This window comes from Carica papaya, chromosome 4 (genome assembly GCF_054855325.1).
Source record: "Carica papaya isolate Zhongbai chromosome 4, ASM5485532v1, whole genome shotgun sequence".
NCBI classification, from domain to species: domain Eukaryota; kingdom Viridiplantae; phylum Streptophyta; class Magnoliopsida; order Brassicales; family Caricaceae; genus Carica; species Carica papaya.
Genome location: NC_142312.1, coordinates 26,069,653 through 26,140,128, shown reverse-complemented (window position 1 = coordinate 26,140,128; position 70,476 = coordinate 26,069,653). Strand labels below are relative to the sequence as shown.

Genomic DNA, 70,476 nt, shown 5'->3' with positions numbered 1-70,476 from the left:
CCATTTCAGATCAGGAAGACATAGTTCCCGAACCCGTTCCGCAGGAGGACGACGAAGGGGATACCTAGAGACTCTGTAGTCATACTCATAGTTTTATTTTCGAGTTTCTCTCTTAGTTAGTTTAATCTTTTATATTTTAGGTACGTTTTTGGTTTTTCGTGTAAGGGATGTTAACTGAAATTTTGATCTCGCTTCCGCATTTGATATATTTAAATACTCATTTCATTTTAATATTTCCGGGGCCGTTACAGTTGGTATCAGAGCCGCATTTCCTCGGACCCATCCCTTACACTATAGTCCTTTAAAGAAATACTCACCGATTGGTCGTTACTCAACCATTCCTTGTAAATGCAGGTACACAGAAATGAGGAGAGGAAGGCCCCCACTAAACCGAGTGGCCCAAGATAATTCGCTTCGGGAGGATTTGGACAGATTATATGAGATGGTGGAAGCTCTCGTAGCTGCCCAGCGAAGGCAAGAGGAGAGAAGGGAGTTACCCGGACCTCCTCCGCTGGCGCAGGTTGAGCCCCCGTTACAGCAGGCTGATCCCGAGCCACCCCGGCAGGAGCCTGTTCCTCCACAGTACCACCCGGCACCACAGCCGCGGTACGACCCGGTACCACAGCCACAGTACCAACAGGTACCGCCACAGCATATTCCAGTGCCCCCACCCCATCAGCAGGCGCCACCACAGGGTCCCCCAGTTCACCCTCAGCCGGCCCCAGTCCCTTTACCTCGGGACCCCGCTCCCTCCTTGATCGACCCCGGCTTCATAGAGAGGTACAGGAGACTGAACCCTTCTACTTTTTCAGGGGGATCCTCTTTCGAAGAGGCCCAATACTGGCTGGTGGAGACTGAGAGAGCCTTTGAGACCTTGGGAGTAATTCCTGAGCAGAGGGCTGCCATTGCCTCCTACATGCTGGTAGGGGAAGCAGTACGCTGGTGGGAGCTCAAGCGGGCCACCCTGCCTGTACCAGTTACTTGGGAGCAGTTCCTAGCGGCTTTCCATGCGGAGTATCTCCCTAAGCACATCCAACATTTAAAGGAAATGGAATTTGCTCAGTTGGTCCAGGGTAATATGACAGTGTCGGAGTATGCCCGCAAGTTCCTGGAGCTGGGCCGACATGCCCCGGAGACATTGTTGGATGAGGGCCGAAAGGCCAGGAAATTCCAGTGGGGTCTCCGCCCGGCGATCAGACAGCACTTGTTGGTGATGGAGCTCGAGACATATTCGGCAGTCCTGGCAAAGGCGCAGATCATAGAAAGGAGCTTCGACACCCGCCCTCAGCTAACGGGAAGTTCCCGACCTTCAGCCCCGCTCCGCAGGCCAGCGCCTACCATGCCTGTCCAACCCAGTAAGAGACCCAGGCCTGCCGTTCAGGGCCCTCCTCAGGCTATGGGGGCAGCTCGTGGGAAGACCTGCCAGTACTGCGGCAGGGATCATGGGGACCGACCCTGCTACCGCCTCAACAACACCTGTCGCATATGCAGCAGTGCCCAGCACTATGCGAGGGAGTGCCCTAGGAACCAGAATCAAGGGAGGCCTCCAATCCAGGGCAGAGTTTACAACCTTACCCAGAAGGATGCCGATGCAGACCCGGACGTGGTACATGGTATGTATACTATCTCTGGCCACATTGCTCATATTTTGTTTGATACTGGTGCATCACATTCTTTTATTTCACATGTTCTTGCTTCCAAAATTTGTGTATCACCTGATAGACTTGATTCATTATTGTTGGTATCTACCGCTGGGGGGAGACATTACTAGGAGAGGTTGTCTACAGGGCATGTGCCGTGGAGATAGCAGATAAGAAATTGAGGGTAGACCTGATAGGGTTAGACACAGGGGATTTTGATGTAATCCTAGGAATGGATTGGCTGGCGGCGTATCACGCCACCATAGACTGCTTTAATAAAAAGATTGTATTTAATCCTCCCAACGAGGAGCCATTTACAAGTTAATAAAATTATTCGGTACTGATTCTCCCTAATGACAAATTCTTTTCTTCTTAATTCCCAGTGCGTTGATATTGTATTTTCCCTAACTAGGTAAACCCAAGAAGGAAGTTTGTATCCAAGAGATTCCAGTAGTCCGAGACTTTCCAGACGTATTTTCGGATGAACTGCCCGGTCTACCAGGGGACAGAGAGGTCGAGTTCACCATAGACTTACAGCCAGGAACCCAACCCATCTCGGTAGCTCCTTACCGAATGAGCCGCATCGAGATGGAAGAGCTAAGGAAACAAATCACTGAGCTACAAAACAGTGGCTTCATTAGACACAGCATTTCCCCATGGGGTGCCGGGGTTACTTTTGCAAAGAAAGGAGATGGAACGTTGAGACTGTGTATTGATTATAGAAGGATAAACAAGGTAACAATTAAAAACAAGTACCCTCTCCCCCGGATTGATGACCTTTTCGATCAGTTGCAGGGTGCACAGGTCTTTTCTAAAATAGATCTACGATCAGGTTACCATCAGGTGAAAGTGAGAGCTGAAGACATCCCCAAGACGGCATTCCGAACCAGGTACGGACACTATGAGTTCCTGGTTATGCCGTTTGGGCTAACCAACGCCCCGGCCATCTTTATGGATCTAATGAACAGAATCTTCAGAGAGTTTTTGGATAAATTTGTCATCGTGTTCATCGATGATATCTTAGTCTACTCAAAAAGTAGAGAAGAACATGCTCATCATCTTGCCCAAGTCCTCCAGGTACTCAGGGGAAAGAAGTTGTATGCAAAGTTGAGCAAGTGTGGATTTTGGCTCGAGCAAACCGCCTTCCTAGGACATGTTATATCGAAGGAAAGGGTGTCGGTGAACCCCGAAAAGGTTGAAGCGGTACTTGGTTGGGAAAGGCTGACAACAGTTAAGGAAATTCGCAGTTTCCTAGGGATGGCGGGTTATTACCGCCGGTTTGTCGAAGGGTTCTCCAGTCTAGCGGCCCCTCTAACCCGACTCACAAAGAAGAATGCAAAGTTTGATTGGAATGAGAACTGCGAAAGGAGTTTTTCAGAATTGAAGAAGCGACTGACTACTGCACCCGTGCTGGCTCTACCGAGTGGATCAGGAGGGTATACAGTTTATAGTGATGCCTCCTATCTGGGCCTGGGTTGTGTCCTGATGCAGCATGGAAAGGTTATAGCATATGGGTCTAGACAGCTAAAGAATCATGAGAAGAACTATCCTACCCATGACTTGGAGCTTGCCGCAATCATACACGCCTTGAAAATCTGGCGCCATTATTTGTATGGAGAGACCTTTCAGATCTACACCGATCATAAGAGCTTGAAGCACATCTTCACTCAGAAGGATCTCAACATGCGTCAGAGAAGGTGGATGGAACTCCTCAAGGACTATGATTGTGACATCCTGTACCATCCAGGTAAGGGCAACGTAGTAGCCGATGCCCTCAGTAGGAAGAGTGCAGGCACCCTAGCCCATCTGATGGTTTCGGAATGCAGGTCCATTGGGGCTACGCAGCAAGTTCGACTGCAAGATCTGAAGAGGGCCACATGTTTGAGCCACCTAGCAGTCCAACCCGAGTTAATCCAAAGAATAAAGGAAGCCCAGTCAATCGACCCCGCCCTAGTAAACCGCAAGAAGGATGCAGAACAGGGAGTGAACTCAGAATTTCAGATCTCTGCCGACGGATTGATTCGTTTCAAGGACAGAATGTGTGTCCCAGACGACAATGAATTAAAAAGAGACATCATGATAGAGTCCCATAGTTCAAGGTTCGCCATGCATCCAGGAAGTACAAAAATGTACCAAACTATGCGACCCCGATTCTGGTGGAATGGGATGAAGAGAGATATAGCCGACTTTGTATCTAAGTGCTTGGTATGTCAGCAGGTCAAGGCAGAACATCAACGCCCAGGGGGGTTGCTTCAGCCTTTACCGATTCCAGAATGGAAGTGGGAACACATCACCATGGACTTCGTATCGGGACTACCCAAGGCACGATCGGGACACGATGCCATATGGGTAATTGTTGACCGACTCACTAAGTCTTCCCACTTCCTGGCCATCAGAATGACTGATTCGTTGGACAAGTTGGCAAGAATGTATGTCCGGGAAATAGTCAGACTGCATGGGGTCCCAGTAACAGTGGTGTCCGACAGGGATCCCAGATTCACTTCTCGGTTCTGGAATAGTTTCCAGCAAGCTATGGGAACAAAGCTGTCCCTTAGTACTGCCTTCCACCCCCAAACCGATGGACAATCAGAGAGGACAATCCGTACGCTGGAGGATATGCTCCGAGCTTGTGTCCTTGACTCCGGAGGCCATTGGGACGACCATCTACCCCTGATAGAGTTTGCCTACAACAACAGTTACCAAGCAAGCATCGGCATGGCCCCATACGAGGCGCTATACGGGCGTCCGTGCAGGTCACCGATTTGTTGGGAGGAAGTGGGCGATAGAAGATTGTTTGGCCCGGATTTGGTGGAAGAAACCACGTCCAAGATAGTTAAGATCAAGAAGAACATCCAGACAGCTCAGAGTAGGCAGAAGAGCTATGCTGATACCCGGATGAGAGACCTGGCCTTTGAGAAAGGTGACCGGGTGTTTCTTAAGGTCACCCCCTTCAAGGGAATTAGTAGGTTCGGCAGAAGGGGAAAATTAAACCCCAGATACATTGGACCCTTTGAAATCTTAGACAAGATTGGTACCACTGCCTACAGACTTGCACTGCCCCCTGAGCTCTCCCGGGTTCACAATGTGTTTCGTGTATCTATGCTGCGCAAGTACAATCCGGACCCTTCTCATGTCGTGGCTCATGAACCGCTTTCACTCCGAGAGGACTTGTCTTATGAAGAAGTACCGGTCAGTATCACGGACCGAGAAAGCAGAATACTCCGTAACCGGGAAATATCATTTGTAAAAGTCTTGTGGCAGAACCACACGCCTAGGGAGGCGACTTGGGAGCTGGAATCAGAATTTAGGACCCAATATCCTCATCTGCTTGATCAAGAGTAATGAGGCAAATTTGGGGACCAAATTTCTTTATGGGGGGGAGAGTTGTAGCACCCGGAAAGGAGGGAAAAAAAAAAGGGCCACGTCAGCAGCCACGTCAGCAGGCCCGGTCAGCAGTCCCGGCCAACCGGGGCCTGCCACGTGGCAAGACCGCGTCACTCCGAAAGGAGCCACGTTGGCGATCCGCGTGGGTGCGATCCGACGGCCCAGATCAATCGCGCGATCGGACGGCCCAGATTCAATCAAAAATGAACGGCCCAGATTAAAACGAAATGAACGGCTGTGATCAAAAGGCAAGGGGTTATAAATAGAACCCCCACACCAGACCACAAACCCTAGCCGCCCGCCGCTCGCCGGAGAAGACGAACCAGAGGCCGACCGCCGCCACCCGCCGCCGCACCGGGGAAATTTCCGACCGCCGATCGAGGTAAATTTCATACCCCCGACTCGTTTTTCTCCGCCGATTCCTCCTATGGCCAAATTGAGGCCGAAATCCTGGCCAAACGGCCGGAATACGCGGCCGAAACCCAGCGGCGCCGCCGCGCCCCTCTCGGTTTTTGCCTCCGACGAGGTCCTTCCCAGCCTCCGTTCGATGCAATTTTTATATCACCGTGATTACCATTCTTTTTTCTACAGGTTGACCGAAGCCGAATCACCAAAACACGAACCTCGTCGGAGAGCCGCCGTACCCGAGAGCGCCGCCGCCGGTAAGCTCCGCTTTTCCGTGATTTTTGGCCCCCCCGAGGGCCCTAGGGTTGTTTTCTGACAAGGACCAATGCGAGTGTGGCCGAATTCGGCCGAAAACAGCCAACCCGAGGCGACTCGCCGCCGCCAGCGGCGGCGCCGTCGCCGGAGCACGGCGGAGCCGCCGTGCCGGAGTTGCGATTTGGTCCGAAAAGGGCCCTGGGCCTAATTTGGATTTTTTTTGGAACACGTGCAGGTACTGTTAGTGTGTTTCAGTTCCCCGGAAAAAATTCAGGAAAAATTAGGGACGGCCTGCAGGCGCACTGTGAATCGTATTCGGATCCCGAAAACAAGTAAGGACCCCTCACCCTATTTCCTATCACGGTATTAAAGTTCAAAATGATAAAACGGTATTTCTTGAATTAACGCATGTGTGAAATTGCTTAAGGTTGCTAATGGAGCCCGAGTCTAGTGTGATTGATGATTTACTGTTATTTGGCCTGTTTTACACTGTTTTACAGCTTTAAATGCATTATGGGGTTTGATGTGTTCATTTTATAGTTTCGAATGCATATATTACTGTTTTATTAATTATGGGTTGAATGACTGAAGAACTGATACTGTATGTTGTCTGTTCGGCATGAATTACGACTTGCTTGTTTAAATGTGAATTGATGATGCTTATTGAGGAAAAGGGAAATGAAACATTGTATAGACTGATAATTGTATGATGGGGTCAGCCTGACTAGATATCCTGGGAGATGGTGGACGGACCGGGTCCGTAGGGAACCCTACCGGGATTGTGGTCTCACATGCCGGACGGGGTATGGAGATCTTATGGTTTTGGCGCCCATACCGGACGGGGTATTGAGGTTTATGGTTTTGGCGTCCATACCGGACGGGGTATGGGGACGGCCCTGGAAACTGATTATGAATGTTAAAGGTTAACGGGTAGCGGGACCCCTAGGGACCCCCATGGATACTAGTAGGCTGGTAAATGAGAAAAGGATATGTTGTATAATGATTGAATTACAAAAGGCGTGATAAGTGCTATGTTTTACAGCTTATATTATTCCATGATTGTGATAATGTTATTATTTTTCTTATATTGTTTTCATAAATTCCACCGAGGTAAGTGGATGGTAAAGGTTTTCATGTTAATAAACGAGTTTATTGTAAATTATGCTCCATTGGTCTTTTTGTGTTTTTCTACCCACCTTTACCTCCGTGACGGTGAGATATCGTGATGTTCTTACTGGGCTAGTGTAGCTCACTCCTTATTTAACCATTTCAGATCAGGAAGACATGGTTCCCGAGCCCGTTCCGCAGGAGGACGACGAAGGGGATACCTAGAGACTCTGTAGTCATACTCATAGTTTTATTTTCGAGTTTCTCTCTTAGTTAGTTTAATCTTTTATATTTTAGGTACGTTTTTGGTTTTTCGTGTAAGGGATGTTAACTGAAATTTTGATATCGCTTCCGCATTTGATATATTTAAATACTCATTTCATTTTAATATTTCCGGGGCCGTTACAATGAACCTCAATACCCCGTCCGGTATGAGGGTAAAACGGGCCGTCCCCATACCCCGTCCGGTATGAGAGACCACGTTCTCGGTAAGGTTCCCTATGGAACCGGTCCGTCCACTATCTCCTAGGATATCTAGTCAGGCTATTCGCATTATCCGTTTATCAATTCACGAAACCTTTTATTCCTTCTTTCCTCAGTCACCATCATCAAATCTGTAACGCCCGGAAAGAAAAAAAAAAAAAAAAAAAAACGCGCTCGCCACGTCAGCAGACCTAGTCAGCAGTCCTGGCCAACCAGGACCTGCCACATGGCAAAACCACGTCGACCAGAGACGGGCCACGTTGGCAATCAGCGTGCGCGCGATCGAACGGCCCAGATCAATCGCGCGCACGGACGGCCCAGATTAAATCAAAATGGACGGCTAAGATCAAAAGGCAAAAGGGTATAAATAGAACCCCCACACCATACCACAAAACCCTAGCCGCCTGCCCTCGCCGAAGAAGACGAACCAGAGCCGGCCGCCGCCACCCGCCGCCTAACCGGGGAGAATTCCGACTGCCGATCGAGGTAAATTTCATACTCCCGACTCGTTTTTTCACGCTGATTTCCCCAGTGGCCAAATCGGAGCCAAAATCCCGGCCAAACGGCCGAAAGCCAGCGGCGCCGCCGCGCCCCTCCTCGATTTTTGCCTCCGATGAGGCCCTTCCCGGCCTCCGTTTAATGCAATTTTTATATCACCGTGATCACCATTCTTTTCTCTACAGGTTGATCGGAGTCGAATCACCAAAACACGAACTTCACTGGAGAGCCGCCGCACCCGAGAGCACCGCCGCCGGTAAGCTTCGGTTTTCCGTAAATTTTCGGCCCCCCGAGGGCCGTAGGGTTGTTTTATCGCAGGAACCAATACGAGTGTGGCTGAATTCAGCCGAAAACGGCCAACTCGAGGCGAACCGCCGCCGTAAGCGGCGGCGCCGTCGCCGGAGCACGGCAGAGCCGCCGTGCCGGAAATGCGATATTGGCCAAAAGGGGCCTTGGGCCTAATTCAGAATTTTTTGGAACACGTGCAGGTACCGTTAGTGCGTTTCAGTTCCCCGGAAAAAATTCAGGAAAAATTAGGGACAGCCTGTAGGCACACTGTGAAGCCGTGTTCGGACCCCGAAACGAGTAAGGACCCCTCACCCTATTTCCTATCACGGTATTAAAGTTTAATAAATGATAAAATGGTATTTCTTGAATCAACGATTGTGTGAAATTGCTTAAGGTCGCTAATGGAGCCCGAGCCTAGTGTGTTTGTCAGTTAACTGTGATTTGGCCTATTTTACAGTTTTAAATGCAGTATGAAGTTTGATGTTTTCATTTAATAGTTCGTATGCATATTTTATTGTTTTATTGATTATGAATCGAATGACTGGGATATTGATGCTGCATGTTGTCTGTTTGGCATAAATTATCGTTTTGCTTGCTTGTATGTGGATTAATGATGCTGACTGAGGAAAAAGAGAATGAAAGATTATGTAAATGGGTAATTGTATAAATGTGGTCAGCCTGACTAGATATCCTGGGAGATGGTGGACGGACCGGGTCCGTAGGGAACCCTACCGGGATTGTGGTCTCCCATACCGGACGGGGTATGGAGATCTTATGTGTTTTGGCGCCCATACCGGACGGGGTATGGGGACGGCCCGTTTCACCCTCATACCGGACGGGGTAATGAGGTTTATAGTTTTGGCGCCCATACCGGACGGGGTATGGGGACGGCCTTGGAATCTGATTTCAAGTGTTAAGGATTAACGGGTAGCGGGACCCCTATAGATCCCTATGGATACTAGTGGGCTGGTAAATGAGGAAAACATGTTGTGTAACGATTGAATTACAAAAGGCCTGATAAAGACTATGTTATGCAGTTTATACATGATTTCATGATGATGATAATGTTGTTGCTTTCGTATACTGTTTTATGAATTTCAACGAGATAAGTGGAGGGTGAAGGATTTAATATTGATAAAAGAATTTGTTGTAAACTATGCTCCATTGGTCTTTTTGTGTTTTCTACCCACCTTTACCTCCGTGACGGTGAGATATCGTGATGTCCTTACTGGACTAGTGTAGCTCATTCCTTATTTAATCATTTCAGATCAGGAAGACATTGTTCCCGAGCCCGTTCCGCAGGAGGACGACGAATGGGACGCTTAAAGACTCCATAGTCATATTCGTAGCTTTTACTTTCAAGTTTCTCCTTTAGGTAGTTTGATCTTTTATATTTTGTGAACACGTTTTTTGTTTTAGTGTAAGGGATGTTAATCGAATTTTTGACTTCGCTTCTGCATTTGATATTTTTAATACATATTTCATTTTAAGATTTCCGGGGCCGTTACAAAATCACACACAAACATGCAAACCAGTAGTTTATGCCAAACAAGACAACACACAACATTGGGTTCTCAGTCATTCAAACCATAATCAATAAAACAGTGATATATGCACACGAAACTATGAAATGAAAACATCAGACATCATATTGCATTTAAAACTGTAAAATAGAACAAACAATAATTGACCGACAAATACACCAGACTCGGGCTCCATTAGCGATCTTAAATAATTTCACACATCTATTGATTCATGAAATACTATTTTATCATTTATTGAACTTTAATACCATGATAGGAAATAGGGTGAGGGGTCCTTACTTGTTTAGGGGTCCGAATACGGCTTTACAATGCGCCTACAAGCTGTCCCTAATTTTTCCTGAATTTTTTTCGAGGAGCTGAAACGCACTATTAGTATCTGCACGTGTCCCAAAAAATCTCAAATTAGACTTAGGGCCCCTTTCGGCCAATATCGCAATTCCGGCACGGCAGCTCCGCCGTGCTCCGGCGACGGCGCCACCGCTTGCGGCGTCGATTCGCCTCGGGTTAGTCGTTTTCGGCCGAATTCGGCCATGCTTGCATCGGTCCCTGCGATAGGATAACCCTAGGGCCCTCGATGGGCCAAAAAATTACGAAAAACTGAAACTTACCGGCTGTAGTGCTCTCGGGTGCGGCGGCTCCTCCGGCATGAGTCGCGTTTTGATGTTTGGCTCCGATCAACTTGTAGAGAAAAGAACGGTGATCACAGTGGTATAAAATTTGCATCAAACGGAGGCCGGGAAGGGCCTCATCGGAGGCAAAAACCGAGGAGGAGCGCGGCGGCGCCGCTGGGTTTCGGCTGAGTTTTTCGACCGTTTGGCCGGTAGTTTAGCTCCGGTTTGACCATAGGCGGACTCAGCGTCGAAAATTGAGCAAGGGGGAGAAAAATTACCTCGATCGGCGGTCGGAAACTTCCCCGGTGCGGCGGCGGCTGGCGGCGGCTGGCTCCTCCGACGTCTGGTTCTTCTTCTCCTGCGAGCACTAGCGACTAGGGTTTCTTTAGTCAGGTGTGGGTGGGGGTATTTATACCCTTTGCCTTTTAATCTTGACCGTCCATCAAGATTGAATCTGGGTCGTTCGATCGCGATTTAATTGGGATTAAATCTGGACCGTCTATGCGCACGTTTGATTTGGGCCGTCCGTGTGCGCGGGAACGGATCTGGGCCGTCCGATCGCGCGCACGCATATCGCTCCCGTGGCCCGTCCCCTGGTCAGCGTGTCTTTGCTACGCGGCGCGTCCTGGTTGGGCGGGGCTGCTGACCGGGCCGCTGACGTGGCACAACTTTTCTAAATTACGTTTTGACCCCCGGTTTCTGATTTTCTTTTCAAAAATACCCCCAAAATCCAAATTTTCACCCATTTTTTCCAAAATCAATTTCAATTAAATCCAAATAATATTTTTACCCAATTTTATCATTATTTTTATTTTTATTTTTATTGAATTAAATTAAATTAAATTAAATTAAAATCCAAATAAATAAATAAATAATAAAAATAAATAAATAAAATATTTATTTTCATTTGGGTGTTACAGTCATAATGTGGGTAAGATACTTATTAATAAAATCTTAATTCTCTAATTCATTTTTTTTTCTTTATCTAACTGTTATGTACAAATATTTTATAACTGTAATTGATAGAAGCATGTTATAAAAAGAATAATTTGTATTTCTTTTATAGATAGGCAAAACATATTCATGATTTTTGAACGTGTTGATAATCATTTATATAATAATTATTATATTTTAATTTTTATAAAATATAATAAATCTATAATTAAATATAACTATTATATTTTAATTCTCATAACATATAATAATTATATTTTATTTTAAAGTTATTCACTTCATCAAGACACATTTTTTTATTTATAACAATTATCTATTATTTAAACGTAATTTTAGTTAGTTACAACTATTATAAGTAGATGAAAAAAAATAAAATATTATGTTAATGGATCATCCACTTAATTACTGTAATTAGCATTTTCCCACTTGACTTATTAAACCAATTATAAAAACTATAATAATATATATAGTTTATACTAAAATATATTTATTGATAAATAAATTTAATATGTGACCACGATAAAATCAGTTAACAAGTCCAAAATTGTTATATCATAATACTGAAATGATTTAGATTATAAATACGAACCATAACGGTCACATGACTTCAATATCACATTTATTTTTATGTATCACACATCAATAACCCTTACTAATTCAATCTATAATGCCAAAACAGTTATTATAATTTGTCTTATCAAAACATTTTCTATTGATTAAATACTAAAAATATGTACCAATAATTAAAAAATATGAAAGAATAAAAATAAACTTTAATGCACAAAATGTCAATTACATAACCACTAAGATATCCATCGCCATAGACTCATCCTTACAACGTATTTTGCATGTCTTTAGACATAGTCCTTTAATCAATGGATCAACAATCACAAGTGTGACATTAATATTTTCAATTGACACTTGTTATTTTTAAACTCTTTCTCTAATGACTAAATACTTTAAGTCCATGTGTTTGGATCCACTAGAATATTAGTCATTTTTAGAGAATAAAATAATTACAGTGTTATCACAAAATATTCTTAGAAGTTTGGCAATAGATAATAACACCAAACTCTAAGATGAAATTTCGCAACCATAAAGCATGACTTGAAGCTTCAAAACATGTTAAAAACTCAGCCTCCATTGTAGATGAGGTAGTAATGGACTATTTTACACTTTTACACGAGATTGCTCCATTTATTAGCATAAAAACAAAACATGAAGTAGACTTCAAACTATCATGACAACCACAATAATTTGAGTATAAATATCCAATTACCTCTGATTATTCTGATATTTTATATGTGATCATATAATTCTTTGTCCTTTGGGGTTACTTTATAACCTTCTTTGTAGCTTTCAAGTGTTCAATTCCTGGGTCACTTTGGTATCTTCCCAATATACCAATAACATAGTTGATATCTTATTTAGTACAAGTTTAAGGGTACATCAAACTTCTCACAACATATACATAAGGAATTTTTTTAATTTATTATATTTCTAAGTCATTCCTTGGGCACTAACTTTTACTTAATTTATCATCATTCATAATGAGTGCAACACTAGCTGAATATAACTCCATATCGAATCTCTCTAAAACTCGGTTGATATATCTTTTATAAGACAAACCTAATAATCCTCAAGATTGATCTCTGAAGATTTCTCTTCCAATAACATAAGTTATCTCACCCATATCAACCATTTGAAAATTTTTAGAGATATACTTTTTGGTTTCATAAAATAAACCAAGATCACTACTAGTTTGCAAAATATCATCCACGTATATTGTCAAAAATATAAACTTGTTCCTACTAATTTTTAAATATATGCACTGATTAACAATGTTTTCATTAAATTCGAAAGACGTAATGCTATCATTAAACTTTATATACCATTGTTTAAAATATTATTTAAGACCATAAATGGATTTCTTTAATTTGCAAGCTAGGTGTTCTTTTCATTTCTTTTTGAACTCTTTATGTTGTTTCATTTAGCTATGTTCGTCCAAATTCTCATTCAACAAAAAAGTTTTCATATCATTTTGATGTAACCCTAAATTAAAATGTGTTACAAGTGACATAGTGATTCTAGTGGAGTCTTTTTTAGAAACTGGAAAGAATGTATCTCTATTATCTATTCCTTTTTTTAGTAAAATTCTTGGCCACTAATCTGACTTTAAATCATTCGATATTACCTTTAGCATCACACTTGGTCTTGAAGACTCATTTACAACCGATACTTTTACAATTATTAGGTAATTCAACAAGATATTTGATATCGTTATGGTCCATAGACTTCAACTTTTCTTATGTAGATATATTCATTTATTAGAATCATTACTTTTCATGGCTTGTGAAAACGAAACCAGATCTTTTCTTATCCCAATATCAAAATCATATTTTTATAGATATACCACATAATCATCTAATATGAAAAAAAAAATTCCCTCTAAGATCTTTTTAAAAGCATTGATCAAGGTTGTTCTACAACATTTTCAATGACGACATCTTCTTGTGGTAACGAACCATTTCCATTATGTAGTTAATTTCTCATAACTTGCTGAGAAAATTGAGTAACAATTATTTCTCGAGACAAAAAAGGTGGTGAGATATCCACTATTATTTTCTCAAGTTCTAATTTTCTTAGTTCATCATTCTCACTAATTTTATTGTTCTCTAATAATCTAGTATTACCAGTTTCAAATATTCTCGTCTATGGTTATGACAGTAAAATATATACCCTTTGAACTTATTTTGATAGCCAATAAAATATTCAGATATTGTTATTAAATTTACCTTTTTCTCATGAGGATTGAAGATTTTTGCTTTCATTATACAACCTTATATATTTAAATGTTTCAAACTAGGTTTTTTACCAGTCCACAATTCGCAAGGAGTTGCAAGAATTGTTTTACTATGATCTCTATTCAAGACATACATTACGGTCTTTAATGTTTCACCCCATAAAATATATATATATATATATATAAGAGTAATTCATTATATCCCTAACCATTTTTATTAAAATATGATTGTGCCTTTCAGCAACACCATTTTACTATGACATACCTGACATTGTGTATTGAATACAAATGTTATGCTTTTCTATGAAGTTGATAAAGAGTTCAGGATTTTATCTTGACTCAATATATCTACTATATTATTCACCACCTCAATCTGATCTCACAATCTTAACATTTATATCTAATTGTCTCTCAACCTCCGTAATGTACACCTCAAAGACGTAAATGGCTTAAAACTTATCATACATTAGATAAACATAACCATACTGAGATAGATCATTTATAAAGGTTATAAAATATCTATCTCCACTAAAATAAAGAATGGAGAGTGGTCTGCAAATATCCATATGAATTATCTCAACAAACTCATTACTTCTTGTGGCATTTTTCTTTATATGTTTTGTTTGCTTTCTTTTTATACAATCTACCCATACTTGGAAATCAGTTATGTCAAAATTTTATAAAATTTCATCATTCTCTAATCTCTTAACTATTTTTCTAGAGATATGTCATAACCTTTTGTGCCATAAGAATGAAGAATTTTTATTAATTAAGGCATGTCTTGAACCAATATTTAAATACATGGTAACTAAAGCTTGTTCACATTCATTATTTAGGTAAATTTTATATAAACTATCATATAAAATACTGGAACCAATTATTATTGAATTAAATATCAAACTTAGTTTTCCACAACTAAAATAAATTGAATATCCAACAACATCTAATTTGGATAAATAAATTAAATTCTTAAAAATAGAATGTACATAAAAAATATTCAAAAGATCCATCTAACAATCAAACTCTAATAGCAAGTGATAGTCACCCACAATTACCACTCCTACTTAGAGACAAATTTTTATATAGATGAACTTTTTACTTTCTTTCGGTTTCTGGGTTGTAAGAAATTCCTACATTAAATTAGTAACATGAGTTGTAGCTCCAAAATCAATCCACTAAATATTAAAAGAAACCTTAGTAATATTTGATTCATAACATACAAAAAAAAAATATTTATACCTCTCTTTTCGAACCAAGGCTTATGTTTAATATATTCCTTATTCATGTGACTTTTCTTCCCAGAAAAATAGCAATTTAAATTGAATTTTCTATCATGACTCTAGTTATTCTCCCCATGCCCACATGCCCACGTTGTTTTTTTGGTGGAATATTCTTTGTTTTTATGGATTTGTCTTTATCTTTTATAGAGTTCTGGCAAGGGCAAAATTATGTCCATCTTGTTTTAATCTCATTTCTTTCTAGATACACTTACTAGTAAGCTCATTTATGTTTCACTGCTCATTATTAGTGTTATAGTAGATCTTGAATTGTGCAAACTACAAATGAAGTGAGTTAAAGTACAAACTATACTAAGAAGGACTTATCCATGTTCATGCTTAATATAATACCCGGGCCTGAAAATTTAACCTGAAATAATTTTACATTAATAATATAATGCATTAAAATAATTTAATTTTGTCTTTTTAGTTTATTTTTATGAAAATTTTGAGAAAAATAAATTTATGGATGAAATTAAAAATAATTTTAAAAAAATCGGTGAAACTATGGATAAGGGGAGGTGTTTTTGAAAGAAAAATTTAAAATATGGGGTAAAATTATATATAAAAAAAATACGGCCATATGGGATGACTACGTCAGCAACAACGTCATGTAAAAACGCACCACGTGACGGACACGCTGACATCGATTCCACAAGGAGGCCACGTGGGCGATCCTCATGCCAGCAAATCCAATGACTCATATCGCATCTCGTGTGCATGGACGGTTCAGATGCGTTTCTTCTTCAGGAGCAATCAAATAGTTATATTCAATTTGATTGTGCAGCTTAGATTCATTTCTCGGCTAAGAAAAATCCAACGGACAGGAGAATGCCATGTGTTCCTGCACGGACAGCCCAGCTCGACTCGGGGAGGGCATTAAAACTTCGCATTCCAGGAAATCCTAACCCTAACTGCATCAGTCCTCGCCGGATAAGAAGAAGAAAGGTGGCTGAAAAGAAACCGACCACCGTCACCGCTGTACCGAAGCCACTGCCGATGCTGAAAAGGTATTTTCTTCCCCTTCTCGTACGAAATTTTATTCTAAACCTACTCACACCCATATCGGAGCTGAAAGGCCGACAAGTATGCCAAAAAACACGAGCGAAGTTCAGCCAAGTTGCTGCGGCCGAAACCCTAAAACTCATTCGATGAGCCCCTTTCCGTTTTTCATTTTCCTCAGTTTTCTGATCATTGTGTTCCTCGTCCCTTTTTGGTGCAGGTTAGCCTAAGGAGAACTCTGGTCTCGAATGAGGAACAGTGGAGCCGTCGCACCTAAAGACCCTTCCACCGGTAGGGTTTTGGTTTTCACATTCTAGCCTATAGAGGCACCATAGATTGGTTTTTCGTAGGTTTTCATGCAAAATCGGCCAAAACTAACCTAAACCGGTTGAAAACGGCTAGGTCGAGAGGAACCACTATCGTGGGTAGTGGAGCCAACGCCAAAGAATGGCGGCGCCGCTGTGTCAGAACCCTAAATTGGCTGAAAAAGTTTAAAAACACTTATTTTGGCCTTTTGGAGTATTTTTTGATACGTAACGGGTATTTTTAATTTTCGCATAAAAAATTCAAAAAACCTGAAGACTGTCAAGAGGCGCAGTAAAAAGTATGGTATTTCATACACTAATTCAGGATAAGAATTTCTCACCCTTTTCTCCGTTATGGTAATTTGAATATTAATAATCGATAACATTGTGTTTTGTAAAAATTAGAAAAAAAAAACCCTAAAATTAATTACAGGTCACAAATGGAGCTAGAAGTGGTCAGTGTATAATTGTCCTAACTCATTCGTGTTACCTATTTATTCTCTTATACTGTCTAAATTGCTTATTGTTATACCGTGTGCTTTAAATTGTAAATTTTAATTGCTTTCTCATTTATTGATTGCCTAACTGTTATTTTTTATTTGTTGACTTATTTGAAATAAGTACTCTAATTATGTTTCTTGATGGTTAAAGTATAAATTTGTATTATTTACTTAAATGTCATTCTATTAATCTATTAATATGAAATGAGATGTTGGTATGCGATTGGTGATTGACTGATGATGTGAATCTATGTATAAATGGTTTATTGGAAAAGGGTAGACAGATCTTGTACATAGAAAAATTCTATTGTGGATATTATCTCAATCGAATGGGGCTAAAAAGTCCCATAGCAGAAGGAGTTGGGAGGTACAGTTCACCATTGTATCAGATGGGGTATTGAGGCGGTAGCATGTTTGGTGCCCATTACCGAACGAAGCATGGAGATGGGCGATTGATTAATAAATTAGATATTGGGTTCACATGTAGGGGGATATCCCTATGAATCTCTAGGGGTATTGGTAAGAATGTAAGTTTATTGTTATTGTTCATTTAAATGTGAAATCAAAATACGATTCAAGTTATTGCTTTCGTAGATCGATTTTAGAAACTCATAAAGGTAAGTAGAAACTTACGTTTTTATATATAAAATAAATTTATTTAAGAAAGACAAATGACTCCATTGATTTTTTTATGATTTTTTACCAACTTTTGGTTTTTCGTATTAGTGTTTAGTGTGACACTATTACTGTCCTAGTGCAACTCATTCCCCTATTTAACCATTTCAGATCAAGAAGACTAACATTCAGATCTAGAACAATAAGAGGGTTGCGAATAAAGGTTACCTCCCTGACCCCATCAAAGTTGCCCAGCGAAGGATAACCCCATAGAATTTTTATTTCGTTTTATTTTAACTATTCATTCTGTTACTATGAACTTCTATAAATGGACATTTCTGTAGCCTTATTGGTCATCCTGATTTACTGTGTAAATAATGTAAACTCTAAATTTTAAATTGCTTCTGTTTATAGTTAATATAATTTAATATTTCCATTTCCTTAAGCTTTGAGCTTTTACACCTAATGTCTTTGGTTTTGTAGCATTTTCAGCCATATTCAAAATGTGTTGTTATTGTATTCTTTTTTTACCATCATATTTCGTGGTGGTCAATTTAGTCACTAATGTGCCTGCAAGAAACTTATCGCCGCATTTGAAATGCTCCTCTACAGATTTTAGAAATTCTGAAGCTATCTCAGTTTGAGGGAGGGAGGTCATTATGTTAGTGGCAACGATCATTCGTATAAACATAAAACTGAGTTTGTTTGACATTGTCCAAGCTTTTAATTATTTCATATGCTCTAAAGTACTATCATTGAAAGCTTTAAGACGTTTTTTAGTTATTGAAGCCAAGTCAAGATCTAACACATCCAGTGAGAATTGGATCCTTTCACACCACTCCAGAGTATTCGACCATCAAAAATTGTCATTCTAGACGCAAGAGAATATAATGCAGTGAGAACTGTACAAATAGGATAATACTCACAGTAAGGCATCAAATATATTCATAATATATAATTAAAATTTATAAATGATAAATTATTGATATCACTATAGATTTTTTTTGGGGCAAAATTTTAGCATATCTAGTGTTCACTTGAAGGAAACTTAGAATACTTATTACTTTATGTCATTTATATTTTACCATTGGGTACCCATCTAAATAACATAAAATAAACCATCATTTCATAATTAGTATAAATTGACTTTGTTTTTGGCTAGTCTCAATCTCCTAATTATGAATATTAAAAAAATTATTCTTTTATAAATCTCTCTTAATTATTTGATGTAGTTTAATTAATGTAAGATTCATCAACCTATGTTACTTTGATAACTATCTAAGTTAATAAATCTTAAATCATAAAATTACTCAATCATAATTTGTATAAAAAAATCCTATATATATTTATATTATGAAATTTGCCACAATATTGGTCAAGTCCAACTCCACACTTAATAGTTAGCATAATAAAAAATCATTATGATATATAATTATGTATGTTATCATCATATATACAACCATGATGTATAAACATAAGCCGAAAGTAATAAAATCACAACATATTAATGTCTTATTTTTTAAAAATAAACATCTGAATTGTCAATAATATTAGAATAAAGTCATAATTATAAATAGTATTAGAATATAACCATAATTCTAAGATGTATAAATTCAATTTACTTTGATACCAAATGAAAAAAAAAATTGATACGGAAGTTAATTTGCTTAATTTTATTGAATTCGACACATCTTAAGAAAATAAAAAATTTTGAGTTACATATCATTCGAAAATGATACAACAATAGCGTGATTGAGATATCTTTTGATAAAATCTTTAATTCTCTGACTCACTTCTTCTTTCTATCTAATTATTATGCACAAATATTTTATAATTATGCACAAATATTTTATAACTATAATTGATGAAAACATATTGTGAAATGAAAATATGTGTTTCTTTTATAGATAAGAGAATATGGTAAAACACATTCATGATAATTAAATATGTTAATAATCGTTTTTCTATAATAATTATTATATTTTATTTTTATAAAATATAATAATTATATAGTTAAATATAATTATTTTATTTTATTTTAAAATTACTCATTTTATTAAAAAATATATATTTTTATAATAGTTATATATTATTTATGTATAATTTTAGTTGAGTATAATTATTATAAATAGATGAAAAAAATAAAATATTAAGTTAAAGAATTATTTAATTAATTATTAAATTAATAATATATATATATATTGAATTGACCATGCATGTGAAGGTGACATGATAAATAATAAAGAGAGAGATGGTGCATTAAATGTTTACACGGAAAAAATACGAAAAAAAAAAAGAAGATTGATTAAGGGAAGTCGAATCTATTAATTAGTCTCACTTAAAGAAAGAGAGACTTGCTAAAATTAAATAAATCTAAATCCAAAAGAAAAAAATCAAATGACAATTAAAGCCACCGTGTGGGACCGATTCAATTTTAACTCAAAGAAGGGAAACACGACATAAAATATATTTTTTTATCTATACATATATATATATATCATAATTTATTAGAATAAATTTTAATTTAATCGTTGCAACTTTATTAATATATTAATAAAATAATTAAATTAAATATTATAAATTAAAAATTTTTATTATATAATATGCACATAAATTAGTGAATTTTAATTATTAATGAATTATAAATTTTTAATATTTAAATAAATATTAAAAATTTTAACAATTAAACCATCATTACCTGCAAACACCTATTTGTGATAAAATGCAAAACTTGGAATTAGAAACATCAAAGGAAAAAAAATTATATTGTTCTTGCTGTTAGCAAAACCCATAATTGCCATCATACATGTATATATGTAAGTACGAATATATATATTTAAAGTTATGATAATTATATGTACTGTAAATACGATTGGGATAAGGAAGACATTTTTTGGGATCTAAATTGTGTTTAGAGGTATTAATATTTTTTAATTACATTGTTTTGAATTGTTATATTTTAGTTATTTAATAAATTATTATTATGTAACACTGCGCCTACGGTAAAATACTTAATTGTTTGCAATTAAATAATTAACTGATCTTTACAACAGGTGGAATTAATATTAAAACATAAAATTATACAAACTAAAGTTTTAGGGACTTGATTGAAGAAAAAATTAAAACTTAGGAGCTTCTGTAAAATAAAAAGACTTAAATGAATAAATGTAAAACGGGATCAAACCGTAATTTTCGAAAATATGGTGAGATCTGAGAATGAACGACCAGGATTGTCTCACTTAGAGGCTGATCCAACTATTCTCAAACGCAGCTCAAATTGAACGACTAGAACGATGTTCGCTTGGATGAACAACCTAGATGAAGAGGCAAAACGAATGACTCAGATCGCGTGAGATGGACAGTTCAGATGAAGAGGCAAAATGAACGGTCCAGATCGTGGAAATGTCGATCCCGGCACTGGTTGCTTCTGCCCCACGCTAACTCTTAGCTCTTGGCTCTCCCCATAAGCTTCCACTGCCACCAAAATTTCCATTAGCTACATATGTATATATATATACACACACACTCTAGTTAGTTTAAAGTAATTTTTTTGATATAGAATGAATTTTCTTATACAATTCTATTATAAAAAAAATTTTAATCCAAAAACATCGTGATTCAATCAGAAAAACTCAATTTAATTATTATAATTTTATTAATAAATTAATTTTTAAAATTTATTGAATAAAATAAAATAAGAATTTACAATATTCCAACAAGAGTAAAAAATGAATGTATTGATAAAATTTACTTGTAATGAGAAGGCGAAATTCCTTGAAAAACGACGAGGGTTTTGGTGGGATCGATGTTGGTGTCAACCCAATTGCCCCATGTTGTGAGTGCGATCTCAAAAGCAAGCATACGATCCATGTCCTTTTGAACCTTTTTGCCTATTTGAATGAAATCCCATCTGCACAATTATAATTATGAGGTAAAATTTTTATAAGAATAGGAGTGGGATGTAAGCAATATATGTACGTGCGTATATAGATATATACATATATATAAACGTACGGTTGAGAAGGTCCTCTACGGTTCCACCAGTGCCAAGTGTTGAAGATGAGAACATCAATTCCTCTCCATAGTTTTCCTCCTTCGATTGAATCTAATTTCAAAACTCTCCCGATTGACTCTCTTACTACATCCACTAGATACACATTCCTATCAAGCATCACTTCCACTCCATACTCCTGCAACTCCCACCAACAACTTTTAATCAATTACCAATGTGAGCACATTAGAAGTACTCATATATATATATGTATGTATGTATAGTACCATGAATGTAAAGGTAGAGACATCTCCTTCTCTGGTAATGTTGTATTTGGCAGTGGGTTGTGAGGAATGGAGCATGGAAGTCAAAGACTGCCATTGATTTCTGCTTAAAGAGTCTCCCACAAACATTATTCTTTTCCCTCTCAATCTTTCAAACAACTCCACCCCATTAAATCTGCAGCTCCACACATCAAAACTCTTTTTATGTTTATAATTTATTATAATATTATTTGAATATTAGTCAAACCCACTATTCATTAATCGAGTCAAAAAGAATCAAACAATGAATTTGACTAACTACGAAATAATTAATTATTTAAAAAAAAAAAAAACAGAAAATCTTAATTAGAAGACTTGAAAACATAAATGGTCAAGCTACTAAAATTTATTTATTTTACTAATTAAAGAATATAATAGAAATAATGTCAAGATAGTAGGGGCAGAAATGGAATAGCAGGAAAAATGTTGAGAACAACAACTTCCACCGGAGATCCAGTGGGCTTGACCGCACTAGACCAAAAGAACAGACACCAGAATCCCTGTCATGCAACCAGATCGAGACCAGGACGCTCAAACTTTGACTCAAATCCCAATTGCAGATGGAAGCGCGTGGAAAATCCAACCAATTAAATAACATTCCCCATTTCTCGTTTTACCACGCGCTGACGGTGCAATTATTAATAAATGAAAGTTCACATGATTTCGTTACGGCCCACGTAACTCTCTCCAACACTTGGTGAACGCCAGATCTGTCTCTGCTTTTTTAACCCCCAACTTTTTTATTAAAAAAAAAAAAGTAAAAAATAAAAAAAAGATAAAACTTTTAATAATTTTTTTTTTTACTGTTAGTTAAAAGTAAAAAATATAAGGTCAAAATAAAACCCATAATAATTAACATCGTTAATTGTCTGTTAATTATTTTCGTTTAACGCAAAGATCAGTATTTACCGTAACTTAAAGAAAAAATTTTGTTTGTTGCTTATAAATGGCCCCTTAGTTAGAAGTACTAGCTAGCTTCTTCATAGTAAAACAGACATTGAAGAAAATAAAAGATGTATATACATATACATATATATATACACATATGGGTAGAGGAGTGGCAATTAATTAAATTGACTAAGAGATGAAAAAGGTAAATCACCTGGGTAAATTGCAGGCGAGGGGCTGCCATCTGTAACGGGTATAATCCAGATCCGGGCGCCCATTTCTCTGACAAGCAAACTCTCGCTCTATGAAGGGACAGAGTGAAGCATTGTAAAGAGGGTAAGTCGGGTCGGATACCCACGTACCCGTAAACACATCGCATTCACCTGCATTTGCCTGCTCAACAACAAGATGAAGAATCCCAATAACCAGCAGCAAAGAAAATTTCTTCCCATCAACCCACCAATCCATTTCCCTTTCTCTCCAAACCCACCTAAACATATATATATATATAACACTATATATACACCTATCTCTATATTTTTATGTATGTATACATATATATATATAGGTGAGAGAGAGAGAGAGAGAGAGAGAGAGAGAGGGAGAGAGAGGCGGTCTTGTTATGTAACTCTCTTGTGCATATCCTATTATCAGTTTTGGTAAGATTTTTGGGAGGGGAGTGAAATTCTTAAATGAGGGGGATTTTTTTGCCATTTACTGACGGAGGAATGATTCGGTACATTCCGGTTCATGATTGAGACTGCATCAAATGTTGGCTAATGCAACTGTGGGACCCATATCCCTTGGCATCGTTGTTGTTGATTTTTCCCATCACAATCATTTATCCGCAGACTTGCTAAAGTTGTTCATCTATAGTTGGATTTTATTGTTTGTGGGAGGAAATTTTTTGTTTTTTTCAAAAAAAAAAATTATATTACTTGATAACGTAATTGAGATTTATTCTACTGTAATTTTATCAATATATTAATAAATTAAGTCTTCAATCTACTTAAGTAAAAAAATTAGATATTCTTAATTTATAATACACTTAATAAATATAAAATTTTATATTTTTAATAAAATTTAAATTTTATAATTTTTAAATAAAAATAAAAATTTTAACACTGAATTACCATGTTGTTAATTGTTTGTAGGAGTTCTATATTAAACACCAAGACTTGATTTCTTAGTGTTTAATATTTCAACTATTTAAACAATTATGTTATAATTTTAATTTAAGAAATTATTGCTTTTCCTAAAAATAAGTCATTATGAGCCAAACTGAACAGGAACTTATTAGCTTTACCAAGGTCTAAATAATCTTTTTCAAACAGTGTCAAAACTGAATCAAACAACTGGTGATCCAATCAAATATAACGGCAAACAGGTGAATGACCAATTCTGTTTTCAACATATACAATTATCACGTCACCAACATCAATAACCAAGCCTTGTTACCATCTTAATTTAAAAAGGCAGAAAGATCTCCAAGAAACTTTTTCATGCAGGAGTAAACTATACATGATGAGAACTTGTTGGGTTGAGAGCATGAAGTGACAAACCACGCGGGGAAACAATGTATACCATCTTGTCGATCATTCTCTGTCCTCGAAGTAACCGAAATCCAGATTTACTTAATAGAGATCAGCTGCCGATGTAGAAGGCAGACATTGGATCAACTGTCGATGTAGTGTCAGTCAGTTAGATCAAGCTGTTGGTAGTGCTTCTTCATAACCTCAGCACTCACTTGACTCTTAGAGAAACTTAAATCTGAAGCCAATTCGTTGACAGCAGCCTTTCCTTCTAGCACTCTGACAACCAAGGACATGGAAGGTCTGGCAGCAGCAACATGATTAGTGCATAGGAAAGCCACATTGATCATCACCATCACCTCTTTCTTGTTGAAGTCTGTTCCCAACCTGGGGTCAACTAGCTCCATTAACTTTCCTTCGTCCTTCAAACTTTCAGCCTGCACACACGAAGTGGATTGCTACCTCGCTTCTGCTTTGTACAAAGAGACATGCAAAAACAGATATAAAAAAAAGTGACGATCAAAAATTACCCATTCAAGAAGATAAAAAGCTTCCTGCTTTTGCCGGTGACTAGTGTTGCGCCTCCCACTAATAATTTCCAAAGCAACAACTCCAAAACTATAAACATCCGCTTTATCAGTTAAATGGCCTCGCATTGCGTATTCAGGCGCCATATATCCACTGTAAAACCAAGAAGAAAACATATAAAACGTAGTCCATGTTTTATAATCTAGAGAATAATCCAGAGAATAGGCTTTCATGATGTCACCCTTATCTTTAATTGCAGATTGGGGTAGGCCAAGTCAAAAGTTCTGGTATAAGCGAGAGTTTGTTTTAATTGAACTTAAATATATCTAGTCAAATAGTTTTTGGTTTTTCATGATCATTTGCACTTTGAACTATAAAAGAAAGTTTGCAAAATTTTTAAGATGGACTACAATGCAGATACTTACAAAGTTCCGGCAACTCTGGTGCTGATATGGGTATTTTCCTCTTCATCAAGTTTAGCCAATCCAAAGTCAGATATCTTAGCTTTGAGATCCTTATCTAGTAGCACATTCGTCGCCTTGATGTCCCGGTGCACAATCTTCAATCTTGATTCTTCATGCAGATATGCCAAACCTCTTGCTATGCCAACACAGATCTTCTGTCTTGTTGGCCAGTCTAATTTCAGCTGACATTCTTCTGGGCCTTCAGATTACCAACCAATAAAATTTTAGATACATTAATCTGCTGATTCATGAAAACTTTGTTTAACCCTTCAAAATTTTATTTGAAAGGCAAGTAAACTAGTCAACAAAAATTTACCAAATAATGCTCGAGCAAGGCTGTTATTCTCCAGGTACTCATAGACTAACAACAATTGATTTCCTTCAATGCAGCATCCATATAATTTTACAAGATGAGAGTGCTGTAGAGCAGAAATCATGCCAATCTCATTGATGAATTCGCGATTTCCTTGTTTTGATTTTGCAGATAGCTGTTTAACTGCAATAACAGTCCCATCTGCCAATTCACCCTGCATTAGTGAAAAGCCATCAGTGTCAGTTGCACAAGATGTTTATACTTTTGCAGGAATGAACAATGAGCATGCTAGATTAAAATGCTACAGGAGAAACATTGGACACTTGTATAGAATACCTTAAAAACAGGACCAAAGCCACCTTCCCCAATTTTGTTGGCTGGATCAAAGTTGTTTGTGGCAGCACAAATTTGCCACAGGGTAAATGAACTAGTTTTGAGGTCTAAACCAATTAGATCTGTAAAAGAAGCTGAGTTAGGTTAGAAGCTTTTGTAAGATAAAACTTTGAAGCTTCTGAATTCCTAACTGGGAGAGAAGCATCTCAAGTCGATATTAACTGTATTTTTCTGTTGGTCAAACTACAGAAAGATACATCGCGATCAGCAAACAAAATAATATATCAGAGAAGTACACGTTATAAGAAACAGAAATCTAATTTCTGAACAGTGCAACTACCTTGCCCCAGTGTGTTTTTATGTCTGAAACAGCCTTTCCACCAAAGAATACCCAAAACCAGCAAAACAACAACTACTACTGCAACTACGATCCCAGCCGCTGCATTTGCAGATGTAGCACTTACACTGCTTGGTTCTGCCGGAGGTACAAAGTCTGTTTAAAAGCAAGCACAGAAAGCCAAGGTTAATGAGATGACAATGTTTATATTGTACTACCAGATATGGTATCTTATACTCTAATAATTATGAAGATGAGAGACTTTTTGGTTAGTCTAGAAATCAGTGATTAATTTCAATGAATAAAAGAAACTCACAGTAGCATACGACTTACTAGGATTGACAGAAATAGCTGATATAAGAGGACCATATACTCCTCTAACAGGGATACCAGTTGTTCCCTTCCCAGCCCAATACAAGCGGATCTCCAAGGTACCATTGGTCACAATTGCAATGAAACTTTTTATAATCGCTTTACCAACACCTCCAGCTTTATCTGCAATATTGAAATCTTTCTGCACAAGCTTCCCCTGCAATAATCTAATCCAGTCAAATCATATATTCATAGGCAAGGATCGATATGGAGTTAGATCTCTGTCCTACTACCAATTTAATTAACACTGGAAAACATACACTTCTCAGACTTTTCAAGTTTGTCACGTATTGTGTGTTGAATACCTGAATGTAAATGTCGAATACACGCCTTCCCAGGCTATTAAATGTTTTATCAGCAGTAAACACAATCTCAGCAAAGTGGAGATTTACTGTGTAATTTCCATTTCCCATACAAAATCCGTAGTAAGTCAGAGTGATGGCAGAAAGGCGTGCTTGCATGTATAACTGTGGATCTTTGACAGAAAGCACACTGGAATTTGACCAAATATTTGTGTCTGATGAACGATCATCATTCAGGAAGTTCCCTGTGTTGCTAAGTCCCCAGTTACTTCTTTCAATAAATCTTGAAGGTCCAGCTCCATCTGTATCATCTAGGAATGTTGTGTTTCCATTAATAGTCACTGCTCTTCCACCGCAATTGATATGGAGACCAAAATTAGCTGGCATGGAAGGAACAAAATCAGTAATTACTGAACAATAAAATGTAGGTGAATTGCAATTTCACATAATGAAAAGAACCATATGAAATAATATGGTATAAATTCAAGAATTTCTTCGCACATTAGCTTAGGAACCAGAGCTGTCCTAAGAACTTACTTCTTTGACAGCGAAGACCGCTCAAACATCGGACCACCCCACTGAAAGCAATCCGAAATTGCAAACAACTCAGCATAAAAAGATCATTATTCAATTTATGTATCAATTAAAGAACATAAGACAGCCAAAAACTTACGAGGTATTGCCGTTTGAAGAGCTCGCAAACAAGTTCCTGCAGAAGAGAAAACAAAGCCCAAAAAAAAAAAGGAAAAGAAAGATTCCATCATGTAGGCAAGGCATGCAATTCACTTTTGCGCGCAAAAGCATGCAAAGAAAAGTTTATATACAGCATTCTTACACATTCTGCTGTTGACAAGTGCTTGATGCACCGGAGCTTGGAGTTGTAAAATTGTTGAACGAAAGATCCCTGCACATGAAAGTTTCAAATTTATATTGGTCACAGTTTCCACTTCCACTGCAAAGTGGAGACTGGCTGGACTTGGAGGAGAACTATTACTTTTCATTATTACTTTCCCATTTTTAGATAAATAAATTGGAGGAGAACTTACACGTCTTCACTTCCGTCCAGCAGCCAATCAGGTATTGATCCGCTAAGCATATTTCCAGTTAAATATCTGAAATAGTCGACACTAAGAGTTCAGTTTTTGTTTTCAATAGCATGATCAATAACAAAAGTTTCTCTTTTACTATGTTATTTCTAAAATGGTAATTAAATAGATGGAAAGAACTTCACATGAAATAAATGACATCTAAATGTTTATAAAATGTTACAATTTTCAGCTTTGTTTAAAGTTAAGTAGGCAAAGCATACAGAATAATTTATGGTAAAGAAATTGGGATGCTTACAAATTATCCACGCGTACCAGACCAGACGCACTGGCTGGAATTTCTCCACTCAATTTGTTAAAGCTGAGATCTCTGCAAGTGTATTTACAAAACAAAACATTAAAAACAAAGAACATGACAGTAATTTTGCAACCAGTTTATTTTATGATGAATGGAAGATCATAACCAACAAGTTAAGTAACACTCATAGTGAACATTATAATTAGAAATTCAACAGAACACGGAGTAGGAATTACAGTCAGTAGAATAAAAATGGTGTCTGCAACAAGAAGAGACAATAGTGTCTCTTAATAAATGTTTGAGAGAGAATCTATACTAACAAGAGCTTTAAGTTTGTCATGTCTCCCAGATATCCAGGTATTGATCCACTTATATTGCAACTCCTGAGAATCCTGAAATACAACACAGCATGAAGTATCAGTTAAATTGCACTCTCAAAAAGAATTGCTTGAATTCCATAGAAATGATCAGTTTTAATTGTCAACTCACAGTGTCTTCATCTTTGTCATGTTTTGAAGTGGTGGAAAAGAGGCTGCAGGTCCAGTTAAGTCAGTAATCCTCCTGCATATTTGATGAATATAAAGCTAAATATTAACTGAAATTACATTATAGAACTAAAACTTGGAAATAAGGTTGAGTTCGGTTCAGATTTCAACTTCATGGAATAAGAATAATAATAGAATACACAAAGCACAAAGTTCCAACCAAAATAGCATTTTAATTCTAAGTCAATTCCATGTTTGATTCAAGTTAGATGACTTTCTGATTTCTCTCTTAACAAGTAAAATACAAATACATCTTGGTGTAATTAATGATATCAATAAACTTAATTTAATAATGTATCAAGTATATAAATTGTGAGCAACTTTTATGTAATTATATCACTAAGATTGAAGAGCTGAGTAGGATTACAATATATTTGAACCGAACATAAACATAAGAGTACTTACAAATCAGTTAACTTTTCAAGAGTGGCAATAGTATCAGGAATTGGCCCAACCAAACCAGTTGCCTGCATGGCTCTGATGTCGCGAAATACATTAGTAATAGGAATTACACAGTAATAATTTCATCACATAAAGAGTACCACACTTGAAAGATCTCTCACATTTTTTCTATATTAGTCCAATTCTGAATAAAATTTGGAATCTTTCCCGTAAATCGATTGTCACTGATACGGCTGCATTGCATTCAAAAAAAAGAAAAAAGAAAAAAGAAAACTCCATCATTTTCAAGTGCAACGAAATATAGACATTAATTAACTTGACATTAGTCTAAAATAAGAAGCTTACAAGTCATTCAGTGATATTAGGTTAGCAAATGCTTCTGGGATTTCCCCGCTGAAGTTATTTGAGCTTAGCAATCTATAACATCAATGGAACAAAATAAATTCAACCAAGTGATGCATAAATGTAAATCTCAAAAACCTCTAACTTAAAACATAACAAAAGAGAGTCTGTTTACTCAAAAACTTGAATAAATGGTCTTACACTCTTTGAAGATTGGGTAGATGTCCAAGCTCCGGAGGCAACTCCCCTGATAGATGATTGGACTCTACAACTCTACATAAAAGTCAAGTTACAAATTTTAGCAAGTTCAAGGAAAATTTTTAAAAGATCTCTTTACAATTTGTAATTAAGGAAAAGTAATTAGTTAGTTTACAAAAAATACTCACAAACTGGCAAGAGTGGTAATATTGCCCATCTCTTTAGGAATCGGACCCGTTAGCCGGTTTCCAAGAAGAGAGCTGCAGTATTTAAAAGCCCTTGATAAGCAGTTCCTCAATCAAGTCTAGTCAATATGGGATATTATGTTTTCTTCTTTTATTCATCAATCACCACTTTTAGATAATTGAATATTGACATACATAGAGGATATATGGGTGTGAATGAATGCATTATGGTATTTAGATATATGACGAGAGGGAATGAGAAAGCATACATATTAACTAGTGGCAATGCACCCCATTCTTTAGGAATGCTACCATTGAGAAAGTTTCGATGGAGATCACTGTGTCGAATGACAGTTAAGTTAGTTGTTGTCTAAAACAAGAAGTTTGAAGTGTGAATGTAAAAAATGGTAATTTGAGAAATGAAGAGGAGCAAATTTGGCATGAAAGAAAATGGAAACTTCTACTTACATTTTTTGGAGAAAAGGGAGCCTGACAAGTTCTGGTGGCAGAGTACCCGGGAGACTTTGTGCCATGAGAACTCTGTGCTTCAACAGAGAATGAGCTTTTAGTGCTTAATAATATATGATAAGATTATACATATACATTCGTCAATGCAATAGACATTGTCCAATAAATAATTAGGTTAAGCTACTGCAAAATTAGCAAATTATATTTTACAAAACATGCTAAACAATTATATGTTGTATTGTTTATTTTTCCTTTCTTGATTGATTAATTACTCCAGTAATAACATTCCAAAATAGTTATCTAAATGTAAATAAGATTTTTAAGGAACATATTATTTCAATAAATATGAAATAATAATAATAACAATAAATGAAAAATGACTCCGCTTTTCATATACAAAAACAATATCTGGTTCTCTTCTCATGTTTATGCATGTTAATGTATTGTATTTTGATTATAATTTTGATACGTTTTTACTTGAATTTAAAAAAATATTGAATAAATTTTGAGTTAAAAATTAATTAATGAGTGGAATTTTAATGCAGGTTGCATAGGCGAATAAAAGAGGAAAAAGAGGCTGAAGATGGAAGAAGAAAAGAGGAAGAAGCCCAACAGACCCGCGGCAGCTGAGGTCAGTCCGTCTGCTTCAAAACGACTCCGTTTTGAAGCTGGGCACCAGAAGCAGCATTTGATCAACGGCACCGTTTTGCGGAGTTCAAAACGACGCCATTTGGAGAGGCGTACAGATCTGATGAAGAGAAGAGAAAGAGTCGCGCACGCCGAAGGAGGAGATCAGGAGGAAGAGGTGTGCGGGATTCTGGCCGCTTCCGCCTACAATGAGAGCTTGGTGGAGTACGGAGACGGAGCGCGACCAGAGAGGAGATCCGGAGTGCGAGCGGCGGCGGAGAGCACTGTGAGCGCGACCGGAAGTCATCGAGCTGTTCACCGCTGCAATTCAGATCTTTAGGACGAGTGCGACCGGAGAGTATGTTACACACCCAAAGCATCTCAGCAGTAAAAGGTGGGAAACTAGCAGTTGCAGTAGACTCGATCAGCAAGTAGTTGAAACCATTATCCCATTTTCAGCAAGCAGTTAGAAGCCATTATCCTATTTCATAGTTTCATGTTTTTTTTTTTTTTTCCTATTATCCTGCTTAAAAGTTGGAATTAGCAGTTGTATTTTTATGTATTTAAACTCTTCCGAAACGGCAATGAAGGCAGGCGATTATTGAATCTAAAATCTTGTGGTTTATTCTCACCGAAGAGAATTTTGCTACTAATTTTTTTTAGCTTCTGACTGGGATCCATCAGAGTAGAAACGAGCTGAGTGGAGAAAAGCAGATTTTACGGCCAGCCGAAGCAAGCTGGTGAAGCGGAGCGCGACCCGAGCAGTGGGATAAGAAGCCGAAACAGAGAGCAGAAGCGGACCTGCAGAGCTGGTGAAGAGAAGAAGCGGGAAAGCAGAGAGGTGGTGGAGGGAGAAGGTGAGAGACGTAATCGAGTGCTAGTGTTTGGAATTTTTCATACATTTATGTTTAATTATTACATGATTAACTGTTTTTTAATTTTAATTGTTGCTGTTCAATCGATTATCTGCTGCTAAATTTTCTTTAGCAGAAGATATTAACAGAGTCTAAATCAAATGCACCTTTGTGGTTTAATTTTCAACTTTCTTCTTATTATAATTTAAAAAGTATTGAACTTAATTTAATGGTAAGAATTTATCAAATTCATAATTTTATTTAGATTAATAATTTTAAAATAATAAAAATAAAATTTCATTAATTAAATATATATTATTAAACATTAGTCGAGACTTTAATATAATCAAGTTAACATTCAGAAATTGAATTATTAAAAATTTAATTGAATCAAATTAATAATTAGTATAAAAAATTATTAATTATTAATTGATTAGATTTAGGAAATATAAAGAGAAATACTGAGCATATATTATGAATATTCAACAACTAAAATTAGATTAAATTGATTGTAGAACTAAAACTCAAATATATTCAAAATTTATATGAAATCAATTACTGCTATGCGTTTATATTGATAGTTTTTTTAATTTAATTATTTTATTTTTGATTAAATCTATTTAATTTTTATATAATAATAAATTTTTTTATAATTTTAATACTTGACACACAATTCATATAGAATAATATTCTTTTTATCATTATATTAAGATTATGTGAATGATTTTTTGCGTTTGTGAATCGGCTTATCATCGGTGTTTTTATTCATAAAAGTTATATATTTAAAACAAAACAAAATAATTTTGTAAAAAATACTAAAATAATCATTTTCTTTATTTATTGTTAACTGTGTTATTTAATTCCATAAATAAAGACATATAAACTTTACTTAAATACTAAAAACTAAAAAATATTCTTATCTCAAACCCAATTATGAAACCCATATAATTAAATAAAATATAGGGGGAAAGGAACGAGTTGGAGCTGAAGTCAAAAGTCAATAATGATGGATTTGTCAGGTTGGTTATTTTTGTATATTATTATGAACCAAGAAAAAATACGTACTTAAATTGTCGGGTTGACAAATTTTGTACATTATCTTTTTAATATGTACGTACACACAGACAACTAGACTTCAGTGTTGATGCACGTTTACTTTGTTTTCATTAGCCATTCATACAGCTTCCATTAAAACACAATTTCTCTTCCCTTTTTTTGTTTAGTTTCTAAAACTTAAATCTACAAATCCTTCAAAAAAATTTAATAAATATCTTAAAAAAAAAAAAACAAGTGAATTCAAAAAATTAAAATAAAAATAAGACGTATAATTATTTTGGTGTAAAATGGGGAAAATTAGTGGACTTACATACTAACGACGTGACACAGAGTATTGTTGGCGTCGCTGCAGTTACAGGTGACCGCATTCTCTAGTCCTTGGACCGGGTTCGGAGTGACCCAACCGGCCTCTCCACTGCAAGGGTCTACTCTAAAATCCCAATCCGTCTTCCCCATGGTTCTCGCTATGTCTTTTAAAGCTTGAACTGTATATTTCAGAAAACATAAATTACCATTAATGATTGCTTCTATCTGGTTGGAGTATAGACTATATATATATATACACACACACATACATATATAAACTTCTCACGACCTATTTACACAACCTTGATTTTCTTCACAGGTAATTTAAAATGAAGTTCAGAAGCAGAGAAAGGGTGAAACATATAAATTATGCTCCGTTTTTTCCGATGTTTCTCTTACCTTCATCTTCTGCGAGAGTGGCTGCAGAGACGAAATCGAAGAAGCAAAATGCAAGCAAGAAGTAAAACAGACATCGAGAGAAGTTCACCGTCTTCCTTGTTTTCAACATTTACAGAGAAAGGGACAAAAATGGTGAGGGATTTCTTCGATTACCGAGAGTGAAAAGTTGAAAGTTGTTCGAAAGAGATGAGACTGCAAAAGGAAACAAAACTCCCTGCTGAGATTTTTGTTTTCTGAGAGAGAACGGCGGACAGATCTTGAAGGGTGAGAAAGAGGAGCACAAGTTTTGAACTCAACACACTCTACCATGAAATTTAAGAACTGCAACTTGCACTACCTTAAGTCGTTTTACTTAAAAAAAATTAAAATTTCAAATATATAAATTAATTTTTTTTAAATAAAAAATAAAAAATCCTTTTTCTTTATAACTTTTTTCTTGATTTAACGTGACGCGTAATTGTTGAAAGAATCAAATTTACTGTGTCAATCGTGCAAGTTCTTGTTTTTGTTTACCTTTATTTTCAATTTAATTTTTTAATATACATATTATATTTTTCTTATAAATTTATAATTCTAATAATTTTCCTTTCTTTTTTCTTTTTAATTAATTCTTAGAAAATTTTATAGATATGGAAAAAAAAAACAAAAAACAAAATAGTTTTGTAATTTGATTTGAAATTAATGTTTATAGAAAAATCAAAAACCCAAACATATAGATTTACCATGCATGCATGTGAATGCGATGCCTACAAATACAATATTATATTTATATATATATTGAATTTACCATGCATGTGAAGGAGATGTGATCGATAGAGCTACATATAAATAATAAAGAGAGAGATGGATGCGTATATAAATAATCTATATATAGAGTTACATATAAATAATGAAGAGAGAGATGGTACATATATAAATAATATATAAATAGTGTTCTAAAGATACACACTTTATGAACAGGTGAACCATATTTAATTGACACTAAGTACATTAGGTTTTTTCATACTCATCATAGAATATATAATAGGTTTCGGATTTGAGATATCAATTATATAATAAATATTATATAACCATTTTTAAGTAAAAATTTATAATTTTAATAATTCGATAACATTTTATGCATCAATAAAAAGACAATAAATATTTTATTAAAAAAACAGCATAACCAACGTTATAAAAAATACATACACGGACGTAGCTCGATTTGAACTTACACGCTTACATAAGTTAAAATTTATGTGTATCTTCATATGAATTATATGTTATTAACTTAACTGATAACGTAGAATTCGTTATTTTGTAGATATATTATGCGTTAATAGTGATTGATTTATAATATTTATTCAGTAAAATCGATAAATTAATTTAATAAATATGCAATAATTAAACTGAATTAAATTTAACAAAGATATTATACCTATGTACTAAATAAATATTCATAGATATTAATCAAATTGAGTTAAATTAAATAAATATATTATACTTTTGTATTAAATAAATATTCGTAGAGACTATATTTTATCAGTTATAATATAAATATAACAATTGATCTAAAAATTTTTATTGTTAAAAAAATGTTATCGACTCTTGATGCAGCTTTGAGATTAAAAGTAATTTGTGATAAACTATCTCAATTTATAAATTTTTATTTAATTACATAAACTATCTTAAAATATTTTTAAATAAATTAATATACAAATTTTAAAGTTAACAAAATATTGAAAATTATTTAAAAAGAATTATGATAAATAATTAAAATTTATACATTTTTATGAAAATAAAAAAATGACACATTTTATTAGCGTAATTCATTGTAAACTTTATATACAGTTACAGGAGGTAGTGTATCAACCAGTCAATACATACTACTACTACTGCCACTAGTCGCTATAAATTGTGTTGAGTCAATGTCATAAATGTCATTATAGTATTTAGTACGAATTGCTGGCGCCAACTTTGCTATTTCCTTTCTTATCATCATTCTAAAAAAAATATTATATCAATTATTATTAATAAATTAATTAATTAAAGTCATTTTTTGAAATACAACATTTTCAATTAGAAAATATAAGAAAATTTAGCATTTAAAAAAAACGTCATATAACAATAATTAACGATGATTAACTAATTATATATATACTTTGAAACTGGTCGGTCTTAATCAATTTATTTTAAGTAATTAATCAAACAATAATTTATTTACCAATTAAAAACGAAGTTATATTATGATTTTTCTGATATATATCTTAGATTAAATGGAATAATACTCGAAATTAATTAATTTTAACAATAAACTATTTAATTACATATTACAAAATTCTAGCTTGATCCATAAACAAACCATGATAAGAATTTTTTTTTTTTTTTTTTTAAAGATTGATTAATTAAGTATTCAATTAGGAGAAAAATAAAAAAAATAAATAAAAAATAAAAAAAAAACGCAGCGAGTGATAATTAAAGACACCGTGTGGGACCGATGCAATTTTAACTAAAAGAAGAGAAACACGTTTGATTAAAAAATAATTGGTGATAACTAGTCACGTGCTTGAATTTATGAGAGAGACAATGAGTAGGGTATATATACCTCCTTTTTCGTCGTTTCTTACTGCCCAATCAGAACTCTGTTTTATTACACGTCGGTTGTATATGTTTGACCTCGTCAAAAACTTTGACTTTGCTCACCTGCTCTTTCCGTGTGGACTTCTTTTATTCCCATATTTCACATTTATTTTAAAATTTTGAAACAAACTTAAGTTGAAGTTATAAAATAATTTTTTGAGATAAATCTTAATTTAATTATCGTAATTCTATAAATAAGTTGATAAAATAATTAAAAATTCAACTAGATTAAATATTATAAACTAATAATTTATAATATATAATATTTATATAAATTAATAAATTTTAATTATTAATAAAATATAAATTCGTAATATTTAAATAAATATTAAAAATTTTAACAATTAAATAACAACCAGATTCTAAATTAGAAATATAAAGCAAAAAAACTATTTTTCTTGCTATTAACAAAACCCATAATTGCCATCATACATATATATATATATGTATATGTATGTATGTACATGTATTTGAAGTTATAATAATTAATATATACTGTAATGGCCCAGAAATTAAATAAAGACGTATGTATTAAAAATTTTAAATGCGGAAGCGTAATAAAAATTTTGATTAACATCTCTTACACAATAACAAAAAACGTACTCAAAACATGAAAGAATAAACTAATTAAAAGAGATACTCGAAATAAAAACTATAAATAGAACTATAAAGTCTTTAGAAGTCTAACTCGCCGTCTTCCTGCGGAACGGGCTCGGAAACCCCGTCTTCCTGATCTGAAATGGTTAAGTAAGGAATGAGCTACATTAGCCCAGTAAAGACATCACATTATCTCACTGCCACAGAAGTAAAGGTCGGTAGAAAACAAAAACGACCAATTGAGCATAATTTATAACAAACTCATTTATTAACATGAAAACTTTTACTGTCCACTTACCTTGGTGAAATTCATGAAAATAACATATGAAAACAATAACATTATAACCATCATAAAATCATATCGACTTTGTAACAGAACACATGTCATACTTTTGCACTTCAATAATCAGACAACAAATTTCCTATTTTACCAGCCTACTAGTATCTATGGGGATCCATAAGGGGTCTCCGCTACACGTGAACCATTAACATTAATAACCTGATTCCAGGGCCGTCCCCATACCATGTCCGGTATGGGCGCCAAAACCATAAACCTCAATACCCCGTCCGGTATGAGGGTGAAACAGGCCGTTCCCATACCCTGTCCGGTATGGGCGCAATCAGAATTTCGAATCTCTGCCGATGGATTACTTCGTTTTCAAAACAGGGTATGTGTCCCAGATGATAGTGAGTTAAAAAGAGACATCATGATGAAGTTCCATAGCTCGAAGTTTGCCATGCATCCAGGAAGCACCAAAATGTACCAAAGCATGCAACCCCGGTTTTGGTGGAATGGGATGAAGAGAGATATAGCCGACTTTGTATCTAAATGCTTGGTATGTCAACAGGTCAAGGCAGAGCATCAACACCCAGGTGAGTTACTTCAGCCTTTACCGATCCCCGAGTGGAAGTGGGAACATATCACCATGGACTTCGTATCGGGGCTACCCAAGGCACGTTCAGGACATGATGCCATATGGGTAATTGTTGACCGACTTACTAAGTCTTCATACTTCTTAGCCATCAGGATGATTGATCTCTTGGACAAGTTGGCAAGAATGTACATCCGAAAAATAGTCAGATTGTATGGAGTTCCAGTGACAGTAGTATCCGACAGGGACCCTAGGTTCACTTCTTGATTTTAGAGTAGCTTTCAGCAAGCTATGGGAACAAAGCTGTCACTTTGTACTGCCTTCCATCCTCAGACAGATGGGCAATCAAAAAGGACAATTCGTACACTTGAAGATATGCTCCGAGCTTGTGTCATTGACTCTGGGGGCTATTGGGACGACCATCTGCCCCTGATAGAGTTTGCCTACAACAACAGCTACCAAGCGAGCATCGACATGGCTCCGTATGAGACGTTATATGGGCGCCTATGCAGATCACCGATTTATTGGGAAGAAGTAGGCGATAGAAGATTGTTCGGTCCGGAGTTGGTAGAGGAGACTACGTTTAAAATAGTTAAAATCAGAAAGAACATTCAGACAGCTCAGAGTAGACAGAAGAGTTATGCAGATACCCGGAGGAGAGATCTAGTGTTTGAGAAAGGCGACTGGGTGTTTCTTAAGGTCACTCATTTCAAGAGAATTAGTAAGTTTGACAAGAGGGGAAAACTAAACCCCCGATTTATTGGGCCTTTTGAAATCTTAGACAGAATTGGTACTGCTGCCTACAGACTAACACTGCCTCCAGAGCTCTCCAAGATCCACAATGTGTTCCACGTATCCATGCTACATAAGTATAACTCGGACCCCTCTCATGTCTTGGCTCACAAATCGCTTCCACTCCAAGAGAACTTATCCTATGAGGAAGTACCAGTCGGTATCACGGACCGAAAGAGCAGGATATTCCGCAACTGAGAAATATCATTTGTAAAAGTCGTGTGGCAGAACCACACGCCAAGGGAGGCTACCTGTAGAGCCCAGTATCCCTATTTGTTCGATCAAGAGCAAGAGTCAAATTTGGGGGACCAAATTTCTTTAAGGGGGGGAGAGTTGTAACACCCCAAAAATAATTTTTTTTTATTTTTTATTTTTTTGAATATTGGAACCTTTTTTTTTTAATTTTATTTTATTTAATGGTTAATTTATTTTGTAATAATTATGTGTTTAACTTAATTTAATTTAATTTAATAGAAATAAAATTAATAATAATGATAAAAATAAGGCAAAATTATTTTTGAGATTTAATTGAAATTGATTTTAGGAAAAAGTGGTGAAATTTTGGATTCTGGGGGTGTTTTTGAAAAGAAAATCAGAAACCGTGGGTCAAAACGTAATTTAGAAAAGTTGTGCCACGTCAGCAGCCCAGTCAGCAGTCCTGGCCAACCAGGACACGCTGCATGGCAAGGAACGCTGACGCAGGACGGGGCCACGTGGGCGATCCACGTGCGCGCAATCGGACGACCCAGATCCGTTCCCGCGCGCATGAATTTAATCCCAAATAATGGCGCCAGGTTTTCAAGGCGTGTATGATTGCAATAAGTTCCAAGTCATGGGTGGGATAGTTCTTCTCATAATTCTTTAACTGTCTGGACCCATATGCTATAACTTTTCCATGCTGCATCAGAACACAACCCAGGCCTAGATAGGAGGCATCACTATAAACTGTATATCCTCTCGATCCACTCGGTAAAATCAGCACGGGTGCAGTAATCAGCCGCTTCTTTAATTCTGAAAAACTTCTTTCGCAGTCCTCATTTCACTCAAACTTAGCATTCTTCTTTGTGAGTCGGGTTAGAGGAGCTGCTAGACTGGAGAATCTTTCAACGAACCTACGGTAATAACCTACCATCCCCAGGAAGCTACGAATTTTCTTAATTGATGTCAGCTTCTCCCAGTAAAGTACCGCTTCAACCTTTTCGGAATTCACTGATACCCCTTCCTTCGATATGATATGTCCTAGGAAGGCGGTCTGCTCAAGCCAGAATCCACACTTGCTCAACTTTGCATATAACTTCTTTTTTTTGAGCACCTACAGAACTTGAGCAAGATGGTGAGCATGTTCTTCTCTGCTTTTTGAGTAGACTAAGATATCATCGATGAACACGATGATAAATTGATCCAAGAACTCTCTGAAAATCCTGTTCATCAGATCCATAAAGATTGCCGGGACATTGGTTAGCCCAAATGGCATGACCAGGAACTCATAGTGTCCGTACCTAGTTCGGAAGGCCGTCTTGGGAATGTCTTCTATTCTTATCTTCACCTGATGGTAACCTGATCGCAGGTCTATTTTAGAGAAGACCTGTACACATTGCAGCTGATCGAAGAGGTCATCAATCCGGGGAAGGGGATATTTGTTCTTAATTGTAATCATGTTCAATCCTCTGTAATCAATACACAGTCTCGACGTTCCATCTCTCTTCCTTACAAAAGTGACTCCGGCACCCCAATGGGACACACTGTGTCTAATAAAATCACTGTCTTGTAATTCAGTGATCTGTTTCCTCAGCTCTTCCATCTCAATGCGGCTCATGCGGTAAGAAGCAACCGAAATGGGCTGGGTACCTGGCTGTAGGTCTATAGTGAACTCAACTTCCCTGTCCACTGGGAGACCGGGCAGTTCGTTCGAAAATACATATGGGAAGTCTCGGACTATCGGAATCTCTTGAATACAAATTTCCTTCTTGGACTTGCCTAGTCAGAGAAAATAGCAAGATTAAGGCACTAGAAGTTAAGAAAACTTGCCATCAAGGAATAAGTACTAAATGATTTTATTAATTTGTAAATGGCTCCTCGTTAGGAGGATTAAATACAACTTTCTTGTTAAAGCAATCTATGGTGGCGTGATACGCCGCTAGCCAATCCATTCCTAAGATTACATCAAAATCCCCCGTGTCTAACCCTATCAAGTCTACACTTCGTTTCCTATTTGCCATCTCCACGGCACAAGCCCTGTAGATAACTTTCCCTAGTAGTGTTTCACTTCCAACAGTAGACACAACAACAATGAATCAAATTTATCAGGTGATACATTAATTTTGAAAGCAAAAACATGTAAAACAAAAGAGTTCGATGCACCAGTGTCAAATAAAACATGAGCAATATGGTCACAGATAATATACATACCCTGTACCACATCTGGATCGGTGTTGGCATCCTGCTGGGTAAGGTTGTAAGCTCTGCCCTGGATAGGAGGCCTTCCTTGTTTCTGGTTCCTTGGGCATTCTCTTGCATAATGCTGGACACTGCCACATATGCGACAGGTGTTGTTGAGGCGGTAGCATGGTCGATCCCCGTGATCTCTGCCGCAGTGCTGACAGATCTTCCCATGTGCTGCCCCTGGAGCCTGAGGAGGGGCCTGGATGGCTGTTCTGGGCCTCTTATTTGGTTGGGCAGACGCAGTAGGTGCTGGCCTGCGGAGCGGAGCTGAGGGTCGAGAACTCTCCGCTTGGCTGAGGACGAGTGTTGAAGCTCTTTTCCACGATTTGTCCCTTTGCTAGAACTGCTAAATATGTCTTGAGCTCCAGTACTAACAAATGTTGCCTGATCTCCGGGCGGAAGCCCCACTGGAATCTCCTGGCCTTTCGGCCCTCATCCATCAATATCTCCGGGGAGTATCGGCCCAGCTCTAGGAACTTACGAGCATATTCCGATACTGTCATGTTTGCCTGGACCAGTTGAACAAACTCCATCTCCTTTAGGTGTCGGATGTGCTAGGGAGATACTTCACATGGAAGGCCGCTAAGAACTGCTCCCAAGTGACTGGTGTAGGCAGGGTGGTCTGTTTGAGCTCCCACAAACGACCTGCTTCCCCTACCAGCATGTAGGAAGCAAGGGCAGCTCTCTGCTCAGGAACCACTCCCAAGGTCTTGAAAGCTCTCTCAGTCTCCGCCAGCCAGTACTGGGTATCTTCAAAAGAGGATCCCCCTGTAAAAGTGGAAGGTTTAGTCTCCTGTACCTTTCTATGTAGCCCGGGTAGATCAAAGAAGGAGCTGGGTCTTGTGGAAGAGGGACTGGGCCCGACTGGGGATAGACTGGGGGGCCCTGTGGTGGCGCCTGCTGATATGGTGGGGGCACCGGATTGTACTGTGGCGGTGCCAAGCAGTACGGTGGCTGGGGCACTAGTTCATACTGCGGCGGTGGTGCCAGGTGGTACTGTAGTGGAGCAGGCTTGTGCCGGGGTAGCTCGGGATCCGCTTGTTGTAGCGGTGGCTCAACTCGTGGTAGTGGGGGAGGTTCGGGTAACTCCCTTATCTCCTCTCGACCTTGCTGGGCGGCCATGATCCTTTCAAGCATCTCGAATATTCTGTCCACATTTTCCTGGAGCGAATCATCCCAGGCTACTCGGTTTAGTGGGGGTCTTCCTCTCCTCATTTCTTTGCACCTGCATTTCACACGGAAGAGTTGAGTAACGATTTATCGGTGGGTATTTCTCTAAGCATTATTGTGTAAGGGATGAGTCCGAGGAACGCGGCTCTGATACCAACTGTAACGGCCTCGAAAATTAAATGAAGATGTATGTATTAAAAATCTTAAATGCGGAAGCGTAATAAAAATTTTGATTAACATCCCTTACACAATAACCAAAAACGTACTCAAAACATGAAAGAATAAGTTAATTAAAAGATATACTCGAAATAAAAACTATAAATAGAACTATAAAGTCTTTAGGCGTCTAATTCGCTGTCTTCGTACGGAATGAGCTTGGGAACCCCGTCCTCCTGATCTGAAAGGTTAAGTAAGGAATGAGCTACATTACCCCAGTAAAGACATCACACTATCTCACTGCCACAGAAATAAAGGTCGGTAGAAAACAAAAACGACCAATGGAGTATAATTTATAACAAACTCATTTATTAACATGAAAACCTTTACTGTCCACTTACTTCGGTGAAATTCATGAAAATAACATATGAAAACAATAACATTATAACCATTATAAAATCATATCGACTTTGTAAGAGAACACATGTCATACTTTTGCACTTCAATAATCGGACAACAAATTTTCTCTTTTACCAGCCTACTAGTATCCATGGGGATCCATAGGGGATCCCCGCTACACGTGAACCATTAACATTAATAACCTGATTCTAGGGCCATCCCCATACCCTGTCCGATATGGGAGCCAAAATCATAAATCTCAATACCCCATCTGGTATGAGGGTGAAACGAGTCGTCCCCATACCCCGTCCGGTATGGGCGCCAAAATACATAAGGTCTCCATACCCCGTCCGGTATGAGAGACCACGTTCCCGGCAGGGTTCCCTACGGATTCGGTCCGTCCACCATCTCCCAGGATATCTAGTTAGGCTGTCTACATTATCAATGTATCAATTCACATAACCTTTTTGCCTTTTTTCTTGGTCTTAATCATCCCATCATACACAAACTTGTAAACCAGTAATTGACACCAAATAAGATAACACAGTATCGGGTTCACCATAATACAAACCATAATAAAAGAAACCATGATTCATGCACACGAGACTATAAAATAAATACATTAAATATCATACTGTATTTAATACTGAAAAATATACTAAACAACAACTGACCAACAATGTATCAGATTTGGACTCCATTGGCAATCTCAATCAATTATACATATCTATAAAGTCACAAAATACCGTTTAATTATTTATTAAGCTTTAATGCCGTGATAAGAGGTAGGGTGAGAGATCCTTACTTGTTTCGGGGTCTGAAATCGGCTCTAGGGTGCGCCTACAGGCTGTCCCTAAATTTCTTGAATTTTTTCCAGGAAACCGAAACGCACTACCAGTACCTGCACGTGTCCCAAAAAAATTCCAAATCAGACCTAGGGCCCCTTTCGGCCAATATCGGAATTCCGGCACGGCGGCTCCGCCGTACTGCGGCGACGGCACCGTCGCTCGCGGTGGCGATCCGCCTTGGGTTGGCTGTTTTCGGCCGTTTTAGGCCGAATTCGGCCAAACTTGCATTGGTTCCTATGATAAAACAACCCTAGGGCCCTCGGTGGGCCAAAAAATCACGAAAAATTGAGACTTACTGGCAGCAGTGCCCTCGGGTGCGGTGGCTTCTCCGGCGCGAGTCGCGGTTTGATGTTTTGCTCCGGTCAACCTGTAGAGGAAAGGACGGTGATCACAGTGGTACAAAAATTGCATCGAACGGAGACCGGGAAGGGCCTTATCGGAGGCAAAAATAGAGAGAAGTCGCAACGGCGCCGCTGGACTTCGGCAGTATTTTCCGGTCGATTAGCCGGTGGTTTGGCTCCAATTTGGCCATAGGCGGATTCAGCATCGAAAAACGAGCCAATGGGAGAAAATTTACCTCGTTTGGCGGTCGGAAAATTTTCCAGTGCGGCGGCGGCCGGCTCCTCCGGCGTCTGGTTCTTCTTCTCCAGCGAGGCACTGGTGGCTAGAGTTTGTGGTCGGGTGTGGATCGCCCACGTGGCCCCGTCCCGCGTCAGTGTTCCTTGCCATGTGGCATGTCCTGGTTGGCCGGAGCTGCTGACTAGGCTGCTGACATGGTACAACTTTTCTAAATTGCGTTTTGACCTCTGATTTCTGATTTTCTTTTCAAAAACACTTCCAAAATTCAAATTTTCACCCATTTTTCTCAAAATCAATTTCAATTAAATCCCAAAAATAATTTTATAATATTTTATCATTATTATTAATTTTATTTCTATTAAATTAAATTAAATTAAGTTAAACACATAATTATTACAAAATAAATTAACCATTAAATAAAATAAAATTAAAAAAAAGGTTTCAATATTCAAAAAAATAAAAAATAAAAAAAAAATTATTTTTGGGGTGTTACATATACTTTAAATACGATTGGGATAAGGACATTTTTTTGAGATCTAAATTGGGTTTAGAGGTAATAATACTCTTCAATTACATCTGAGTATTCAATTCAATTGTTATAATTTACTTATATAATAAGTATAAATTAGTGATAATTATATATTTGATATATGATTATATTATTGATATTTAATTAATAATATTAATAATTAATTTTTTTTTAATTTAAAAAAAGAAAAGTAGTTTGTGCAGGATTTGAAAAAATATTAAGAGAATATTTTCTTTTGAAAGAATACATATAGCTGAGTGGTATACCAAGAGCTCAAAATCATTCCATTCTTCTTCAAATTCGCCAAAAACAATCTTTCTAGAACAGAATCAGAATTGAATCAAACAGCTGATGATCAAATCAAATATATTGGCAAACAAGTGAGACTGAGGAGCCTTATTAATTTTCTACTAATTCAAGAAACATATAAATAAAAACAAAATTATCATGTCACCAACATCAATAACCAAGCCTTGTTACCATCTTAATTTAAAAAGACAGAGATCTCCAAGAAAATTTTTGATGCAGGAGTAAAATGTACATGGTGAGAACTTGTTGGGCCGAGAGAATGAAACCATTTGGGAAATTTCCCAAAGCGTGTACCATCTCGTCAATCACTCTCTGTCCTTGAAGTAACCGGAATCCAAATTGACTGGATAAAGATCAGCTGCTGATGTAGAAGAAGCAGACCATGGACCAACTGTTGATATACTGTGAGTCTCAGTGAGATCAAGCTGTTGGTAGTGCTTCTTCATAATCTCAGCATTCACCTGACTGTTAGACAAACTTGAATCCGAAGCCAATTCGTTGATGGCAGCCTTCCCTTCTAGCATGCTGACAACCAAGGACATGGAAGGTCTGGCAACAGTAACATGACTAGTGCATAGAAAAGCCACATTGATCATCACCATCACCTCTTTCTTGTTGAAGTCTGTTCCCAACCTGGGGTCAACTAGCTCCATTAACTTCCCTTCTTCCTTCAAACTTTGAGCCTGCACACACCAAGTGGATTGCTACCTCACTTCTGTTTTGTATAAAGGGAGACGTAAAAACAGATATAAGAAAAGCAAAGATTGAGAATTACCCAATCAAGAAGATAAAAAGCATCCTGCTTTTGCCGGTGACTAGTGTTGCTCCGCCCACTAACAATTTCCAAGGCAACAACTCCAAAACTATAAACATCTGCTTTATCCGTTAAGTGGCCTCGCATTGCATATTCAGGCGCCATATATCCACTGTAAAATCAAGAAAAAACATATGAAACATAGTCCATGTTTTCTAATCCATAGAATAGGCTTTCATGATGTAGTAATTGGATGTTGAAAAAAAAAAAAAAAATTTATTGTATGTATGTATATATATGTATATAGTAATAATTATAGACGGAAAAGGGTGTAGTTGGGGAGAAAAAGAGGAAATGGTGCCGTTTGGAGAAGAGAAGGAAACGGCGTCGTTTGGAGGAAATGGCGTCGTTTGGAGAAGAAGAGGAGGAAACGACGTTGTTTGGAGAAGAAGAGGAGGAAACGACGTCGTTTGGAAAAGAGGGAGTAGACGGCTGGGATGAGGTGAGATGGACGGGCAGGATATGAGGCAGGTGGGGTATAAATAGGAGAAGGGAAAAAAAAAGAAAGAGGAAAGAAAAGAAAGAAAACAAAGAAGAGAGGTCGGGGGAAGAGAAGGGAGAGAAGGAGAAAGAGAATAGTGACGGTGCGAGGCACGGGAGTGCAGGAAGAAAGATGGAGATGGGAGGTATGGTAAATCTTAAGTTTCATGTGTAGGTTTGGTATAGATTTGAAATTGTGACCGTAGGTTGAGGAATCTAGACTTCGTTTGGGATATAGAGTAGAAAACTGTGATTCAGGGAATAGACCGATGGAGATGGTAGGTGGAAGCGTGGAAGTGTGAAGGATGTACACGGAGGAGGCCGTGGGAGGAGAGAGAATGAAGAATTCGGTGAGTGAGGGAGGCTCGTGAGAGAGAGGAAATTCTGTGTGAGTATGAGTGGAGGTACATGGAGGAGGCCGCGGGAGGAGAGAGAGAATGAGGAGTTCGGTGAGTGAGTGAGGTCCATGAGAGAGGAGATTTTGTGTGAGTATGAGTGGAGGTATATGGAGGAGGCCGTGGAAGGAGAGAGAAGGAGGAGTTCGGTGAGTGAGTGAGGTCCGTGAGAGAGAGGAAATTCCGTGATTGTGAATGAGGGTACTTAGAGTAGGCCGTGGGAGGAGAGAGAAGGAGAAGTTCGGTGAGTGAGTGGGATTCGTGTGAGAGTGGAAATTCTTTGTGGTTGTGAGTGGAGGTAGCCATGGAAGGGTGGAGTGTATGTATACTGGAAATTAGGGAGTAGGAAAGGAAGGCCTGTAGGGCGCGGGTGTGAAGGATCGGGATAGAGGTGTGTATTGGTGTGGATGTGTGGTGTGCGGGTGTGAGTTGTATATAGGTTGGTATAACTGCTGTAAATTGAGTAGTTTGGTAAGTGAACATTACTGGTGTGTGTGCTAAGTGTTAGTGTGTGTCATATAGAGAGACGCATGTAGGTTCTGTATACAGGTTAAAAGTATAGGAAGGTCTCAGGACAATATTGTGGAGTAAGAACGGGGTGATATTGTTCTTGAGTTAGCAGCATTGAGGGGACGCCGATATTGGTTGTCGCTACCTAGAAGGAGTAAGTTAATCGCAGATAGTAGTGATAGTAGGGAGACTCCGACGGACAAGGGGTTGGGTCGCCGATATTGGTGACGGGAGAAAATGGTATCTATGTGTGTGTGTGGCCTCTGTTAGGGGTCGAGAGATAGAAGGTTCATTGATGGTCGCCAATACTGGTGATGGGTGAGAACATTTGTACGGTTGGGGTGACGTTGGGGGACGGTTACACTTAATATGCGTAATATTTAAAATACCGGGGGTAAGTATTAGTCCCGTATAGTTCCATGGTAGTAAGAAGGTATGATTTAGGCTACCGAGAGAGAATACATATAAAAATACTGGGTTTCATATTGTTATATATGATATTTATAACTTAATTTTTACTGTACTAAATTATATGTATTCACTCTTTACTATTCACAGATGAAGTAGGGATGGAGTCGGAATCGGAGTTGCTGGTTTCCGAGTCTGACGTATGGAGCAACAGTGCAAGAATTTTTATTGGCGGAATTGAGTGTGTAAAAATTAGGAGTAGTGTAGATTGTGTGTCTGCTGTGAGTGTATGAGATTGTATTTCACTGCGATGTCACATGTATGGTTGTAGGTTTATCTTTGATTTTGAACAATATATTATGGTAGCGTTTCTATGTGTGCGACAAATTTGGAATAAAATTTTAGTATTTGGTCATGCAGTTGTTTTAAACTATGTTGTTAAGAGGAAAAAAAAAAAAATAGGGAGTTACACATGATGTCACCCTTTTTTTAATTGCAGATTAAGATAGGCCAAGTCAAAAGTCTGGCATAAGTGAGAGTTTGTTTTAATTGAACTTAAATATATCTAGTCAGATAGTTCTTGGTTTTTCATGATCAATTTGCACTTTGAACTAGAAAAGAAAATCTGCAAAATTTTTAAAATGGACTACAAAGCAGATACTTACAAAGTTCCAGCAACTCTGGTGCTGATATGGGTATTTTCCTCTTCATCAAGTTTAGCCAATCCAAAATCAGATATCTTAGCGTTTAGACCCTTATCTAGCAGCACATTCGTGGCCTTGATGTCTCGGTGCACAATCTTCAATCTTGATTCTTCATGCAGATATGCCAAACCCCTTGCTATGTGAACACATATCTTTTGTCTTGTTGGCCAGTCTAATTTCAGCTGACATTCTTCTGGGCCTTCAGATTACCGACCAATAAAATTTTAGATACATTAATTGGCTGATTCATGAAAAATTTGTATTACCCTTCAGAAGTTTCTTTGAAAGGCAAGTAAAGTAAACTAGTCAACACCAAACAATTTATCAAAAAAGAACTTTACCAAACAATGCTCGAGCAAGGCTGTTATTTTCCAGGTACTCATAGACTAACAACAATTGATTTCCTTCAATGCAACATCCGTATAATTTTACAAGATGAGGGTGCTGTAGAGCAGAAATCATGCCGATCTCATTGATGAATTCGCGATTTCCTTGCTTTGACTTTGAGGATAGCTGTTTAACTGCAATAACGGTGCCATCTGCCAATTCACCCTGCATTAGTGAAGTGCTGTCAGTGTCAGTTGCACAAGATGTTTATATTTTTGGAGGAAAGAATGATGAGCATGCTAGATTTAAATGCTATGGGAAAAAAAAAATATATGAATAATTGTATAGAATACCTTAAAAACAGGACCAAAGCCACCTTCCCCAATTTTGTTGGCTGGATCAAAGTTGTTTGTGGCAGCACGAATTTGCCTTAGTGTAAATGAACTAGTTTTGAGGTCTAAACCAATTAGATCTGTAAAAGAAGCTGAGTTAGGTTAGAAGCTTTTGTAAGATAAAACATTGAAGCTTCTGAATCCTAACTGGCAGAGAAGCTTCTCAATTGACATTAGCTATATTTCTCAGTTGGTCAAACTACAGAAAGATACATAGCTTTGCAGCAAACAAAATAATATATCACAGAAGTGATAATAATAAGAAATAAAAATCCAATTTCTGTAGAGTGCAACTACCTTGCTCCATTGTGTTTTTATGTCCGAAACAGCCTTTCCGCCAAAGAATACCCAAAACCAGCAAAACCACAACAACTACTGCAACTACGATGCCAACCACTGCACCTGCAGAGATACCACTTCCACTGCCTGGTTCTGCCGGAGGTACAAAATCTGTTTAAAAGCAAGCACAGAAAGTCAAGGCTGATGAGATGACAATGCTTATATTCCACTACCAGATATGTTATCTTATACTCTAATAATTATGAAGATGAGAGACCTTTTCGTTATTCTAGAAATCAGTGATTAATTTCAATGAATAAAAGAAGCTCATAATGGCATACAACTTACTAGGATTGACAGAAATAGCTGATATAAGAGGACCGTATACTCCTCTAACAGGGATAGCAGTTGTTCCCTTCCCGGCCCAATACAAGCGGATCTCCAAGGTACCATTGGTCACAATTGCAATGAAACTTTTTATAATCGCTTTACCAACACCTCCAGCTTCATCTGCAATATTGAAATCTTTCTGCACAAGCTTGCCCTGCAATAATCCAATCCAGTCAAATCATATATATATATAGGCCAGGATTGATGAGGAATCAGATCTCTGTCCTACTATCAATTTAATTAAAACAGGCAAACTAACACTTTTCAGACTTTTCAAGTTTGTCGCATATTGCGTGTTGAATACCTGAATGTAAATGTCGAATACACGCCTTCCCAGGCTACTAAATTTTTCATCAACAGTAAACATAATCTCAGCAAAGTGGAGATTTACTGTGTAGTTTCCGTTTCCCATACAAAATCCGTAGTAAGTCAGAGTGATGGCAGAAAGGCGTGCTTGCATGTATAACTGTGGATCTTTGACAGAAAGTACACTGGAATTTGGCCAAATATTTGTGTCTGATGGACGATCATCATCCAGGAAGGTTCCTGTGTTGCTAAGTCCCCAGCTACTTTTCTCAATAAATCTTGAAGGTCCACCTCCATCTATATCATCTAGGAACGTGGTGTTTCCATTAATAGTCACTGCTCTTCCACCGCAATTGATATGGAGACCAAAATTAGCTGGAATGGAAGAAACAAAATCGGTAATTATTTAACAAGAAAATGTAGGTGAATTGCAATTTCACAGAAAGAAAGGAACCCATAAGAAGTAATATGGTATAATTCAAGAATTTCTGTGTACATTAGCCTAGGAACCAGAGCTGTCATGAGAACTTACTTCTTTGACAGCGAAGACCTCTCAAACACCGGACCATCCCACTGAAAGCAATGTGAAATCGCAAACAACTCAGCATAAAGCATCATTATTCAATTTATGTATCAATTAAAGAACATAAGACAGCCAAAAACTTACGAGGTATTGCCGTTTGAAGAGCTCGCAAACAAGTTCCTGCAGAAGAGAAAACAAAGCCCAAAAAAAAGGAAAAGAAAGATTCCATCATGTAGGCAAGGCATGCAATTCACTTTTGCCCGCAAAAGCATGCAAAGAAAAGTTTATATAGGGCATTCTTACACATTCTGCTGTTGACAAGTGCTTGATGGACCGGAGCTTGGAGTTGTAAAATTGTTGAACGAAAGATCCCTGCACATGAAAGTTTCAAATTTTTATTGGTCACAGTTTCCACTTCCAGGGCAAAGCTTTTGAAGTTAAGGCTGCATTTCACTAATGGTCTTTATTACAAATGGATCCAGTTCAAGAGGAGAAACAATAATGGAGCATTCTGGCAGCTATTAAATTATTGGAGATGTATAGTTAAGCAGATATAGTCTATCATGAAAATATGTTATCAAAGAAAGTTGAGCAGAGTTTCATTAAAGGAATGCTCAAAAACTGCAATATAGAGATGTAGGTAACAGGATGAAAACACTTTTCATTATTACTTTTCCCATTTTGGATATATCAATTGGAAGAGAACTTACACGTTTTCTCCTTTGTCTAGCAGCCAATCATGTATGGATCCGCTAAACATATTTCCAGTTAAATATCTGGAATAGCCAACACTAAGAGTTCAGTTTTTGCTTTCAGTAGCATGACCTATAACAAGAATTTCTCTTTTACTATGTTATTTCTAGCATGATAATTAAATAAACGGAAGGAACTTGACATGAAATAAATGACATCTAAATGTTTATACAACATCACAATTGTCAGGTTTGTTATAAAGTTATGTAGGCAAAGCATACAGAATAATTATAGTAAAGAAATTGGGATGCTTACAAATTATCCACGCGTACCAGACCAGACGCACTGGCTGGAATTTCCCCACTCAATTTGTTAAAGCTGAGATCTCTGCAAGTGTATTTACAAAACGAAACATTAAAAACAAACAACGCATGGCAGTTATTTTGCAGCCTGTTTATTTATGATGAATGGTAGATCACTACCAACAAGTTCGGCAACAGTCATAGAAAACCAACAGAATATTGAGTAGGAATCACAGTCACTAGAATAAAAACAGTATCTGCAACTAAGAAGAGACAATAGTTTCTCCTGATAAAGAGGTGAGAGAGAATCTATACTAACAAGAGCTTTAAGTTTGTCATGTCTCCCAGATATCCAGGTATTGATCCACTTATATTGCAACTCCTGAGAATCCTGAAATACAACACAGCATGAAATATCAGTTAAATTGCCGTCTCAAAAAGAATTGTTTGAACTCCACAGAAATGATCAGTTTTAACTGTTCAACTCACAGTGTCTTCATCTTTGTCATGTTCTGAAGTGGTGGAAAAGGAGCTGCAGATCCACTTAAGTCACTAATCCTCCTGTATATTTGATGAACATAAAGCTAAATATTAATTGAAATTACATGAGTAGAACTAAAACAGGTAATAAGGTTGAATTCAGTTCAGATTTCGGTTCCATGGAGTAAGAATGATAATAGAGTACAATAAATATAAAAGTTATATCAACATAGTATTTTAATTCCAAGTCAATTCCATGTCAATGATTTTCTGATTTCTCTCTTAACAAGTGAAATACAAATACATCTTTGTGCGTTTAATGATATAAATAAACTTAATTAAATTAAAAGTAACTTTTACGTAATTAAATTATTAAGATTGAAGAGCTGAATAGGAATACAATATATTTGAACCGAACATAAACATAAGAGTACTTACAAATCAGTTAACTTTTCAAGAGTGGCAATAGTATCAGGAATTGGTCCAACCAAACCAGTTGCCTGCATGGCTCTGATGTCGCGAAATACATTAGTAATAGGAATTACACAGTAACAATTTCATCACATAAAGAGTATCACATTTGAACGATCTCTCACATTTTTTCTATATTAGTCCAATTCTGAATAAAATTTGGAATCTTTCCCGTAAATCGATTGTCACTGATACGGCTGCATCGCATTCAAAAAAGAAAAAGAAAAAGAAAGCTCCATTAGTTTCAAGTGCGACGAAGTTCAGAAATTAATTAGCTTCATCTTAGTCTAAAATAAGAAACTTACAAGTCATTCAGTGATATCAGGTTAGCAAATGCTTCTGGGATTTCCCCGCTGAAGTTATTTGAGTTTAGCAATCTATAACATCAATGGAAAAAAATAAATTCAACCAAGTGATACATAAATGTAAATCTCAAAAAGCTCTAACTTAAAACATAACAAAAGAGGGTCTGTTTTCTCAAAAATTTGAATAAATGGTCTTACACTCTTTGAAGATTAGGTAGATGTCCAAGCTCCGGAGGCAACCCCCCTGATAGATGATTGGACTCTACAACTCTACATAAAAATCAAGTCACAAATTTTAGCAAGTTCAAGGAAAATTTTAAAAAAATCTCTTCACAATTCGTAATTAAGGAAAAGTAATTAGTTGGTTTATCAAAAATACTCACAAACTGGCAAGAGTGGTAATATTGCCCATCTCTTTAGGAATCGGACCCGTTAGCCGGTTTCCAAGAAGAGAGCTGCAGTATTTAAAAGCCCTTGATAAGCAGTTCCTCAATATGGGATATTATGTTTTTTTTTTCACACATCAAACAGCACTTTCAGATAATTGAGTAAGGACATATGTAGATTCATAGATATATATGTGTATGAACGAATGCATTGATAAACATGGTATGTAGATATATGAGGAGAGGGAATGAGAAAGCATACATATTAACCAGTGGCAATGCACCCCATTCTTTTGGAATGCTACCATTGAGAAAGTTTCGAGATAGATCACTGTGTCAAATGACAGTTGTTAGTTGATATCTAAAACACAGAAGTTTGAAGTGTGAATGTAGAAAATGGTAATTTGGGACATGAGGTGGGGAAAATTTGGCATGAAAGAATGGGAAATTGTACTGACATTTCTTGGAGAAAAGGGAGCCTGACTAGTTCTGGTGGAAGAGTACCCGGAAGATTTTTTGCCTTGAGAACTCTGTGTTTCAACAGAGAATGGGCTTTTAGTGCTTAATAATATATGATAAGATTATACATATACATTTGTCAATGCAATAGACATTGTGCAATAAATAATTAGGTTAAACTACTGTAAAATTAGCAAATTATATTTTACAAAACATGCTAAACAAGTATATCTTGTATTGTTTATTTTTTCCATTCTTGATTGATTAATTACTCCAGTAATGACAAACTGAAATATTACTAATTTTATAATAAGATTTTAAAGGAAGACAATATTTCAATAAATATGAAATAATAACAATAAATGAAAAACTGAGTCCACTTTTCATATATAAAAAACAATATCTAGTTTTCTTCTCGTGTTTATGGAAGGTTTTATTTTATTACTACAGTAATATTTAAAAAAATCCTTTAATTTTCATTATCATATTAACAATCATTTTCTTTATTGTTAACTATCTTATTTAATTTTTTATAATATAAATTTAAATAATTAAAACTAAAAAATATTCTTCATACACCAAATAAATCTCAAACCCAATTACGTAACCCAGATAATTAAATAAAATATAGATTATTATTTTAAGGGGGGGGGGAGGAAAGGAACAAGTTCCAGCTGAAGTCAAAAGTCAATATTGATGGATTTGTCAGGTTGCTTGTTTTTGTATATTATTATAAACCAATAAAAAATATAGAAAGAATCAAAGTTAAAATTGTCAGGTTAGATAAATTTTGCATATTATCTTTTTACATACATACATACATACATACATATATACACACACACACACACACAGACATGGGCCATTAGTTATGACAACTAGACCTCACTGTTCATGCACGTCTACTTTGTTTTCATTAGCCATTAAAACCCAATTTCTCTTTCCTTTTACGTTTAATTTCTAAAACTTAAATCTTACAAATCATTCAAATTTGATTATTCTACCTTATTTTTTTTATTAAAAAAAAAAAATTAGTAAATATCTACACAAAATTACAAGTTGAAGTGTTTAAATACCTAAAAAATGAATTTAAAAACCAAAACATAAAAAAAAAAAAAAAAAAAAGAATTATTTTGGTGTAAAATGGGAAAGAATAATAAACAGAGACTTACATACTGACAACGTGGCACAGAGTACTATTGGCGTCACTGCAGTTACATGTGACCGCATTCTCTTCTCCTTTGATCGGGTTCGGACTGACCCAACCCGCCTGCCCACTGCAAGGGTCTACGCTAAAATTCCAATCCGTCTTCCCCATCGTCCTCGCTATGTCTTTTAAAGCTTGAACTGTATATTTCGGAAAACAAAAAGCACCATTAATGATTACTTTCATCTGTCTGGAGTCTGGAGTATTGACTATATATATGCATAAACTTTTCGCAGCCTATTCACAAAACCTTGATTTTCTTCACAAGTAATTTAAAACGAAGTCCAGATGCAGAGAAAGAGTGAAAACTAGAAATTATGCTATGTTCTTCCGATGTTTCTCTTACCTTCATCTTCTACGAGAGTGGCTGCAGAGACGAAATTGAAGAAGCAAAATGCAAGCAAGGAGAAAAACAGACATCGAGAGAAGTTCATCGTCTTCCTTCTCTTCAACATTTACAGAGAAAGGGACAAAAGTGGTAAGGGATTTCTTCGATTATCGAGAGTGAAAAGTTGAAAGTTGTGTGAAACAGATGAGACTGACAAAGGAAACAAAAATCCCAAGAAAGATCTTTGTTTCCTGAGAGAGAGAGAGAGAGAGAGAGAGAGGGAGGGGAGGGGGGGGGGGGGGTGAATGGCGGACAGATCTTGAAGGGAGAAAGAAGGAAAGATAGAAAAAAAAGAAGGGGGGAGAAAGCGGAGTATAAGGCTTGAAGTCAACGTACACAAAATTTAAAGGGCTGCTGGGAGTTTTTAAAACTGCAACTTGCACTGCATCAAGTTGCTTAACTTGAAAAAAAAAAAAAAAAAAAAAATTCAGAAATAAAAAAATAATTTATTTTTCTAAAAAAATTAAAAATTCCTGTTGAAAATATGCGATTGAATAAAATAACATTCATGTTGAAAGAATCAAATTTACTGTGTCAATCATGCAAGTTCTTGTTTTTGCTTACCTTTATTTTCAATTTAATTTTTTAATATATATGTATATATAATATTATATTATATTATATTTGAGAAAGTTGGAATTCAAAAAAGAAAGGCTAATTGTTTTTTTCTTTTTTCTTTTTAACTAATTCGTAGAAATTTTTATAGCTATGGAGAAAAAATAAAATATTTTTTTTAATTTGATTTGAAATTAATGGTTATAGAAAAATCGATTACTCACCCGAGAAAGACCAAAAGATATAGACTTACCATGCATGCATGTCAATGATGCCTACATAGACAATACATACATACATATATATATATATATATTGAATTAACTATGCATGTGAAGGTGATGTGATAAATAGAGTAATATATGAATCATAAAGAGAGAGATGGTGCATTTGGGTTCTAATATTTTTATACAAGGTGACATGGTGTATAAACAGGTGAACCATATCTGAATTTTTAATTGACATTAAATAAATAGGTTTTTTCATACTCATCATACAATATATAAATAGGTTTCTCATTTGAGATATCAACTTTATAACAAGGATGTTACATAATTATTTTATCTGAAACTTTATATATTTTAACAATTAAATAATATTTACACTGGATTAGATTTCATATAGTTTATTATGTTTATAGGTCTAATTAAATATTTCATAATGATTAAGTGTCATTAAGTAGAACACTCATAATATATTAAAAAATTGATATAATTTTTTAGATATTAAAAAAAATAATAATTTAATAAATCTTATTATCTGCTTATTCACTTAACTTTATAAAATTTGACTCATAAATTTTATTTGATTAAGTGCATAAACTATCTTAAAATAAATTAGTATAAAATATATTTTAAAATATTAAAAAACTACCGAACATAAAGTGTACTATAACTTTTATTTACACTGAAAAAATTACAAAAACTTATCATAAATAATTAAAATTAACGTAGTTTTATAAAAAATAAAAATAAAAATATTTTTATCTCATAATTACGTGTAATTTTATTTCGAGAATTTACTATATCTATATCTATATCTATTGTTAGAGGAGGTAAATAAGGAATTATCTTAGAAGTTAGAAGCCAACCCGTACGTACTCCTTCCTACTACCACTAGTAACTAACTATAAATTGTATTCAGTCAACGTCAAGATATTATCTCACTATTTATTATGAATTGCTGGCGCCAACTTTGCCACATTTCCTTTTTTGTCAAGTCTCTAAAAAAAACTTTTAAATTTTATCAAGTGAGAGGAATCTTCGCTATCAACTAATCCGTAGATTTTATGAGAGTATGGTATAGGATAAATTAGTAAATTAATATTCAAAATTTGATATTTATTACGTAATATTCGAGTTCAAAATTTAATTTATGATTAATTTTAAATTTTAAAAAATGTATAAAAAAATTTTAATTTTAAAATTAATAAATTTTAATTTAATATAGAATTATGAAAAAAATAAATTAAGAATGAAATTAAAAATAATTTTAAAAAAAATTGGATGAGAATTTGAGTTCGAAAAATATTTTTAAAAGAAAAATCACAAACTGATAATTAAAACGCAATTAAAGAAAATTGCACAATGTAGGACTGTCCAATCAACATCCCCGACGAACCGGAGCGCACCACGTAGCAAGGCACACTGACTCAGTGCCACGCGAGAGGCTATGCTGACGATCTGCTTGCCCCACGATCGGACGATCCGGAAGCATTCTCACGTGTGTGGACGGTCCGAATCCGTTTCCTCATCATACGCGATCGGACGGTCGCAATTAAACACGATGAACGGCTCAGATTCGTTCATTCTTTAAACGTGATTGGATGGTCGAGATCAAATCGCGATAAACAGTTCATATTCAGTCTTTAAACGCGATTAGAGGGTCGAGATCAAACGCGATGAACGGTTCAGATTAACACAAGATGGGTATAAATCTTTCGCATCACACTAAACCCAAACCCTAGTTGCCAACCTTCTACTGGAGAAGAAGAACAAATTTTGATATAGATTCACGTGTAGTGGGACATCTCGGTGGACCCTCATGGATACCAGTAGATAAATAAAAAGAAAAAGTTGTTATTCTTATTTACTTGAATATGAAATTATGATGTTGTTGAGCTATTATCTCTATAGGTCGATTTTGAAAATCTCGCTACAGTAAGTATGCAATAAATGATTTTAGTTATGATAAATGAATTTACTTAATTTAAGAGCTCTATTGGTTCTTTTTATGATTTTTACCAACCTTCACTTTTGTATTGGTGAGTAGTGTGATATTTTTATTAGGCTAGTGTAGTTCACCCTTTCATTAACCATTTCAGATCAAGATGATCAAAATCCATATCCTGATTATAAGGGGGTTGTGAATAATTCACCACCCGCACTCGATTTTAGAAATATCGCAATAGTAAATATATGTAATAAATAGTTTTTCTTTATGATAAATGAATTTACTTAAATCAATAGCTCAATTTGTTATTTTTATTATTTTTACCAACTTTCAGTTTCTGTCTCAGTGAGTAATGTGATATTTTTACTGGGGTAGTGTAACTCACAATTTCATTAACTATTTCATATCAAGAGGACCAAGACCCAAATCTCCATCAACAAGAGAGTTGTGAATAGTTCACCATCCGGACTCCCTTCAAAAGCTAGTGAAGTTCATTTTAGAATGCTCGGTACATTACTTTTTGTTTATTTATTTGATTTTCGTTTATTTGTTTTAGAATGAAGATTTTCGTAACTTTATTGGGCATTTTAAATTATTGTGTAATGAATGTGAACATTAAACTCTATTATTTCGCTTCCGCATTTAATTCATGATTTTATTTTTTATTTTTTAAGTTCCGGACCTCTATATATTATTTATTTTTTAAAATTTTTTAATTAAAAAACCAAAAACTGTTTGAATATTTTAAAAAATAAACTTAAGAATTAATGTTTATTTATTAATTAAATTAATAAATCATTAAAATATTATATTTGTTATTATTATTAATTCATTAATTAAATTATATTTAAATATGATACAAATATTTGAATTTTTATACGAAAATAAAAAATATATATTTAAAGTAAATAAAAAATATCATAAACGAAATTACAATAAAAAATATTAAAAATTATATTATAACAAATATCAAATTTTTATGAAGTAATACGATAATTATATTAAGAGGGTATGCAATTTCCAAATCAACGTCTTGATCATTTTACAATAATTTATTTAATAATGACTTTTATCGTGTACATTTTGTTTCTTTGCCGAGGTCTTCCACACGTTAAATGATTAATTATAAATACGTACCACTCCACTCCTCGTTTTGATTCATACCTTTAATTTCTTTTTTCTAAATAAGCGACTACTTTATGCCTTGTTATAAAGTAAATGAGACTAGTATAATTATAAGAAATTCCAACACGTCATGTTACTTATAGCTCAACTATACATATATAGATATATATATATATATGCATTACTCCTGCTTATTTTATCTTTTTCTTTATTTGTAATTAAGGTTCCATATATATATATATATACCTATAATATGGTTAATTTCATTTTGGATGTATTATAAAAACACATTGATTAGATTCAATAATTATATCCATGACTTAAATTTATTATATATTTAGAGATGGAATGTATCAATTATTATCAGAAAAGAAAGAAAAAATTGGCTATAATTAAATAAACCTTGGGACCGGCGAGTGACAACCCGTGTGGGACCAATTCAATTTTATCTAAATCAAGGGAAACACGTTTGATTTAATTGGCCGCTTAAAAAGTAATTAGTGAAATATCCGGGGTGGTGTCAATTAGTCACGTGCTTGAATTTAAGAGAGAGAGAGAGAGAGAATGGTTGAGTACGGAATATGTACCTGGGGGGTTGTCGTGGTTTCTTATTGGCCATTCAGAACTCTCTTTTATTACACTTTGGTTGTATCCATTTGACCACTTCAAAAACTTTGACTCTACTCTTTCCGCGTGTAATCGTTTCTTCTCCACATTTACAAATTTTTAATCAATTATGAATACCTTGGATAATAAAATTTAGTAAAGATAGAAATATTCTTTTCGTTACATCACTGTTGTTAACTCTATCGATATATTAATAAATTAAATTTTAAATTTTATTTAATAAAATATTTATTCTGTCTTAATATGTTATAACTCGTTATAATAAACCTCAATTCTGTAAAAATATTTACGAGTTAAAATTTTATATTATGTTGAATAAAACATCTATTTCGTTTAATATATTATAACACATTATGATATATCTTAATTTATTCACTGTAGTTTTATTAATATATTAATGAACAAAATTATATATTCAACTAAATAAAACATCTATTTCGTTTGAATATATCATAATATGTTAGAATAGACATTAATTTAATTACTACAGTTTAAACAATACATTAATTATTCAGGAGGATATCTTTTAGTATCTAAATTGGTTTTAGATGTACAAATACTTTTAAATTTAGATTGTGTTGTAACATCCGGGCCCAAAACTTTAGCTCGTGATAATCTAATATATATAGAATAATAAATTAAAATAATTTTAATTTTTTAAGAAGATTGGGTTTTGGAATGCATTTGAAAATCAGGAGCAAAACAAAAATAAGTGAATATCTATTTGAAAAGAAATATGAAAAACTTGGGTAAAAACGAAATTAATAAAATTTTGGCCACGTCGACTGTCACGTCAGCAGCCCGGTCGGTCTTCATGTGCCGCATGGCGGGCACGTTGCCCACGCAGGTGATCTGTGTGCCAGTAGTGTAACGGTCCCAGAATTTTAAAGGGAAATGCATGTATTAAAAATTCTAAGTGCGGAAGCGAAATAAATATTCTGATTAACATCCCTTACACAATAACAAAAAACGTATTCAATGTGTGAAATAATAAATTAACTAAGGTAAATACTAGTAATGAATGCTATAAATAAAACTATGAAATCCTTAGGCGTCTACTCGCCGTCTTCCAGCGGGATGGGCTCGGGAACCAAATCCTCCTGATCTGAAATGGTTAAATAAGGAATGAGCTACACTAGCCCAGTAAAGACATCACACTATCTCAATGTCACATAAGTAAATGTTGGTAGAAAACAAAAACAACCAATGAAGCATAATTCATGATAAATTCATTTATCAATAATAAAATCATTTACTATCCACTTACCTCGGTGAGCTTCATGAAAACAACATAAGAAAATAATAACCTTATAATATCATGAAATCATACACACTTTATAATATAACACATATCATACCTCTGTATTTTAATCATCAGAAAATAGATTTTTCCTCTTTTATCAACCTACTAGTATCCATAGGGGTCTCCGCTACACGTGAACCATTCACATTGATAACTTGATTCCAGGGCCGTCCCCATACCTCGTCCGGTATGGGCGCCAAAAACTATAAACCTCAATACCCCGTCCGATATGAGGGTGAAACGGGCCGGCCCCATACCCCTTCCGGTATGGGCACCAAAACACATAAGGTCTCTATACCCCGTCCGATATGAGAGACCACGTTCCCGGTAGGGTTCTCTACGGACCCGGTCCGTCCACCATCTCCCAGGATATCTAATTAGGCTGGCGACATCATTCATTTATCAATTCACATACATTTTTTCTTTTTTTTTTGGTCTCAATTATCCAATCAAACATAAACACGTAAAACAGTAATGAACACCAAACAAGACAACAACGGGTTCACAATAATTCAAACCATAATAAACGAAACCGTGATTCATGCATACGAAATCATAAAATAAATACATCAGATACCATGTTGCATTCTAAACTGTAAAATAGATCAATCAATAACTGATCAAAAAATACATCAGATTCGGGCTCCATTAGCAACCTTAATTAATTATACACAATTCATGAAATACTGTTTTATCATTTATTGAGCTTTAATACTGTGATAGAAAATAGGGTGAGAAATCCTTACTTGTTTCGGAGTCTGAAATCGGGTTCTCACTGCGCCTACGGACAGTCCCTAGATTCTCTGAATTTTTTTCCGGGGAACTGAAACACACTTTCGGTACTTGTACGTGTCCCCAAAAAATTCCAAATCAGACCCAGGGCCCTTTCGACCAATATCGAAATTCCAGCACGGCGTCTCCATCGTGCTCCAGCAACGGCACCGCCGCCCGCGACGGCGATCCGCCTCGGGTTGGCCATTTTTGGTCGGATTCGTCCAAACTTGCATTGGTTCCTGCGATAAAACAACCCTAGGGGCCCTCGGTGGGCCAAAACATTACGAAAAACTGAGACTTACCGGTGGTGGAGCTCTCGGGTGCAGCGGCTTCTCCGACGCGAGTCGTGATTTGATGTTTTGCTCCGGTCAACCTGTAGAGAAAAGGACGGTGATCACAGTGGTGTAAAAATTGCATCGAACGGGAACCGGGAAGGGCCTCATTGGAGGCCAAAACTGAGGGAAGCCGTGGCGGCGCCGCTAGATTTTGGCAGTATTTTTCGGCCGATTGACCAGTGGTTTGGCTCCAATTTGGCCATAGGCGGATTCAGCATCGAAAAACGAGCCAATAAGAGAAAATTTACCTCGTTTGAATGTTGAAAAATCCTCCGGTGCGGCAACGAGTGGCGGCGACCGGCTCCTCCGGTGACTGGTTCTTCTTCTCCGGCGAGGGTACTGGCGGTTAGGGTTTGGGGTTGTGTGTGGGTGATGTTATTTATAACCTTCCCATTTTAATCTCAGCCGTCCATCACGATTTAATCTGGACCATCTGATCGAGATTAAAATGGAAATAAATCTGAACTGTCCATTGCGTGAGATCTGTACCGTCCGTGCGTGTGAGATCTGGGCCGTCCGCACGCATGAGATCTGGACCGTTCAATCGCGTGCACGTGGATCGCCCATGTGATTCCGTCCCGCGTGGCCTCCGACGTCAGCGTCCTTGCCACGCGGCGTGTTCTGGTTGGCCGGGGCTGCTGACTAGGCTGCTGACATGACACAACTTTTCTAAATTGCGTTTTGATCTTCGGTTTTCGATTTTCTTTTCAAAAACACCTCCAGAATCCAAATTTTCACCCTTTTTTTTCCAAAATCAATTTCAATTAAATTCCAAAAATAATTTTGCCCTATTTTATTATTATTATTATTATTATTTCTATTAAATTAAATTAAAACCTTATAAGTTAAATATTAAAATAGAATAAAATTAAACAAAAATTCTAATAAAAATTAAAATAAATTAAATAATAAAAAATACAAATTTTGGGTGTTACAAGTAGATCCAATGACCCAAATCGCATCCCGCGTGCACGAACGATCCAGATCCGTTTCCTCTTCAGACACGATCGAACAAATGAATTTGATGAGATCGTGTGACCCAGATTAATTCTCTAAATAAGAGTGATCTAAAGACTAATGATGAGTCACGTCTCCTTGCACTACATGAGAGAGTGCCCGTAGAATTAGAATTAGGCCAGACCTCTAATCTAGGGCATAACTTATACCATCACTTAGTAGGATGCTGAAGCCAACCCGAACGTGATACATGGTACGTATACTATTTGTAATCACCTTGTGCATGTTTTAATTAATACTAGTGTTTCACATTATTTTGCAAATAATTTGAATGTATTACCTGAAAATCTTGATTCTATACTGTTTATGTCTACTCCTATGAATGATATACTACTAGAGAATGTCAAATATAAAGTTTGTATCGTAGAAATAGCAGATAAAAAATTTAGTGTAGACTTGATACACTAGACACGGAGGATTTTGATGTAATTCTGTAGATGAATTGGTCAGCGACGTATCTCACCACCGTAGACTATTTTTACAAGAAACTTATATTCAATCTTTCTAACGAAGAGTTCTTCACAAATTAATAAAATTTTTAGGTATTATTACTTTATGGTAACTACATTGGTTATATGATGCTTTAACTCAGTTGTTTTTTTCTATATTAGGCAAGTCTAAGAAGGAAATTTACATTCAAGAGATTTTTGTGGTCCGAAAATTTCTAAATGTATTTTCTGATGGACTACTTGAACTATCGGTGGATAGAAAAGTTGAATTTACCATGGATCTTCATCTTGACACCCAACTTATATCAGTTGTCCCTTACTGTATGAGGTATGTTGAGATAGAAGAACTGAGAAAACATATCAAGAAATTATAAGATAGCAGGTTCATCCGATATAGTATATCTCCATTGGGTGTTGGAGTCACATTTGTAAAAAAAAAAAGATGGGTCCCTGAGGTTATGTATTGACTATAGGGGGTTGAACAAGGTCACAATCAAGAACAAGTATCCCCTCCCCATGATCGATGATCTTTTCTATTAGTTATAGGGTGCTCAAGTTTCTCTAAGATTGACTTGTGTTCGGGTTGCTATCAAGTACAAATTAGGGCAGAGGACATCCTCAAGACGGCCTTCAGAACCCGGCACGAGCATTATGAGTTTCTGGTCATGCGATTTGGGTTAACCAATGCACCAACCATTTTTATGAACTTGATGAACATGGTTTTTAGGTAGTTCTTAGATCAGTTCGTCATAATGTTTATTAATAATATCCTGATCTATTCAAAAAATAAAGTGAAACATGTTTAATACCTGACTCAGGTTTTACAAGTTCTTTAGAAAAAGAAGTTATATGCAAAACTGAGCAAGTGTAAGTTTTGGCTTGAGCAAATTACCTTCTTAGGGTACATAATATCAAAAGAAGGGGTGTTAGTAAATTTTGAGAATGTTGATGCAGTAATGGATATGGAGAAATTGACTTCGATTAAGAAGATTCGTAACTTTTTAGGGATGACAAGTTATTATCGTAGGTTTGTTAAAGGGTTTCCAAGCCTAGCCGCCCCCTTGACCTTACTTACGAAGAAGAACATTAAGTTTGAGTGGAATAATTACTGTGAAATGAGCTTTATAGAACTCAAGAAGCGGTTGACTACCACACCAGTTTTAGCTCTACCGAGTGATCCAAGTAGATAGACAGTATTCAATGACACTTCGTTAAAAAATCATGAAAAAAATTACACCACCCACGACTTGGAAATTGCTGCTATTATCCAAGCTTTGAAGATCTGACGCCACTACTTATATGAGGAGACTTTTGAGATTTATACAGACCATAAGAGGTTGAAACATATATTTACCTAGAAAAATCTCAACATGCATAAAAGGCATTAGATAGAACTCCTCAAGAACTACGATTGTAAGATCTTGTTTCACCCAGATAATGACAATGTGATAGCCAACACGCTCAGCAGGAAAAATATAGGTATGTTGGTTCATATATTAGTTTCTGAATGCAGGGTAATAAAGGCTGCACAACAAAAATAGCTTCAGGATTTGAAAAGGGCCACATGTCTGACCCATCTAACTGTTCAACCCGAACTGATTTAAATAATAAAGGAAGCCCAACTGACTAATTCCACTCTAGCAGCTCTCAAAAAGGATACAGAACATGGTGTAAATCCAGAATTTCAAGTCTTTGCCGATGGGTTACTCAGGTTCCAATATAGGGTGTGTGTTCCAAATGACAGTGAACTAAAAAGAGATATCATGACAGAGGCTCACAGTTTAAAGTTTATCATGCATTTCAAAAGTACTAAGATATATCAGAGCATACGACCTCGATTCTGGTGGAGTAGGGCGAAAAGAAAAATTACCGATTTCTTCTCCAAGTGCCTTGTATGTCAGTAGGTTAAGACAGAACATCAACGTTCAGATGGGTTACTTCAGTCATTTCCAATACCAGAGTGGAAATGGGAACATATCACTATGAATTTTGTAACCGAGTTGCTTAAAGCACGCTCGGAGCTTGATACAATCTGGGTAATTGTTGACCGACTCACCAAATCCTCTCACTTCTTGACCATCAGAATGACCGACCTCTTAAATAAGCTAGCAAAAATCTATACCCAGGAGATAGTCAAGCTACATGGAGTGTTCCTTAAAGTCACCCCCTATAAGGATATCAACAGGTTTGGAAAGAGGAGAAAGTTAAACACCCGGTTCATTGAACTATTTGAGATCTTGAAAAGGATTGGTACATCCGTCTACAGATTAGCACTACCTCCAGAACTATCCAGAGTCCATAATGTGTAACACCCAAATAATTTGGGCATTTTTTTTTTGTTAGTATTAATTTTATTTAGTTTAATTTAAAAAAAAAAAGAGAGCGCCGTCAGCAGCCACGTCAGCAGCCCAGTCAGCAGCCCTGGCCAACCAGGACCTGCCGCGTGGCAAGACCACGTCGAGGGAACGGGCCATGTGAAAGATCCGCGCGCGCGCAGATCGGACGGTCCAGATGCGTCCCCGCGCGCACGGACGGCCCAGATCAAGCGTGCGCACGGACGGCCCAGATGCACGCGCACGAACGGCCCAGATTTAATCAAAAAACGGACGGCCCAGATTTAATCAAAATAGACGGCTGAGATCAAAAGGCAAAAGGGTATAAATAGAACCCCCACACCTGACCACAAAAACCCTAGCCGCTTGCCCTCGCCGGAGAAGACGAACCAGACGCCGGAGGAGCCGGCCACCGCCACCCGTCGCCGCACCGGGGAGATTTCTGACTGCCGATCGAGGTAAATTTCATACCCCCGACTCGTTTTTCCACGCTGAGTTCCCCTGTGGCCAAATCGGAGCCAAAATCCCGGCCAAACGGCCGAAAAATACGGCCGAAACCCAGCGGCGCCGCTGCGCCCCTCCTCGGTTTTTACCTCCGATGAGGCCCTTCCCGGCCTCCGTTTGATGTAATTTTTATATCACCGTGTTCACCATTCTTTTCTCTACAGGTTTATCGGAGCCAAATCACCAAAACACGAACCTCACCGGAGAGCCACCGCACCCGAGAGCACCGCCGCCGGTAAGCTTCAGTTTTTCGTAATTTTTTGGCCTCCCGAGGGCCTTAGGGTTGTTTTATCACAGGGACCGATGTAAGTGTGGCCGAATTCGGCTGGAAACGGCCAACCCAAGGCGAATCGCCGCCGCTTACGGCGGCGCCATCGCTTACAGCGGCGCCGTCGCCGGAGCACGGCGGAGCCGCCGTGCCGGAATTGCGATATTGGCCGAAAGGGGCCCTGGGTCTAATTTGGAATTTTTTTGGAACACGTGCAGGTACCAGTAGTGCGTTTCAGTTCCCCAGAAAAAAATTCAGGAAAAATTAGGGACAGCCTGTAGGCACACTGTGAAGCCGTGTTCGGACCCTGAAACGAGTAAGGACCCCTCACCCTATTTCCTATCATGGTATTAAAGTTCAATAATGATAAAACGGTATTTCTTGAATCAACGAATGTGTGAAATTGCTTAAGGTCGCTAATGGAACCCGAGTCTAGTGTGTTTGTCGGTTAACTGTTATTTGACCTATTTTACAGTTTTAAATGCAGTATGAGGTCTGATGTTTTTATTTCATAGTTTCATGTGCATATTTTACTGTTTTATTGATTATGGGTTGAATGACTGAGTAACCGATGCTGTATGTTGTCTTGTTTGGCATAAATTACTGTTTTGCTTGTTTGTGTGTGAATTGATGATGCTGACTGAGGAAAAGGGGAATGAAAGGTTATGTAAATTGATAATTGTATAATGTGATCAGCCTGACTAGATATCCTGGGAGATGGTGGACGGACCGAGTCCGTAGGGAACCCTACCGGGATTGTGGTCTATCATACCGGACGGGGTATGGAGACCTTGTGTGTTTTGGCGCCCATACCGGACGGGGTATGGGGACGGCCCGTTTCACCCTCATACCGGACGGGGTATTGAGGTTTATAGTTTTGGCACCCATACCGGACGGGGTATGGGGACGGCCCTGGAATCAGATTGTAAATATTAAAGGTTCATGGGTAGCGGGACCCCTATGGATTCCCACGGATACTAGTAGGCTGGTAAAAGAGGAAAAAAATATGTTGTGTAATGATTGAATTACAAAAGGCGTGATAAGTATTATGTTATACAGTTTATATGATTTCATGATGATGATAATATTATTGCTTTCGTATATTGTTTTATGAATTTCACCGAGGTAAGTGGATGGTAAAGGTTTTATTATTGATAAAAGGATTTGTTGTAAATTATGCTCCATTGGTCTTTTTGTGTTTTCTACCCACCTTTACCTCCGTGACGGTGAGATATCGTGATGTCTTTACTGGGCTAGTGTAGCTCATTCCTTATTTAATCATTTCAGATCAGGAAGACATTGTTCCCGAGCCCGTTCCGCAGGAAGACGACGAAGGGGACGCCTAAAGACTCCATAGTCATATTCATAGCTTTTACTTTCGAGTTTCTCTTTTAGTTAATTTGATCTTTTATATTTTGAGCACGTTTTTGGTTTTAGTGTAAGGGATGTTAATCGAAATTTTGACTTCGCTTCCGCATTTGACATTTTTAATACACATATTTCATTTTAAATTTTCGGGGTCGTTACATAATGTATTTCATATGTTTATACTACGCAAGTACAGTCCAGACCCCTCACATATCTTATCTCATAGCCACTTCCACTTTAGGAGGATATATTATATGAGAAAGTATCGGTAGGTATTTTGGACCAGAAGAATAGAGTGCTTTGCAACAGAAAAATTACCTTCGCCAAGGTCTTATGGTAGAATCACTCAAACGACGATGCCACTTGAGAGTTAAAATCAGACTTCAATGCCTAGTACCCCAATTATTTGACTAGTGAGAGAGCGACAAATTTGAGGGACCAAATTTTTTCGTAAGGGGAGGAGAGTTGTAACACCCAGGTTCGAAAATTTGGCCAGGGATAATTTAATATATATGGAATAATAAATTAAAATAATTTTAATTATAATTTTTCAAGAAAATTGGGTTTTGGGATGCATTTAAAAATATTTTCAAAAATCAAGGCAAAAATACAAATAAGGGAGGACCTATTTAAAAAGAAATTTAGAAAACTGGGGTAAAAATGAAATTAATAAAATTTTGGCCACATGGACTGCCACATTAGCAGTGCGATCGATTTTCGGGCGCCACGTGGCAAACACGTGAACACGCGTCAATGCAGGAGGCCACGCGGGCGATCTGCATGCCAACAAATTCAATAGCCCAAATCGTATCCTGCGTGCACGGACGACCCAGATTCGTTTCCTCTTTAGGTGCAATCAAACGACTGGATTTGATCAGATCATACGGTCCAGATTAATTTGCTAAATAAGAACGATCCAACGGTTGAGGATGAGTCACGTCTCATCGAACGAACGGTTAAGATTTAATAAAGAGAAGTATTTAAACTCCACTTCATAGGGAACCTTAACCCTAGCCGCCAGAGAGAACATCAGAGAAGAAAAAGAGGGGCGGCCAAAATTCGAACCAGTCGCCAGAGAAGAAGACTGACCACCGTCATCGTGGCACTAGAGCCACCACCAATGCCAAAAAGGTAAAAAAATTTCTCCTTTCATTCGAAATTGAATTTTGAACCTCTCCACACCCATATTAGAGCTTAAAGGGCAAAGGGTGAGCCAAAAAATGCGAGCGGAGCTCGATCAAACAGTCGCGGCTGCGACCTGAAAACCCCTCTGATGAGCTCATTCCCGTTTCTCGTTTCCCTCACTTTTTTTATCTTCATGTTCCTCGTCTCATTTTGTTACAAGTTAGCCGAAGGGAAGCCTCGACTGCAAGAAAAAAATGACAAAGCTGCCGCACCAGAAAGCCCCTTCGCTGGTAGGGTCTCGGTTCTTTCCTTTATCGGCTGACAAAGGCTCTCTAACCTTGTTTTTTTACAGGTTTGCATGTAAAACTGGCCAAACCAGTCAGACCGAGAGAAAGTACCGTCGTGGACGACAGAGCCTACACCGTCGCCATGCCGGAACCCTAAACCGGCTGGAAAAATTTAAAAATGCTTATTTTTTCCTTTTTGGGGTATTTTAGAATACGTAATGCATGTTTTTTTATTTTCATAGAAAAAATCCAAGGAACTCAAGAACCGCTAAGAGGCACAGTGAAAAAGACAGTATTTTGAACATCGATTTGGAGTAAGAATCTCTCACCATTTTCTTCCATTACGGTAAATTAAAGTCTAATAACGAATAACAGTGTATTTAGTAAATATTAAAAATCTCTAATTAATTGAATATAATTTACCAATGGAGCCGGTAATTGGTCATTATATATTTTTCATAGTTATGTTGTCTATTTATTCCTATACTGCCTAAATTGCTATTATTTATTGATTTAAATTACTGTCTCATTCATTGATTGCTTGACTTATTATTCTCACCTATTGAGTGATTTGAAATAAATGTCCCAATCACGTTTTTCTTGATTTGTCTTTTTGCGTGACTTACTGTTGATATGTAAATATGAAATATTAGTATGTAATTGGTGATTGGTTAATGATGTGGATATATGTATGAAAGGCTCATCAGACACCCTAGGGAGGGGTGTACAGATCCGGTGCATAGAAAAAATTCTACTGTAAACATTACATCAGTCGAAGTTAAAAAAGTCCTATACTGGAAGGGGTTGAGAGGTATAGATCACCTTCATACTGGATGAGATATTAAGGCAGTGGTATGTTTGACGCCAATTACTGGACGGGGTATAAGGACGACCGATTAATTGATAAATTGGATATTGAATTC

General features: G+C 36.7%; 3 protein-coding genes, 1 long non-coding RNA gene and 1 pseudogene across 5 annotated transcripts; 1 reads left to right on the top strand and 4 right to left on the bottom strand.

The window, feature by feature from the left end:
* Positions 1-20,669: 20,669 nt before the first annotated feature.
* On the bottom strand, positions 20,670-23,536 carry LOC110812525 (protein trichome birefringence-like 41; annotated as a pseudogene). The gene is made up of 5 exons (XR_015818600.1): positions 23,088-23,536; positions 21,950-22,121; positions 21,686-21,861; positions 21,423-21,581; positions 20,670-21,145 (listed from the first exon to the last, which is right to left on the bottom strand). The product of XR_015818600.1 is annotated as a protein trichome birefringence-like 41 (transcript).
* A 680-nt stretch (positions 23,537-24,216) lies between these two features.
* Positions 24,217-25,493, bottom strand: LOC148266494 (putative leucine-rich repeat receptor-like serine/threonine-protein kinase At3g14840). The gene is made up of 3 exons (XM_088218487.1): positions 25,359-25,493; positions 24,936-25,086; positions 24,217-24,842 (listed from the first exon to the last, which is right to left on the bottom strand). Exons 2-3 carry the CDS (start codon positions 25,077-25,079, stop codon positions 24,567-24,569), a joined length of 420 nt encoding a protein of 139 aa, XP_088074613.1. The 5' UTR covers positions 25,080-25,086; positions 25,359-25,493; the 3' UTR covers positions 24,217-24,566.
* On the bottom strand, positions 25,355-34,114 carry LOC110812491 (putative leucine-rich repeat receptor-like serine/threonine-protein kinase At3g14840). The gene is made up of 22 exons (XM_022039278.2): positions 33,781-34,114; positions 33,386-33,560; positions 30,539-30,610; positions 30,340-30,408; positions 30,074-30,145; positions 29,889-29,960; positions 29,691-29,762; positions 29,507-29,578; positions 29,349-29,420; positions 28,888-28,959; positions 28,719-28,790; positions 28,399-28,470; positions 28,101-28,166; positions 27,890-27,958; positions 27,728-27,763; positions 27,592-27,632; positions 27,058-27,434; positions 26,714-26,909; positions 26,384-26,536; positions 26,047-26,165; positions 25,714-25,924; positions 25,355-25,596 (listed from the first exon to the last, which is right to left on the bottom strand). The coding sequence occupies exons 1-22, from the start codon at positions 33,887-33,889 to the stop codon at positions 25,355-25,357; spliced, it is 2,511 nt and encodes an 836-aa protein (XP_021894970.2). The 5' UTR covers positions 33,890-34,114.
* LOC148266493 (uncharacterized) lies at positions 30,619-31,771 on the top strand. The gene is made up of 2 exons (XR_015818605.1): positions 30,619-30,978; positions 31,084-31,771. It is a non-coding gene; the product is annotated as an uncharacterized LOC148266493 (long non-coding RNA).
* Positions 34,115-45,118: 11,004 nt separating the features above from the next.
* LOC110825246 (putative leucine-rich repeat receptor-like serine/threonine-protein kinase At3g14840) lies at positions 45,119-55,554 on the bottom strand. The gene is made up of 24 exons (XM_088218488.1): positions 55,270-55,554; positions 54,889-55,063; positions 53,716-53,787; positions 53,520-53,588; positions 53,255-53,326; positions 53,070-53,141; positions 52,872-52,943; positions 52,692-52,763; positions 52,534-52,605; positions 52,105-52,176; positions 51,935-52,006; positions 51,629-51,700; positions 51,331-51,396; positions 50,924-50,992; positions 50,765-50,800; positions 50,630-50,670; positions 50,096-50,472; positions 49,750-49,945; positions 49,420-49,572; positions 49,084-49,202; positions 48,745-48,955; positions 48,365-48,602; positions 45,868-46,018; positions 45,119-45,775 (listed from the first exon to the last, which is right to left on the bottom strand). The coding sequence occupies exons 1-24, from the start codon at positions 55,376-55,378 to the stop codon at positions 45,398-45,400; spliced, it is 3,036 nt and encodes a 1,011-aa protein (XP_088074614.1). The 5' UTR covers positions 55,379-55,554; the 3' UTR covers positions 45,119-45,397.
* Positions 55,555-70,476: the final 14,922 nt, after the last annotated feature.

Excerpts from the sequence above, each read along its gene's own strand:
- LOC148266494 (XM_088218487.1), bottom strand. The coding sequence starts at position 25,079 with ATGGCGCCTGAATACGCAATGCGAGGCCATTTAACTGATAAAGCGGAT. Across the intron at positions 24,843-24,935 it reads CTTTTTATCTTCTTGAATGG|GCTGAAAGTTTGAAGGACGA; the intron begins GTAATTTTTGAT and ends TCGTGTGTGCAG.
- LOC110812491 (XM_022039278.2), bottom strand. The coding sequence starts at position 33,889 with ATGTTGAAAACAAGGAAGACGGTGAACTTCTCTCGATGTCTGTTTTAC. Across the intron at positions 30,146-30,339 it reads GCATTGCCACTAGTTAATAT|CTCTCTTCTTGGAAACCGGC; the intron begins GTATGCTTTCTC and ends TAAATACTGCAG. Across the intron at positions 28,791-28,887 it reads ATGACAAAGATGAAGACACT|GATTCTCAGGAGTTGCAATA; the intron begins GTGAGTTGACAA and ends GTTGTATTTCAG.
- LOC110825246 (XM_088218488.1), bottom strand. The coding sequence starts at position 55,378 with ATGTTGAAGAGAAGGAAGACGATGAACTTCTCTCGATGTCTGTTTTTC. Across the intron at positions 50,473-50,629 it reads AGGTCTTCGCTGTCAAAGAA|CTAATTTTGGTCTCCATATC; the intron begins GTAAGTTCTCAT and ends CTTCCATTCCAG. Across the intron at positions 45,776-45,867 it reads CTTTTTATCTTCTTGATTGG|GCTCAAAGTTTGAAGGAAGA; the intron begins GTAATTCTCAAT and ends TGGTGTGTGCAG.